We start from the raw sequence: 72,089 nt of genomic DNA on the forward strand, positions 1-72,089 counted from the left end.
TACCTCAGGATGCAGTACCACCCCCAACAGCAGCTCCAACTCAGGCAACTATATCTCCCGAGGTGGGTCAGATGTTTAATGATATCAACAGTGCTATAGAGATGTTTAAAGCCTTTATGGCCAACCAGAACGAGAGAAGAGATGAGATTCCACCTCAATCAAATATACAGAACAATTCTGAGTCCTCAAGAGTGAATGAATTTTTGAAGTTGAGTCCTCCAGTGTTCCATGGTTCTACAGTCGATGAAGATCTGATGTTGTAGTTGGAGGATGTCAAGAAATCCCTCCGAGTGATGAAAGCATTTGATGATGAAGCTGTGGAGCTAGCTGCTTACCAGCTTAGAGATGTGGCCGACGCTTGGTTTGAGATGTGGGAAAAGGAAAGAGATGAAGATGATGGTCTGCCTACTTGGGAAGAATTTGAAGAGGCCTTCACAGCTAACTTTATCCCAGAAGAGGATAGGGAAGCTAAGGCTACAGAGTTCGAACAGCTCAAGCAAAGGAATAAAAGTGTGCAAGAGTACTACAAGGAATTCATAAGGTTAGTTAAGCATGCTCCTCACATGGTTAGGACAGAAAAAGTAAAGATTCGCAGGTTTGTTGGCGGTTTAGCTTACCATATTAAGGATACCACATCAGCTACAGCAGTGGGGATGATAGCCTTCTCCTCTGTTGTGGGATTTACCAAGCACTTAAAAAAAGACAGACAACTAAGGAGAGAAGAAAAAGAGCATAACAAGAAAGCCCGGACAACGGGCAGGTTTAATGGTACATCCAGCGGAGGTGGAAGGGATTCCTCTAATAAGGAGTCATTAGCACTAGCTCAGTCCAGTCATCACTGAGGTGGTGGGTCTTCCTTCAGACGTACTTAGAGTTATGGAAATCAGTCTCGCCAGAATCAGAATTTTAGGACATCATCCTCACATAGCCAGAGTCATGCTGAGCAACATTCACACCAACAAGGTCTTTGTGGAACATGTAAGCGGAAACATTCAGGTCAGTGCAAGCTCGGGTTTCATGGTTGCTACCATTGTGGAGACATTGGTCATATAAAGGCCAACTGCCCAAAGTTGCGACGTAATTTCAGTGGTGGATCAACTCGTCCTTCTAGTTCCTCAGCTACTGCAGTTGCACCACCTTTGGCTCGTGGTTCTCATAATCAGACCGGGCATGGAGCAGGCAAAGGTGCAGACCGAGTTACTCAAGGAGAGGGACAACCCTGTTTGTTTGCTATACTTGATCGTCAGAGTGCAGAGGCATCTGCAGAAGTTATTGCAGGTATACTTTTAGTCTGCTCACATAATACTTATGCCATAATGGATCCAGGTTCAACGTTTTCATATGTGACTCCATACTTTGCAATTAACATCGGACTAGAACCTGAACAACTTAGTGAGCCATTCCTAGTATCTACTCCAGTTGGCGAGTCAGTGAAAGTCACCAGAGTCTATAGAGGTTGTATAGTTTCAGTCCAAGGTCGCAACACCAAAGCCGATCTCATAGAGTTAGAAATGGTGGATTTTGATGTGATCATGGGTATGGATTGGTTGTCTTCCTGCTATGCAATGTTAGATTGTCATGCCAAGATAGTCAGGTTCCAATTTCCAAATGAAGAGGTCTTAGAGTGGAAGGGTAGTTTAGCATCGCTTGTAGGTTTATTTCTTACCTTAAGGCACAACAAATGATCGGTAAGGGATGTCTCGCCTACTTGGCTCACATCATTAATCTAGAATCAGAACCACCAGCTCTTCAGTCAGTGGCAGTTGTTAGAGAATTTCCAAAAGTTTTCCCATATGACCTTCTCGGACTTCCTCCCGAAAGAATCATAGACTTTGGCATTGATCTCATGCCAAGCACTCAGCCTATATATATACCTCCTTATAGGATGGCTCCAATAGAACTTAATGAGTTGAGAGAACAATTGAAAGACTTTCTTGACAAGGGCTTCATCAGACCGAGTGTTTCACCGTGGGGTACCTCGGTCTTGTTTTTCAAGAAGAAAGATGTGTCTCTCAGAATATGTGTCGACTATCGGCAGTTGAATAAAGTTACCAATAAGAACAAGTACCCACTACCAAGAATTGATGATTTATTTGATCAACTTCAGGGTGCAAAGTACTTTTCAAAAATAGACTTGAGGTTGGGGTACCATCAGTTGAGAATCAGAGAAGATGATATATCTAAAACAGCCTTTAGAACTCGCTACGGGCACTATAAATTTCTAGTGATGTCATTCGGGTTGACAAATGCTCCAGCTGCATTCATAGACCTCATGAACAGAGTTTTCAAGCCATTCCTTGATACCTTTATTATTGTGTTTATAGACGACATTTTGGTGTACTCTAAGAGCAAGGAAGATCATGAAGAACACCTCAGAATAGCCTTGCAGACCTTGAAGGAGAATGAACTTTATGCCAAGTTTTCAAAATGTGAGTTCTGGTTGCAGTCAGTGGCATTCTTAGGCCACGTAGTATCTAGTGAAGGAATAAAAGTAAACCCTCAGAAGACAAAAGCAGTCAAGAACTGGCCTAGGCCGACAATGCCAACTGAAATCAGGAGTTTCTTGGGGTTAGCTGGCTACTATAGAAGGTTTGTAGAAGAGTTTTCCTCACTTGCAGCTCCATTAACTAAGTTGACTCAGAAAGCAGTTAAGTTCCAATGGTCAGACGTTTGTGAGTAGAGTTTTCAAGAGTTAAAGAAGAGGCTGACCACTGCACCTGTGTTAACCTTGCCGACAGGTTCAGGTGGGTTCACAATGTATTGTGATGCCTCCAGAGTGGGCCTTGGTTGTGTTCTTATGCAAAATGGAAAAGTCATTGCTTATGCTTCCAGGTAGTTAAAGAATCATGAAAAGAACTACCCCACACACGACTTGGAGCTTGCAGCAGTGGTGTTTACATTAAAGATATGGCGAGCATTCTGAAGTGTTTACAGATCACAAAAGCCTCCAGTACATTTTCAAGCAAAAAGAATTAAATTTGAGACAAAGAAGGTGGCTCGAGCTATTGAAAGATTATGACATCAATATCCTTTATCACTCGGGTAAAGCTAATGTGGTAGCAGATGCACTTAGTAGGAAGTCAATGGGTGTATTGGCCCATCTTGTAGTACAAAGATGATCTTTGGGTCGAGAAATTCAAAAACTAGCAAATGATGGAATTAGATTAGATCAGACCGAAGAAGGAGATATAACTGTTTATGCCTTAGCGCAATCCTCCCTTGTTGCGCATGTTAAGTCTAAGCAAGATGAAGATATGTACTTAGTGAAATTAAAAGAAGGAGTTAAAAGCAAAGAAATCACTGCTTTAACTCTAGGAAGTGACGGAGTTTTGAAGTTGAATGATCGGTTATGTGTGCCTGATGTAGATGGTCTTAGGAAGGCCATAATGGAGGAAGCTCACAGTTCGAGGTACTCTATTCACCCAGGTGCTACCAAAATGTATCTAGATTTGATAGAGTTGTATTGGTGGAAAGGCATGAAGAAATAAGTAGCAGATCATGTGGCTAAATGTTTAAATTGCAGCAAGTCAAAGTCGAGCATTAGAGGCTTGGTGACCTAGCTCAAGATATAGAGATACCATAGTGGAAATGAGAGATGATTAATATGGATTTCGTAGTAGGTCTATCTCGCACGTACCATAAACATAATTCAATTTGGGTTATTGTAGACCGACTAACAAAGTCCGCACATTTCTTACCAGTAAAGACGACAGATTTCGCAGAGCAATATGCGCAGTTGTACATCAAAGAAATAGTCTGATTGCATGGTACTCCAATTTCAATCATATCTGACAGAGGCCCTCAGTTCACGGCGTATTTTTGATAGGGTTCAGAAAAGATTAGGTACAAGGTCAATTTAAGCACCGCTTTTCATCCACAGCCTGATGGCCAGGCAGAAAGTACTATTCAGACTCTCGAAGATATGTTGCGTGCGTGTGTTATATATTTTAGAGGTAATTGGGATGATCACTTGCCACTTATAGAATTTGGTTACAATAACAGCTATCAGGCCAGCATTGGTATGGCTCCTTATGAAGCATTGTATGGGCGGAGATGTATCCAGTGGGTTGGTTTGAACTAGCAGAGGTGTTGTTGATTTGTCCAGAGTTTGTTTGTGAGGCCTTGGAGAAAGTTCAGCTAATTAGAGAAAGACTTAAAGCGGCTCAGAGTCGTCAAAAGTCTTATTCTGACCAGAGGCATCGTGAGTTAGAGTTCATGGTTGGTGATAAGGTGTTTTTGAAAGTTTCACCAATGAAAGAAGTTATGAGGTTTGGTAAGAAAGGAAAACTTAGCCCTAGATTTATCGGACCTTATGAAATTCTAGAAAAGAAAGGAAACGTGGCTTATAAGCTAACGCTACCCGTTGAGTTGTCCTCTGTTCATCTTGTCTTTCATGTGTCTATGCTTAGAAAGTACATTCATGACGAGTCACATATAATACCTGTCGCGCCCCTTTTTTCTCGCAAAATCGGGCTTGTGACATTTAGGAGGACAACTCGTTCCCTTTTGGGAATTGAGTTTTGGAACTTGAAGAGTCGCCACGCTGTCGCACCCCCTTTTTCTCGCGAAATCGGGCTTGTGACATTTAGGAGGACAACTTGTTCCCTTTTGGTAATTGGGTTTTGGAACTTGAAGAGTCACCACCTAATGATTAAGCGCATTAGGACACCAAGAAGGGTTTGAATTAGAAGAACCAGAGTTTGGGTAAGGGCTAGAAATTATCTCTAGGGGAAGGAGTTAGGCACCCCTCAAGATCCACTAGTGTGGTTCCCGGCCATGTTACAATTGTGACTTCACATAATCAGGTAAGCAATTAAGGGCCTCAAATAGAAGGGGATTTTCACATCTTATTGCAAACAAATTGAAAGTTTGAAGAGAATAAAGAATGCGGAAACTTTTCGGACAATAAAACAAGTTAAAAGAAAGGGGGGTCCTAGGTTTACAAACAATATGGATCACATCAATGCAATACCTGACAATCGCTCCTCAGAAGAGGGGTTGCACGTGGTATTAGCGCACCGGTAATCATATCCATATCTACCCTTCCCACTCTGTTAAGGTAGTAAAGCGCAGAATGGTGTCGTTACTTATTGCATGCTAGTACCCGCCCCAACCCTATCAGTCCTGGAGGCATTTGAGACTACTAGTCCTAAAGGGAAGGGAAATTTGGCTTTTCAGAGTTTTAAAAGGATAAACTTCTAGGGCGACAATCAAAACATATAAGGCAGGTATGGGGATAACACATAACAGTTTAAAGAGCTCAAACATGCCTCCTCATTTAAAGACAGATTGTTTAGCATGTCTTGCATGTACTGGTTATGGTCTGAAATCAAATTAAAGCGTGGGATAGGCTGATTCATCACATATTTCTCAGATGAGGAGTCTGAATTAGCCTTCCCTGGTTGTAATTTATCAAAGACTGATGCAATTAATTAATTACCTAATGTTTTGCCTAAGTGAGACCTATAGGCATGATATCTAATAGTACTTACTCCGATTTTAAAGAAGTCTTACTAATTGCGGAAAACACAAAAGTTCTGCAGATGTTAGACGATAATACCACTGATTTTAGACTTGTAGATGACATAAGCGAATCAGATTCAAAGGTTACTCCTATAGGCATGATTTCTAGGTGTTGTTGGTTTTAAAAGGATTATGAAAGTGCATGCGTCCTATGGACATGGTATCTAGAATGCAATTGATTATTATTTAACCTATGACAGTTTGCCTAATGATAGATGTAAAATGCAGAATCCTATAAACAGGTTATCTATAAGATACGCGGAAGTGAAGAAAACCTAGAGACATGATCTCTATATATGTAGAAGTGCAGAAAACCTATAGGCATAATTTATATATGAAATGCATAAGTGCATAATCCTATACTCAGGATTCTATATGAAATAAAAGTGCAAAATCCTATAGTCAGGATCTCTATATGAAATGCAGAAGTAAAAACAGGTTGTGATTGCAGGAATAAATACCTAAGATCATGATGTCTACCCGTATGCATACATAAGTGACCCTCCCCTTTTCACTAGAACCCCATAAGTTATTACAACATATTACAGACCAGAATGGATTAAGAAAAAGGTAAAATTACATCAGAAATTAAGCTAAAACCAAGGAGCCTAATTTAGACTCAAAAGTCCAACAATATGAGGTGGACCAACTTCCAGGAACAGATTTCCAAAGCATTCTCTTATTTTGGATGTGTCAAAGTTCCCTAAGAGCCTCGAGGGGACTCCGGGTAGTGCTTACAACCCAAATATATAGCAGAATTAAGAGCATAGTGCAGTGTGGAAATGTCAGCCCTCAGATGTCCAAGTTCAGAAGGAACTCAAGGTCCCAAAGCAAGGCTCATAAGAGGGGGGCAGAACTTAGAATCTAAGAGTAAGTGTAAGTCCATAGAGGGGAAATTAGGGAGAGCCATGGCAGGCTGGTGGTCATGCCCAGCAATCAGGAGTGTTGGCACATCCTGACTAGCCTATTAGCCATATTTTGAGAGTTGGGATCCATTGAGGATCAGGTTCAGACCTAAGCAGCAATTTAGATGTTGTCAGGCCATGAACCTTAACTCAAACACATAGAAGGGAGTGGGGTATAGGGAGTTCATAACAGATGCAAAGAGAGAGTAGCATATTCAATACAGAACATGAACAACAAAGTAGGCAGGAGTGTAGCAACTGTAAAATAAACACATAGGGATGGTGCTGAAATCGAAATTAAGGCATACCAGTTTCAGGGAAACAAATAAGTGAAAGCTGAAGTCTTGTAAACCAAATTGCAAGCAAATAGTACAAAAGATCTCAGAAGAGAGTAGAGTATTGAAAGAGTATTTAATTTCAAATGTTGAACTGAAGGTTCAAGGTGTCTAAGTGCAGAAGGGTCGTGCCCCTCTTATAGTGCAGAAAACAAGTAAGAAAAGGTAAGGGAATAGTTTGCAATAAATCACACAGAATCTCCCTTCAGTTAAGGGATTCTGATTTCAAACGGGTAGAAGACAATTAAGGAAAGAATTGGATTAAAATCTTTTCCAAAGTAGTACAAGAAGGGTAAATACACAGGGTTTATTTAAGGCAAAAGTCCAATGGTACAAGATTTGTGAAAAATAAGGAAAGGGAATCAATCAAACAGCCAGAGAAATCAAAATTATGAGTTCAATTCGAATGAACCAAGTCAGAAAAAGGTAAAAGAGGTTCAATCAAAGAAAATCAGTAACAATCAGTCAAACCTCCATTAGAGGATTTCAGAATCAATCATTAGTTGGTAAAAACCTCTTGAAAGTAGAGTTTCTCATATATAAAGCACACAAATAGGTGAATCAAGAAGGAACTGTCATGTTACTTAGAGAAGAGTCTAACATAGAAAGGTTCAGAATCATAAGCAAAGGGATACGAGTTCAGTTTGTAGATTCATAATGAGTCTGAGAGTCCGGGTACCAAAGTAGAACCCTAGTCCAGGATAAAACTTGTCAAAACCCAAAGCCTAGAGTTTTCAACTTTAATCAGAAGCAGAGACGAAAGGACAGATAACAGGCTCAGAGGTCTCTTTCAGAGACACATGAGAAACAAACAGACATGGTACACAGTCAAGAGCATGGAGAACACGTTTTGAGAAAAATTCAGAACTTAAACAAGTTTAGAAGAAAAAGTGATACAAACTTAAGAAGCGGTAGATGAAACACATTTAGCAAGAACACGAACAGAGTCCAGTAAAATAAACAAAATTGAAGAACTTAACAGTAAACACATATAGTAGAAGAGTAATGAAAACAAAACAAGGATAATCATGTGAGCACAGGAGTAACATGTATAAAAGAAAAGTAGAAGGACAGTACATGCGTAGTAAAAAGAAGTCACACGAGCATGATATATACAAACACACATAAATAAAGAAGAGGAAGAATCAAAAATATTTTTTTTTTGAAAAAAAGAACCTTTCAGAAACCCTAAATCGAAGACAAACGATTTTGAAAAGAAAATTTGGGGAAAACACTTTAAATGTCAAGTAAAGCATAGATACAGCACAGATCTAAGAAAACAAACAGAGAAAGAACCTCGAATAACTTAGGGTTTCGGCGAAACCCTAGAAATGAGAAAGGCTTGGAAAAAGGTCTGATCTTGAGTCAGATGATTTAGAATCAGGCTCATAATGCTTGAATATGTCGGAGCATGGCCGGAGAAGCCATAGAACTGCAGATCTAAGAAGGATCTGAAGAGAGCCATCGTAGTCGGGCCTCGAAACTTCAAACAACCATGGTTTGATGGTGGAGGGGGGTTGAGTACAGGCCATCCATGGCCTGAGAAGCCACGGATTCCGGTGAAGAAATGGTTGAAAAGGGTGGGGGTCGACTAGGGCTCTGAAGAACCTTTGAGAGAGTTTGAGAGACGAAGGGATTCAAAGGCGGCTAGTTAGGTGAAAGTAATTAGGGTTAGGGGTGTTTGGGAAATTAAAAAGGAAAGGGAAAATTATGGCCGTTGATCAAAATGATTAACGGCCTAGATCAAAAGGGAAACCGGACGGGTTTTTTAATTGGGTCATGGGTCGGGTAAAAGATGAAATTGGGGCGGTCCAGCTGGGGGTTAGGATTGGGTCAATTTGAGGGCTAAAATTGAAATGTAAATAGGCTGTAATTGAAATAAAATGAGGCTAAATGTTAAATGTCCAGTTTTTTCCTTTTATTTTATAAAAATAGTAAAAAATATTTTTAAAAACAAATTAAAAGTACTGAGCCAGTTAATAATACACAAATATTAATTTAAAAATACTAGAACAAATTTTACAATTATGAAATGCTATTAATCTTAAAATAGGCTATAATTGCAATTGCATGCAATTTATTCTTTTAAATACCAAATAGATTTGTAAAAATATACAAAAATTATATTAACTATATTTTGGTATAAATATGGGAATAAAATAAATTATTTACCAAATTGATGATTTTGGGAATAATTATGGATTTTGTACTGCTAAAATGGATAGTAAATTGATTTTAAAAACTCTTCAAAAGATTGGAAAAATACTGAAACACTTGGGTATGCTTATGTATGCATGTATATGCTATTTTGAAAGTATTTTGTGTATAAAAAATATATAGGAAAAAATTGGCATCAACAATACCTGTCGATACCATAGAAATTAAAGAAAGCTTGACTTATGAAGAAGTACCTATATAAATTCTCGATAGGCAAGTAAGAAAGTTGAGAACAAAAGATTTAGCATCGGTAAAAGTTTTGTGGAGTAATCATGATTCAAAAGAGGCTACGTGGGAGGTCGAGGAAGATATGAGAAAGAAATATTCATATTTATTTGAGGAAAAAGATATGTGAACCTAAGTTTGGTTTGACATTTATATTTCATTTATTAAATACAAGTTAGCAAGTGTTTCTGTTCTTCCTAGATTATACTTAGTTGTTGTAAAAATTTAGTGTCATGCCAGAGTATATTTAATTCATTAAAGTTTTTTACTTTTTGTAAAGTGTTGTGCTTTAGAATTTGGTTGGTTATTATGGTAACTCCTTGTCGGAGTGTTTGTAACTAGTTTATGAGATGTGTATAGTGCTTATGAATGCCTATTATGATGTATTGGGTTGTTGGTGGTGTATTTGTGGTATTTGTGATAGGGATATTTTTTTGGATAGTCCAATTTACAAGGGAAACTCTGCCAAAAATTTTGAAAATTTAGGGAGTTAGCCAAAATTTTGAGTCCCTTGGAAGAGTGAGTAGTGCTAAGAAAACGTAAGAGGTTCAAGTACTTAAGGATTGATTGTTAGCTTAAGAATAAGGCCTTAGCAACATTCGAGAACGAATGTTTTTAAGGAGGGAAGATTGTAACACTCCTCAAATTTATAAAAGTTCGAGACACGCTATAGTGAATATATATATATATATATATATATATATATATATATACACACACACACACACACACTTAAATAATTGGATATACAATTAGAGGAATATTAATAATATATTAATAATTTTAGTGTTATTAATTATTAATAATGGGTATCATTAATTATTAGTTAAGTTTTAAAATTAAAAAATATATAAAAAAGGAAAAAAAAGGATAGTGCACGTGACCTACCCATAAAGTGGGTACAAAAAAAGGAATACAAAGGGCTTAATGCCGTGAACAGAACAGAGTCATTCTGTTTTCAAATGCAGGCCTGCGAAACCGAGGCAGTCACGCACGGAAAATTCTAGGTTCTTTACAAGTCAAAAATTCTTGAACTCAGGTATATAAAAATCCCTATTGTTAATTACCGTAAAGTAGTAATAGGTAAGAATTGAATAGTCAATTTCATTCTTTCTCTATATCAACAATAAATTTCATGTTTAGGTGTGAAACTTTAAAATTGATTAAAATGCACTGGTTGTTGTAGAATCGATTGTTTGACTGGTGTCAATTAGACTGGGGTCTACGTATTGGCTCGAAAAGTTTTGAGGTGAGTTGATATAACCCTTTACTAAAATGGTTTAACTCACAAAAGCACGCACACAAGGTGTTTGATGAATTGCATAAAAGAGTTAATATATATTTAATTGGAGTAGTAAGTACCTATTAGCTTAGAATTATTTTCTAGCTAAAGTTTAGATGATTATCTGGATATATGTGCATAAATTTCAGATTTTTATGTTATTTTTATATGCCTTTTTCAAGTTGAAAATTCATGAAGGATCAAGAATCTTTATAAATACTTTTGAATGTTTATTTCATTCTTATGTTATGCCTAACATTTAAGATACCAGTATGAGTATGTATAAAAGATTTAGACTTGAAAAGTCACAAGAAGAAGTTTTAGAAAGAAAAGATTTTTGGGAGTATCCTTTATTCTGAGAAGGGGTCATCGTCCAGGCCTAGGGTCCTGACCAAGGCGTTGACTTCCTGAAACTACTTGTGCCAAAGTAGGGAGCACACGAGCCGAGGATCTCGTTGCTGAGAATTTACTTAGCCATGCTAAGGTATGAGACATGAGCACTGAGAACCATAAAGTGAGTGGCACCTCGTGGATTGGGCCTATTCGATCAGGTTGGGGTCGAACCTGTGCTGATCACACGGTGACTGAGACAAAATTAAGTTAGGATAGTTGGAACTCCCAAAGTATAAAGTGAAGTATTTTTTTTTGTAAGAAAGAAAAAGAAAAGAATATTCATAAACTGCTATTATGCAATTATTTAGAATTATTTTTATAAGCTTTATGTTTTACATGAATTTAGAACATTTGCTCGTAATGTATATGTTATTAAAGTTTCGTCCCCTGTTGAGACTCACTGAGTACAAATGGTATTGACGTTCTCTTTTGGGAACCTACGTTGGTCTGCGGTACAACGTAGGAACCGGATTTGTAGGCGAGCAGGCTACGAGTTAGGACTTCCTTCTCTTCCAGTGCTATTGTGAGCTCCGCTTTTGTTCGTGGAGTATTCCTTAGAGTCATCTTTATTTAGTTATTTATTTGTTACTTAGAGAACTGGCCAGGAAATCTCATGTCCTGAGCAGTGCGTCAGTTTATCATTAGAGGCTTCATAGACATAGTCGTTGGGTTAAGATTCAGATGTTTTTGATAATAACTTAACAGTATTTCATTGGTTACTATGAATAAAATTTTGGAGTTGATTTATTTAAATGTTTAAATTAATCAAAAGTATTTGGTTAGAGTATTACCTTGTTGCATAAAAAGTTTGGAGTTATAATAGATTTGATAAGCAGAGATGGTTCGCTCGGTCATGTTTAGTGATCGAGTACCGGTCCTGGCTTGTTCAGAAAATGGGTCGTGACACTAACAGTTTTCTTTCTTCGCGTTCGCATATTCTAGTGCGCTATCACGTAGTTATGCTTCTTCTTTCTCCGCGTTCGCATCTCAGATTCCGCGATCGCACAGCTTAATCGTAATAGCTAGCATAATCCCTTCTCTTTTTTGCGATCGCATGCATCACCTCGCGATCGCGTAGTACAATATTGGCCTCAACATTTTTCCTTCTTTGCGATCGCACTTGTCTGTCCGTGATCGCATAATGCAAATCTGTGGCAGCCATTATTTCCTCTTCGCGATAGCATCTCATTTTCTGCGATCGCGATGTACAATTACCTGGGCAAGCAGAATATATTTCCAAATCGAGGGTTAGATCATTTTTACCATATCTTGACTTGTGGAGCTCGGTTTTGAGTGATTCTTTGTGGGTTTTTCAAGAAAATTGATTGGGTAAGTGTTCTTCATCTAGAATTTATTATATTATATGATTTTATCTTTATTTTTATCATTTAGTTTATGTTTTGAGTTGAGAAAAAATGGTGGTTTTTGAAGAAAGTTTTCAAAATGAAACTCATTATATGAAGGGCGAAATAGTATCGGAATTTGAGAATTTTTGTACGGTTGAACTCGTATTGGAATGGGTATTCGATTTTTGTAAAATTTGTCGAGCTCCGAGGTGCGGGCCCGGGGGTCGACTTTTGGACCAATTTTTGGATTTTGTTAAATATTGAGACTTTATGATATGGAATAGTTCCTTATGAGTTTTATTTGTGCTTTGAAGTTATTTTGGTTAGATTTGAGCCGTCCGGAGGTCCTATCACACGAGAAGTTCATTTTTGAGTATCGGTTTGTCTTCTTTGAGGGAAGTATCTTGCCTAACCTTGTGAGGGATTTCGCCTTAGGATTTGAGTCTTCTATATTGATTGTAGTTCGTGTACGCGAGGTGACGAGTGCGTGCTCGAACTTATTTGTGAAGGTTGGCCTTTAGGGTTCTTAGGTCCTTATATTTATTGAGTATGAAGTTGTTCTTGATATGACTGAGTTTCCTATTTACTAGTTTCACCTCTACATGCTTAATTGGAATTAATTGCTTTATGATTCACTTTTATTGTCTATTTGACTTAACTGATGATTTGTACCTCTCCTATTGTCATGCTATCTTTTCATAACTGCCTATCTTTATCTGGAATTATTATTATCTTATCCTATAATTGTTAGTCTTAATTGAGGTTGCAATTATCTTTCCTCTGCCTGGCCTTAATTGAAATTTGTTGTATATTTTCGTAATTGCCCGACCTTAAAATATGTTTAGACATCCTATATTTAGTTGACATGACCTTATTTGGAATTATTTGACTCGTGTTAGTTTCCTTGTGGTTGAATTGTATATTGGGGGATTGTTGCTACATTTTAATTTTCCCTTGTTAAGTTGTTTTCTTTACGCCTAGCATTCTTTACTATGGTTATTCCTTGTGAATGGGTTATATCGTTTCTTTGTGATTTAAAGTTCTTGAGTTGATTTACTTGCCGTATTTTGTATTATTATCATTGTTGTTGTTGTACTTGTTGTAATGATGCACGAGGTTTCTGCCGTGCTGTAATTGTTATCTTTGTTGGTTGCGCTGTATATTTACTTTGGGACTACGGAACGGTACTCCGAGAGATCTCCCCTGCATATTTACTTCGGGACTAAGGAACGGTATTCTAGGAGATCCCCCTGCATATTTACTTTGGGACTACGGAATGGTATTCCGGGAGATCCCTTTGTTCTGCACATTTGCTTTGGGACTACGGAATGGTATTCCGGGAGATCCCCTTGTTCTGCACATTTGCTTTGGGACTACGAAACGGTATTCCGGGAGATCCCCATGTTCTGCATATTTACTTCGGGACTACGGAACGGTATTCCGGTAGATCCTCCTGTGCTGCGAACATTTTACGTGATGTCCGTTCTTTTCCTTATGCATACTAGCTGGTATAAATTATGTTAGGATACTTGCACAAGCTTACACATAGCTAAGCATCCTTATCGAATAAGAGGTTTTTCTTGATATTCCTGAGTATAGAGGCACACCCTTGTTTATTTGCCTTCCATGTGCGAATGGGGCTCTATTTGGCACGTGAGTCATCCGTGCGATTATGAGGTGTGATGAGGTCACAAGACACCAAGTGTTAGGGTTCGGGTATTGAGAACCGTGAGTTGTAATTATTCGTGGTTCGGTACTTCGTGAAGGTTGTTGACTAAAGAATCAAATGTGAAAGTTGTCGTAGTTGCTGAGATATTATTTATCCTTGTTGTACCTGTGATTTCGGATTTAGGTTGTGTTTCCGCTCACTCTTCTGTGTCCTTATTATGGTGTTCCGCTGTTACTTGTTATTTTCTTCCTTATTGCATATACTGTATTGTTAGCCGTATTGCGTAGTCTTTATGCAAATATCATATTCTGTTGTTTTCTATGCTTATACTTGTTCAGTTTATTAGACCAGTAGGTGTCTTGACTGTTCCTCGTCACTACTCTATCGTGGTTAGTGTTAATACTTACTGAGCACCGTTGTGGTGTGCTCATGCTACACTTTTGTATATTTTTACGCAGATCCAAGTATTTGCTCGTTAGTAGTTGTGCGGATCATTACTGTGAAGACTCAAGGTAAACCTGTTGCAGCGTTCGCAGGCTTCGGATTCACCTTCCTATTTTTGTATTCACTGTTTTACTTTTTTCCAAACAGTTGTATTTGGAAGCTGTAGTAAACTCTATAGAGCTTATGACTTGTAGAGACTTCTATTTCGCGACTGTTAAATTGTAATTATTATTGCTGTTATTCAGTACAAGTTAGGCTTACCTACTCCCTAAGACTAGGTGCCATCACGATACCCAACGGAGGAGAAATTGGGTCGCGACAATTCCAAAACAGAAACATTTTTTAACATACTTCTCTCCTATCTGTTATCAATTCAAAACTGTTTCTTTCATAAAATTAAAGCTTACAGAGAAACTTAAGGATTTCAAAAACAAAATTATAAGAAACAAGAACATATTTGGTTCCTTGTCGACATAACTTACATAACTGAGATTGTGTGCCTCTTGCTTGTGTTGTATTATAACACTAGCGAAATTATCTCCAGACTTCAGTTCGTCCGATTTTTCATTCAAAAACTTTGTTCCTTAATAAGCTCTTTTCGCGAGCCTTTAAAGTCAACCAATCTCCTGGCAGTACAGAAATCACTGATATATGCAAGACTAATTCATAGAAGTTACATACACCAAATGAAGAATTGGAGCACAAAAACATAATACATTGAAATATCATGATCTAGCGAAGTTATCCAGGCTCTACCGAATGTTTTTCACCGAGTTAGTTCCTTCTGCCCCGATCACGATCACCATCACGAGCTCGATCACGCTCACGGTCATGAGCACGCATACCATCACCGTCTAATCCTCGCTTTCTATCTTGCTCTTCCCCTCTTCCGAGAATCTAGTCGCCTCTTTTCATAGCCCCTCTCATTCCTATTGTCTCTGTACCTAACTCCATGTGCATGACCACCACCATATTCCACCTCATCTTTCTGATCCGCCTTTTCACTCTCCCTCCAATTCCCCTTATCTCCATGCCTCACTTTATCCGCATGTCTCTTATCATGGTCAGGTCTCTCTCTCCCAGCTTTGTGGTTATCATAATCAGTGTTTCTTCTATAATCCAGATCGTTCCGACCCCTATAATCCCTCTCCTTCTCACCACTTGGTCTCGTTCCACTTCCACGATGCCTCTCTTCAGTTCTGTAATCTTTACTTCTCCCCTCCTGCCTATGGCATTCATATCCATCTCTTTTTCTATCCTTCCGGACTCCGACATCATCCAATTCCCTATGTTTAGGATTGTGATTTTCATGATGTTTCCCATCTTCATAATATCTTCCTCTCTTATTTCCTTTAGGACTTCCAACAGCATCTTCGTCAAATACCATTTCATACCTTGATTTAAATGTTTACAAAAGTTAAAGCTTTAGAGAGAGATAAACAGGAGGAATGAGGTGTGGGTCACTAATTCCTACAAACCTTGAGTTACCATCTCCGCCACGCTGCTTGTTGTCTTCTTTAAGTACGTAGTTCGACTGCTGTTTGGCGGCATCACCAGTGCAGTCTTTAGCCACGTGATCAAGAGAACCACATTTGAAGCAACCTCTTCCTGAAATAAATAAATGCTATCCATCAGCTTTAATTGGCAGGGGGGCCTGCAACAATGTTGCTTGCAATCCAATGTCCCAAAAGAGCAGATACATATAAGAAAGGTATTTTGGAACTACATTCAAATGAAAGTTATCATAGAAAGAAATCAATAAGCAAGCTCACAGAGGGATACCTTACTTGAGATTGTGGGAAAAATATTGCTGGCAAGCTCACGAAGGGATACTTTAGGCTGGAAAGGCAGCAGGGATAGAAACTTTTCAGTGAAATCTTGTTGTTAGACTCTGATAATGAACGTGGCAGGGGATGGTGCTATATGACACTGGGAAATGATTTGGATACAAAATAGCTTTCTTTGGATGGGTTGTAGCAGACAAAGCTTGTCTAACGCAGGAAAAATTACAAAGAAGAGGTTTTAACTAATGTAGCTGGTGCTATAATTGCAAAAAATAAAAATAAAAATAAAATAAAAAATAAAAAAAAATCGTGATACAGTTGATCACTTGCTAATAAACTGCCATATTGTGTGGCAGAATTTGGTGTATGTTGATTTTGCTTTTGATGCTGATGCAGTGCTGGAATTTTTGGATCCTTACAACTATATGAGGATTTCCACCCAGCATGTTATTATACTTGCTCAGTATCCTCTTGGTACTGAGATCTGTTAATAAAACTTACTTTTACCTATCAAACAGAATAGACTAATTCACTAATCTATCACCACATTTGACAACCTTGAGGGAAAAGTTCCTATAGGATAACCCGTTCAATGTAACTCATTTACGGAACATAATCTGTCAATTGGTTACACCAACTGAAACAGTAATTAATTTTAGGGAACCACATGGCACAATAATGACACTGAGTAGAACTATCAACAGTAACTACTAAAATGAAGTTATGATCCTAAAAAGCATAAATCCAAAATGCACTTGCATGGATGCGAAAATCAGACTATCATCTACACAGATGAGCAAAAACTATCTGATATCAAATTCAAAATGTCATACAACCAGATGACATCATCTTACTATAGTACTCAGTTTCTAATGCAAATAAATCCCATTCAGAATTGACCAGACAAACACATTACACGATGTGCAAAGTTTACCTTTACCCATATGGTCTTTGCGTCGATATTGGGACCACAACTTTGCAACACTCTGGCTGAAATCAACATGTATCCTTCGATCATCAATTAGAGTATTATCCATCTATGAAAAACAGCAAAAGTTAGTCATCTAAATCATAGTTCTCCCACCATGTATGTCGCTACCTTCTAATTAAGTATAAAAACACATACAACTTCAATGTTCACGTAACAAGTTAATGAATAAAAGAACAAAACAAGCTAGATGGGAATGCACACCATTTTCAAGCACTCCTGCCTTCAAGATTGATTGTCCACTTTCATTTTTTCTTTTTCTTTTGATGAAAAACTTGTCTACTTTCCTTTCTGGCACGTTTAAAAAATATTGTCTGCTTCCATTAAAGGAAGTTCTACCCCACATTCCATCACACCAAATGTTACAAGGATTCCACTTTAGCTCACACCTCTTGTATCCATCGTAAACCAAAAACTGACATGGTGTCCTCATATGTTCCTCAACTGAAATGCTTAGGATAAACACTATAAAATTGACTCAGAAAAATAAATGATCAACAGGACATTCCATTTGAGTAGAAAACGCATATTTTTCTATCAGGAGGAGGAAGCAAAAAGAGAATATTCAAATTAACAGAAAGTCATTCATTCAGTTTGGACTTTGGAAGGCAGCCACCTCATATGTAATGCTACTGCGAAAGATAAGGTTGTGCTTAAACCACTTGCAACTCGATTTCATCAGTATGACACTCCTCTTTCTTCCCTTTTTATCCCTTTTCATCTCCCTGGTCATATCCCAAGGGAAAGGGAAAAATAACATGTTTACAACCTGTAGCTTATGATGCCATAGGGATCAAAAGGTTCAGGAACAAAAAAGAGCAAAAGAACCCCATACGCTATATAAATCACTATATGCCACAGGGTGATATAGCCTCTGAATCAGTCAAATCGTTACCTACACTGAGTGAGATATACATCTTAGATCTGTTCTGAGTTCACAAAGAGAAACTCTAAGTTTTTGTGTTTTTTTTTGGAACAGGTAAAGATGTAATTCTATTAAAATCAGAAAGCTGGCACTAAGATGGTGCCAGGGAATTACAATGTTTGAAACCTTCCTGAGCAAAAACAAAAAAGAGAAGGTTCCACCTATATAAGCACATATTCCTGTAGTGAGGATGTCGAGTCGAGCATGCTACTTCTGTTATTTATATCCTGAATATTTGCCCAAAAAGCCAAAAGCCATAAGAGAAATTCTAAGTTTAATGTTATTCGAGAATGGGATCTATAGAAAACAATCCCTTCATACATTAAGCAGACAAGTTGTGAATACAAATATTATGCCAACACGTTTATCAAGCACTGCTTCTATAAACAACAGCCTTAATGCCCACCAATAAGGATCTTTGAAAATCAATCTTTGCAATCACTTTCAACAAACGTATCTCATACACATTATATCATTTGAAAAAGGCCTAGTAGTACGGGTGCTGCATAATCAGTATTGGATTTCCTTACACTTAGCATCAAGATCATACAGTACCAAAAGGAGAAGCATCTGTTAAATGAGATACATCCTAACACCAGCATTCAGTTTTCACATTAAATTTGAAGCTCATAAGTACGAACATCTTAAGTCATTTGAAAAATAGATACAATTAATTAAATACATTTTACATTTCAATAAAGCATTCTTCTTCAGTACCTTATAATATGCTTGTTCACAGGCCTCTTTGTCCTCAAACTCTGGCAAAATAAGAAGTTATACAATCAATACAAAAGGAAACACAAAGGGAAGAAAGCATTCACTTGCACAATGATTAATTGGGGTTAAAAGAAGAAAAACAACATAGCTAAACACTATCCAGTTCAGCAGTTACGCAAACAGAGAAAGGGAAACAAAAGTGAAGATATGAAACCCTCTCTGCAAGTTCTGTCCCCTTTCTTGCCTTCTCTTCTGGAATCTCCTCAAAAGCTTGTGCAAAAGAGTTATACCCCAACATTCCGTTGTTTTTCTTTCATATTCTTCAATCCAAAGAAGCCCTAACGTTGACATGGGTTATTCCTAGTGAGGGTGAGAAGAGAAGAGTATCACTGGTAAAGGTAGCAGCCTGACAGTGTTTTGAATAGCATGAGGCGACAAAAAGCGATGAGGACTCGCTTCACTAAGGCGAGAAGCGTACTGCTCGCATTTTTTATGTGAAGCGCCAATTAATACAAAAAAATAAAATATTAAATTTGCATATATAAATAACTAAAAACTCAATAACAACAGCATATTAATAAATATATCAATTCAAAAACTCAATCGATAGAAATCAAATATATTAATATAGAGAGAGAGATATAATATATTATTGTTTATAGAGAAAAATTAATTATAATTAAAGAGAGAAAATAACAGTTATTTGTAATTATAGAGAGAAGTTAATATGCAATTAATAGTTTACTAAACTGGAAAAAAAATCAAAAGAGAGAAACAGAAGAAGAAAGAAGAGAGAAGCGAAAACAGGGGTCAAAGAAAAGAAAGAAAGAATATTTCTGCCGGAAATCAGTTGTTGCCGAAAAGAAGAACAAAGAAGACTTACTACCGGAAAAAAGAAAAGAAAAGAAAGAAGAAAGAAGAGAGGCGTAGTGCCGGAAAAGACGCGGGAAAACAGAGGCTTACTGCCCAAAAAAGAAAAAGAAAAGAAAGAAGAAAGAAGTACCTGTAAGTCGAAGAAAACCCTAACTTTTATTAAGTCTCTTCTTTTTTCTTTCTCTTTTTTTAAAAAGCGACGCCTCTGTCACTACCTCGCCTTGCCGCCTGGTTGGTGCTACTTCGCCTCGCCGGCGCTTTTTAAAAACGGATCGTAACAGATCAAAAAAAGCGCCTGATCCTCTCTTCGCGTCACTACGTCGCTAATCGCTACTCGCTATTAGCGACGTAACGAGCGCTATTTACAATAACACAGGTTATAATATGATCAGTGGTGAAGCAAACAAATAAGGCGTGTATCATCAGTGGTGATACACACCTTGTGTTTAGAAACGTCTTGGCTGGGAATGTAAAGCAGGTCAGGCATTCTTAATGGAAATAAGATCACATTAAGAGGGAAAGGACAGAGAATGGTGATGGCATTCACCACCTTAGATGATGATCAAGGTGTTGTCTGTTTACAATAGATCGTCATTTCCGACAAAATAGCAGGCACCAATAAAATCAATTGGAGATCAAGGTGTTGTTTTCAGCTACGAGTAGTATACAGCCAGAGGAGGTTATCAATCAAAGATTTTAGAATCATCCTGATCAAATACTATTGAGGACTTTGCATTGGACAATGTTGATAAAGTAGTATACATATTGGTATTGTTTTCAAAACTCAAAAGTATATATATAGGTAGGAATATCGGGCAAACATAACAGGTCATCCATGGTTCAGATAATTTAGAGAACTTTTCCTTGAATAGTGCAATACTAAAAGATCTTCCTACCGAAAGTGGCTGGTCAACACCAGTTGCTCTCTTAATAGGTTTTTGACACCCTTGAAGGTACTGATATTGCAGCAGGCCTAGACTTGCTGGATGGCATGGGTAACTCACATCACTTCCTTAGAGTTTAAGATTATGGAAAAAAACACATTACCGGGTGAAGAATCAGCAACAAGGTGCACATATTTTTGTTAAGCTTTAATACCTCACAATTTTTTAATGGAATCTTAAACATACCAATGAAAGCATAGCAGAGGCTATCCCCAGTCTTGAAGTCCCTAATAATTTCAGCACTGAGGAGAGCAAGCAATAAGAGATGAGAGAAATTTCAACACATATTGGCACTAAATGAACAATAAATAGCATGTAAAATATTCAAAATATGATAACAAACTTACGATGTCACGGTTCCAAAGCGTGAGAAGATTGTATACAGGTCTTCATCCTGCATGGAAAAATATTGTATGATGGTACCAGAAAGAAAGATGGCATACGTGTTCAAAAAATTGGATGATCAAGAATTAAAGCTTAAACAATCTCTTTCCTTTTAAAAGACTTAACAACAAGAATAAAGCAAAAACTTACTTCAGTAACTGGATTTAATTTACAAACAAACAGCACATTGTCAGGAGGCTTTATCTCAGCATCAGGAATGTCTCCTACCTGTGACACGAGTTAGCATGATTACAATTTGGAAGGCCTACAATTTTTGAATGATCAAACAGTTTACAAAAGTTCTTACACTTTCAAGTACTACTGCTCGGGAATGTGCTTCTTTTGCATGCAGAACCTCCTCAAGTTCTTGTATACCCAGTTGCTCATCCATTGGCACCCAATCATCTTCTAGTCGCACATCATCTTCAACCTAAGTAGATAGAAAGATGTAAGGGCATGAATAACATAAAAGGGTAATTGCTTGACTAAGTGGACAACGAACATGTTAGGGATATTATTACATATCTTCTTTTATGAAAATTTCATTCCCAAGGAAGATGGGTATAAGGAAGAGCCTTAGGTCCCACCCTGTGATCACATCATGTGTGCAAGCCTTGTAGTGTATAGCTATAAATAGGAACCTCTTGTATTGTATTTATCATCCAATATCAATAATATATTTTCTTCCGTGCCTTCTCACAAACACAAAATAACATGTACGAAGCTTGATGAACAAGAAACAACAACAACAACAACAACAACAACAACAACCCAGTGTAATCCCACAAGTGGGGTCTGGGGAGGGTAATATGTACGCAGACCTTACCTCTACCCCGAGGGGCAGAGAGGCTGTTTCCAGGAGACCCTCGGCTCAAAGAGGCAACAAGAGACACTATATTAGTACTATCAATAGACTCATAATAAAACAACATAAAGTACCATAAAATCCATAACATAACATAAATACCATAAAAAACAAAGTAACAGCAATATAAGAGATATAGGAAATACGAGAAAGATGTAAGGTATTAATACACAGGAGATAAAGCCCATCATCAGTAGTTGATCAATAGCATCCTAAGACTACTTCCTAACTGGCTAGTCTCACTCTAGTGCGCTGTAACAAAGACATCACAATTTCCCTAACCTACCACCTTAATGCTCGATCTCCACAATTCCCTGTTTAGGGCCATGTCCTCAGTAACCCTAAGTCGCGCCATATCCTGCCGGATCACCTCTCCCCAATACTTCTTAGGTCTCCCCTTACCTCTCCTCGTACCACCACCGCCAGTCGTTCACACCTTCTCACCGGTGCATCAGTGTTCCTCCGCTGAATGTGCCCGAACCATCTGAGTCTTGCTTCCCGCATCTTGTCCTCCATGGGGGCCACACCCACCTTCTCTCGAATATCTTCATTTCTAATCTTATCCTTCCTTGTATGCCCGCACATCCACCTCAACATCCTCATCTCTGCAACTTTCATCCTCTGGATGTGTGAGATCTTCACCGGCCAACACTCGGTCCCATACAACATAGCAGGCCTAACCACTGCCCAATAAAATTTACCTTTCAGTAACAGTGGCACTTTCTTGTCACACAGGACTCCCGTCGCTAACCTCCATTTCATCCACCCCACCCACTATACGGTGTGTGACATCCTCGTCGATCTCCCCGGACCCCTGAATAAACGACCCCAGGTACTTGAAACTACCCCTCTTAGGGATGACTTGAGAATCAAGCCTCACTTCCACTCCCGCTTCCGTCGGCTCTGCCCCAAATTATATAAATACACATCGAACAACAGAACTCTACCATTTTTTTCAGATCAAGACCCAGATACAAATCCATTGACTAAATATGGAAGTAGCAAAATTTTGTCAGATAGTGCAAAACCTAAATAATCTCTACCATAATCCTCTAGCAAAAAGACCAATCTAAAAACAAGTAATACGGCTCTCATGCTCTATTGGATGATATTTAATTGTTAAAATTCCCCAAAAGAAACAAGCTTTGGTGTAGTGTTAGGAAACCAGAATTTCTCCTAACTGTAATCAGTGAATTTGCAATACATGACAACATTTCAACTATTCTTTATTGCTACCAACAAACAAAATAAGTTCTACAGAGAAACAAACAACAATTAGAACATTAATACACCTAACAACCAAGGTATTTTGAGGAACCTTAACCTCCAAATCTGCTAGAGAAAATACTACAGAATAAATTGCCTGTCTTCCTTTCTTCCTAATATAATATAACACAAAATAACTGCCTGAACTGCTAGTTAACTGCAAGGTAACTACTACCAATACAGATACATAATAATAAATAAATAAAACAATTACATTTAAGCCTTATTTTCACCCTTCTTTCTGCGGTTATAGACCCTAGTAACAGCAGGTCTAATAATACCCGCCCCAACAAGTTTCACCTTGTCCTCAAGGTGAAAATGAGGAAACTGCGCATCAATGACTTCATAGGATTCCCAAGTGTTCTCAAAGTCTGGTAAGTCCTTCCACTTAATCAAAACTTCTTGGGAGCCATTCAAGAGTGTCCGACAATCCACTACACTTTCAGGTTGCACTTGCATTTCAAGTTCTTCAGACAAGAAAGGAGGGAGCTTTTGAACTGGAGTAGAATCTTTCACACCACGCTTTAGCCAAGAAACACGAAATACGGGATGCACCCGTGAATGAGGGGGTAAATCAAGGCGATAAGCAACTTTACCAATTTTGCTCAAAACAGTATATGGCCCATAGTAACGAGGACTTAACTTCTGATTAACCTTTTTAGCAAGAGAGCGAAGCTTGAAAGGTTGCATGCGAAGATAAACCAAATCACCAGGCTGAAATACAACTTCACGACGCTTAGCATCAGCATAAAGTTTCATTTGAACTTGAGCATGAGTCAGATTTGCTTTGAGTTCATCCAGAATTGTGTTGCGAGCAACAAGCTGCTGGTTGACCTCTTCGACAGCAGAAATTTCATCAGTGAACCTCAACAAGGAAGGAGGAACTCGTCCATATAACGCTCTAAAGGGAGTCATCTTGGTGGAACCATGGTAAGTGGTATTAAACCAAAATTCACCCCAAGGAATCCATTTTGGCCACTGTTTGGGATATGCCCCTGCAAAACATCATAAATAAGTCTCCAAAGAGCGATTGACAAGCTCAGTTTGACCGTCAGTCTGAGGGTGATAACCTGAGCTTAACTTGAGGTTAGTGCCGGACAATTTAAATAATTCCTGCCAAAATTGGCTGATAAAAACCCGATCTCGGTCTGAAACAATAGATGTGGGAAAGCCATGCAGTCGTACAACCTCACGAACAAACAGCTCAGCAACACTCTTTGTTGTATATGGATGAGATATGAGAAGAAAATGGCTATATTTGGTGAAACGGTCCACCACAACTAGTATAGTATTGTACCCCATTGCTTTTGGTAATCCACTGATGAAATCCATAGAAATATCATCCCAAACTTTGGTAGGAATAGGCAATGGTTGCAGCAAGCCAGCGGGACTAAGGGTTTCATACTTGTTCTGCTTGCAAACTTCACAACTAGCCACGAAGTTTTGCACATCCCTTTTAATTCCATAACAATACAACACCTGTGAGATACGCTTGTATGTCCGGAAAAAACCTGAATGACCACCTGTAGGTGAAGAGTGAAATTCTTTAAGAAGCATAGGAATGTGTAATGAAGAACGGGGAATCACCAACCGACTTTTGAAAAATAAGCAGCCATTTTTTACAGCATAATTCGGCTGTGAAGCTGGATCTCGAAGCAAATCTTGTGTCACTTGACGAAGTTGATCATCTTGCTGAATTTCTGTGACAAGATCATCTAAGGTACTGTTGTGTAAAACAGAAAAGGCCATGAAATGAAACTGGCGGGACAAAGCATCAGTTGCCTTATTCTCACAACCAGGCCAATATTGAATCTCAAAATCAAATCCCATCAACTTGCTGACCCATTTTTGTTGCTCTTCAGCCATGACATGCTGGCCCATGAGAAATTGGAGACTTCTTTGGTCCGTCCGGATAATGAAATGTCGACCCATTAGGTAATGACGCCACTTTTGTCCAGCTAAAACAATAGCCATTAACTCTCTCTCATATATTGATTTAGATTGTGCTCGAATAGAGTCCTTGGCTAAGAAAAGCAATGGGTCGTCCTTCTTGCATTAAGACAGCTCCAATCCCAAATCCTGAAGCATCAGTCTCAAGCACAAACACCTTGTTAAAATCCGGTAGTGCCAAAACCGGCAAAATGACCATAGCCTTCTTAAGAGAATCAAAAGCTAATTGAGCTTCTTTATTCCAACTAAAAGCATCTTTCTTGAGCAATTGTGTGAGTAGCCTGGCTATCTTCCCATAGTCACGAACAAACTTCTTGTAGCAACCAGTAAGTCCCAAAAATCCTCTCAAACCTTTAACATCTTTGGGAATTGGCCAATTAACCACACTTGTTATTTTGGAAGGATCTGCTGAAACTCCATCTGCTGAAATAATATGCCCCAAATACTCCAGTTGTTGCTGTCCAAAACGACATTTTTCCAATTGACGACCAAGTTATGAAGTTTTAAAATTTGCAGCACCTCCCGCAAATGATCCAAATGAGTAGCAAAATTTGCACTATAAACTAATATGTCATCAAAAAAGACCAATACAAACTTACGTAAGTAAGGACGAAATATATCATTCATCAAGGCTTGAAAAGTAGATGGAGCGTTGGTCAGTCCAAAAGGCATGACCAAAAACTCATAGTCGCCTTCATGTGTACAAAAAGTTGTCTTCGCACATCCTCCTTGCAAACCCGGATTTGATGATACCCGGATCTTAGATCCAATTTCGAGAATATAGTGGCACCCCCAAGCTCATCTAATAAATCATCAATTGCTGGAATTGGAAATTTATCTGGAATAGTAATCTTATTAAGGGCCCGATAATCCACGCAGAATCTCCAACAACCATCCTTTTTGCGAACTAGCAATACTAGACTAGAGAAAGGACTTGTACTTGGTTGGATGATACCAGCTACTAGCATTTCCCTTACAATTCGCTCAATCTCATTTTTCTGGTAATAGGGGTAGCGATATGGACGAATATTGGGTGGATTGGTTCCTGTTTTAAGTTGGATAGCATGATCATGGCTCCTACTAGGTGGCAGCCCTTTTGGTTCCTCAAATAACGTTCCAAATTCTTCAAGTAATTGCTGCAAATCCAAATTCTCTTGTTCTTCCCTTACTGTTAACTCATTCAGATCAACATAATATCCTTCTGCATCTTTTTGCAAGGCTTTAAACAGATTTTTGAGTGAAGCCACCGATTTGCACAATGAGGGGTCGCCTCGAACAACTCGTGTTTGCCCCTCTATTTCAAATTTCAGCGTCAATGTTTTGAAATTGGCTTGGATATCCCCCAAAGTCTCTAACCACTCGATTCCTAACACTACATCGGCACTGCCCAAATCAAAAAGAAAATAATCTTGTATTACCCGCATTTCATCAATCCACAATTCCACTTCTTTGCAGCTTCGCATGCTTTTTACATGTTGTCCATTCCCAACTTCTACCAAAAACGGCTTTGTTTCTGTTTGTTTTAACCTTAATGCTTCAGCAACTGTGCGAGAGATAAAATTTGTTGATGCTCCGCTATCAATCAACACAATAACCTTCTTTCCCAATATTGTTCCCCATACTTTCAAGGACTTTTTTGAGGTAAATCCTGCAATATAGTGCAAAGACAACTGCATTAACTTTTGTGGTTCCGTCTGTTCTAGAACATTTAATTGGTTTATCCCTGCACTAATTACTTCATCTGTTTGCTCATCTATGCCTCCTTCTTGGTCATCCTCTGCTGCCACAATAAGTAGATTTAAATGTTTTAAATTGCATCGGTGATTAGGGCCATATTTTTCATCGCAGCGAAAACAAAGCCCTTTCCTCAATTTATCTTGATATTCTGCATCAGATAGCCTTTTGTATGCTCCTCCACGCCTTGCAGAAGTTTCTGGTGCTGCCGGTACGATTTCTCCTCGCTTTTGCTCGTGAAATTGTCGTGGTACTGTTGTAACAGTTGTACGTGTAGAGTTCAAGGGTGTTGTGGCTACACGCACATGAGGACTTGTACTGCTTCCTGTTCGGTTGTTGTCAGTCGTAGGGAAATGGGTTGGATCCCTAGGAAGTGCCATACGCATATGTCTTGGCAAGTGTGCTTGGTTGAGAGCCCAATTCTTCTCTTCAATACGCTGGCTTTGGTCCATTATTTGGGTTAGTGTTCCCAATTTGCTAAGACGCAATTCTGCTTTGATCTCCTCTCGCAAACCATTGATAAATATTCCCATCAAAACCTCATCGTCGGCATCTTTCAAGGGTGCTGAGAGTAGTTCAAAATCTTCTCTGTATTGGGCCACGCTTCCAGTTTGTTGCAACCCTATCAAAACTTCGTATAAGTTCCCCAATTGTGATGGAGTAAATCGTTGGAGTATGGCTACTCGAAACACATCCCATGTGACAACTGGAGTTCTTGTCTCCCACCACTGGAACCAATTTAAGGCTCTTCCTTCAAGACAAACAGCAGCAGCCTCCAATTTATCCTTGTCATCAATGCCATTGAAATGAAAATAACACTCTGCTCTATTAAGCCACCCATATGGATTATCACCAGAGAATAAGGGTAATTCTAGCCTTCTAGGACGTGTTTCATCACGAAATTGTGGTTGAACCCCCTCACGTGTCCATCGCCTCCCTGATTGCCGCTATTTTCTGCCATCATTTCTGCCTCTTTAGTTGGATCTGCCTGATTTTTCGGATTTCCCTTCATATGTTGAAGAATTTCAGCATCATGTTCATCCTTTTTCTGCATTCACTCCCGTAACTGGCCTAGGTAATCCCGTACTGCCCCAATCTCCTCTTGTACTTCATTCATTGTTTTCTCTAACCCTTCAATTCCTCCTTCCATTCTGGTTGAAACCATGAAGGCTCTGATACCAAAAATGTTAGGAAACCAGAATTTCTCCTAACTGTAATCAGTGAATTTGCAATACAGAACAACACTTCAACTATTCTTTATTGCTACCAACAAACAGAATAAGTTCTACAGAGAAACAAACAACAATTAGAACATTAATACACCTAACAACCAACGTATTTTGAGGAACCTTAACCTCCGAATCTGCCAGAGAAAATACTACCGAATAAACTGTCTGTCTTCCTTTCTTCCTAATATAATATAACACAAAATAATAAATAAATAAATAAAACAATTACATTTAAGCCTTATTTTCACCCTTCTTTCTGCGGTTATAGACCCTAGTAACAGCAGGTCTAACATGTAGACAAAATTCTGTGTCTGGAACTGAGCAGTGGAAAGATGTGAGTTCTAGTTTATTCTATTTTTTGCAGAATTCATTGACATCCCATACTCAAGATACCCTGATTATCTTGACAAACTAACTTTAAATGGACATCGTTATATCAAGCTAAGGAACTGGTTCACAAATCAAAAGGATAAAAGAGAAAATGAAAACAGACAACAAAGCTTTTGCAGTCTCTCTAGGTGCATAACCTACAGTCCAAAACTTCAAATTTTGTTCATGTACTCTTTATGATCTGCAGCATCAAAGGAATGAACTTCAGATAATACTGTTGCATATCTCTACCAGCATAATCTTAATTAGGCAAAGAAGGATAAACTACACTTCAAATTCTATGGTTTTATACTTGATGATGCATAAAAACTCATGGAGGTGAACAAGTGGACTGGTAATATACTTGATGATGCATAAAAACTCATGGGGTGAATAAGTGGACTGTTAATTTCTACATTCTTTACCTCATCTTTTGGCTTCCCTTCAGGTGAGGCATCTGGAATCAAGTCGCTTAGCTGGGCAGGATCGTCGAAAGGATCGTCCAATATGTAAGTGTGTTTGATTCTGAAGAGTGGACATTATCAATTAGAAGAGATCTACTAAATGGAGAAAAGAGGAGCATACAATACATCAACAACGAACCGGATATTTTTAAATGGCCTGCCCTTCTCATCCACATAAGCTTCATTTATCCTATTCAATGTGTCCAGCCCTTCTGCAATCTCTCCAAAAACCTAACAGAACAAATTACATTGATCAAAATGTCGTGGACTTGGAGACAGTAACAACTTTAAGAGAACACCCAGAAATTATCTAATCATCAGACGCTTCTTCCTCACATTTATTCACAAAGAAGTCAGCATAAATAACAATGATAGAACACGAATGCTATAGAATATAAATCTCAAATTAGGCAAAACTTGGCAGAAAAACCAAGGCATTCAAGAAAAAATATATAAAGATATTTCCTTTCTTTTAGACAACCAAGAAATCCCCCTAAGCCAGTGGCGCACGATTCAAATTTCAGAAGATAATGGGCCGGCCCCAATATAAAGATATTTCCTTGACTTGTCATTAGTGATGCCACTGTACAAGATATACTATAGCACTCAGAAATTATGCATCATGTTCAGACCATAAAGAACTAGTGTTGTCAAAGGCGCGCTTAAGCCCTGAAGCGAGGCTCAAAACATGTTGAGTGCTTCGCCTCGCTTTGTGGGCGCTTTAGTATCCTCGTCAAGGCTCTTAGGCATACTTTTTCTTGCCAATAAGTGTAATCCTGAAGAGGCGATCAAAACAATTGATATTTCACTTTATTGTAATTTTTTATTTATTTCTTTGTCCATATATTTATTATTCATACTTATAATTATTAGTCTTGGGCTACACATACATATTTGAATATTTTCCTCCTTTGCGCCTTTTTCATAAAAGCACATGCTTTATTTGCGCTTTGCGCTTAAAGCCCCAATGGACCTTAGAGCTTTTTTGCGCTTTTCGCCTTTGATAACGCTATAAAGAACATATTCAATAAAAGGTTGTTAATACTAGCTATAAGTTCTAGACAACTACAAACAGCATAGTACCAATATCACTATAAATGAGTGAATTTAATTTCAGAATATCTACATAAAATCACAGATTTTGCTCATCTGGAAACTGCTTCACCTAAAATTTGACCCAACATAGGGAACAATCCACAAGAAGATGGCAGAGAAAAATTTAAGTGATCTTGGTAGGAGCAAGCAAGAAAAGTTTGAAATAAAGATATCATAACTTGGCCTCTACCTGAAGTACTTTAGGTTAAAAAATAAAAAATCACAAAATGTAGGCCAGTAAGTATCACAAGTTATCTTGCAAAGTAGCTTTTTTCATGTTATCACGACTAATGAGTTTCACAAAAATATTCTAGAATAGGATTCTCCATATAGAATCTCGAGTAACATAAAAAAACAGAACCACTCATAAAAAGAATCTTTATTTGGCTCTAATTTTCATATCACCTGAAAAGGATATCATTACTAAACTGGATCCTTAAACTTTTTCATCGGAAGGAGTATATTGGTATTTTGTGCTATTGCTATCATAATACCTCCTACCTACTTGGATGCAGGTAAAACAAAGTCGATAGAAACAATGACCTTAATGCATGTGAAAGCACTATGTTAGCTAAGAAATTCTCATATCTTCATGCTACTGCAATAAACAAATAAGGAAATGCTCTTAGTGCTGAAAACATGGTGAAATGTTAGGGCAGCTGACAGAAAAATTAATAGTGCATTGGATAAAGGATATAAGTCAGCGTTGATGCCTTAATAGAACAAAGAGGATATATGGATGAATAAAATTCAGGACAGAAATACTCACGGTGTGCTTCCCATCAAGGTAGTCGAGATCATCACGTAGCGTGATATAGAACTGAAAAAAAGGAGAAGAGTGTCATAACTATGTTATGCAGTATTACAAGCTATGATCATTCAAAAGGGCTACATTGTATTGAAAGCTAATGTGAAAGGAAAGTACAAGACCTGAGAAGCATTTAAGTTTTCCCCAGCGCTAACCATGGCTACAGTTCCCATCTTTGAATGCTTCAAGTCCAAATGAATCTCGTCTCCAAAGAACCGAGCCTGCTCACCGTATAAAAATCTGAAAACGCATTGAGTCATGTGATCAAGCTTATGTGAAATTTCATAGCCTTACTGCATCTTGTAGCAAAAGACAATCCAAGACACACACACACACACACACACACACCCCTCTCCCCCCCCCCCAAAAAAATTAACAAATATAAATGATCCAGGGGTAGACTGATGATTCAAGCCATTACTTGGAAGATAAGACACTGAGTAGGAGACAATAGATGGATAGCCAACTGGAAAGGATCCTCCGCCTCCAACCACGAAATTGTTGCTCGAGTCACCAGTGGGTGAATGGGTGAAAGTGGGAAAGACCACTGTTGGCCCTTAGGTGGGTGTGTTGGGGGGGGGGGGGTCTGTCTGTCATATCAAAGGAAAGAAAAAAAACCATTGCAAAAAGTGAATTTAGCACATTTGTAACTATTGACTTACTTGTATACTGAATCACCCCCTGACCCAGTTCCAGTGGGATCTCCAGTTTGCGCAGTGAAATCCTTCTGAACCGTGTGAAATAGGCAGCCATTGTAATACTTAATCCTGCATTATTAAAGGGTAAGTTTATTAGTTTAATGCTCCTTAAACGTATATGTAGCCGTTTTACATCCTGTTCTCATCGTGAATGCACTCAGATACTACTATGTTATTAATCGTCGTATGAAAGTAGTGGTGGCAAAAATGCTGATTAATACAAACAGTACTAAAAATCTGCTCTCAGGCACACTCCCCGAGGAGCCTGAGAACCTAGAATTCTGAGTTCATACAAACACCATCGGAGAGCCACTGGTGACGCGAGCCTACCCCTGCAAACAGCTCCGACATCGGATCTCCCACGCGCGGCCAAGCGCCGGCAAGCACTCCCCCACGCGCCGGCACGTGAGCCTAATCCAGGCAACTTTTCAACTTTTTTCTTCAGGACAGCCTTTTCATCACCTTGTTCCGACCAAACCCTTCCTTGCAGATCTAAATTCCGACCACTTTTAGTTTTCTCCGGCGACGTGAAGCTTTTCTCCGGCCATTTTTCAATCATTTTTCATTCAGCTGCAAAACAAAATTCTCTCTTCTTCTTCTCAAGCAGAATACCATTACGGGGAGTCTCTCAACGGAGCCAAACATCTCCTTCGGAATTAGTATTCACCCACTGTGGTTACTACCAAACACCCTCTATAATTTTCATAACCTGAGCAGCGGGTTAGTACATTATGGGAGACAGCAGGATATACTTCAATGCCGGATTCAAATCTTTTGACATCACCAGATGGAACTCCAACAAAGATATATGGTTTGAATGGGTGGAGAGAAGCCGCAACATGATGAGACGCTTATCCATGGGTAGAAAGACAATGGAATGGATTTGCTTTGTACTTAAAGAAGCCTCGACATATCAAAAGAATTTAGTGAAGAGATAGAAGTATAAGGACCAAATGACAGAACATTTCTGCACTAGGAAATTTAACGCTCATGGAAGATATATGAGTATTCTGTCACTAAAGTGAGAAGGGAGGTCAGTTATTATAATCCCAGAGTTAGCTTTGAATGCAGGCTGGAAAGACATAGCAGTTAAGATAGAAAGATTCATCTATCATGCATCCAAGCAGAATACCACAGTACCACCCAAAAACTTTGTGGACAACTATCCTTATGTCAAAGCAGTTAAGGAGAGTAAATGGCAATCCAATACCCTTCGAGAGGCAAATGTCGGTACAAAAAATGGAGATATCTCTGTTTTGGAACCTCCGGGAGCGGAGGACACATGTTTACTAAAAAGATACATTATTGGGTATTTTGGGAAAGGAATCACTGAGAGACCCATTTTAGTAGACATAAGGCGATGGCTACTGCTTCATGGAACAAAGCATATGGAGTCAACATGTATGAAATGACTGGCAACATGTTTCTATTTGAGTTTCCGAACAAATACATGGCTAAACAGATTCTGCAAGGAGATTGGAGATGGAAAAAGTTCAAGCTTCATCTGGAATAGTGGAACAACACTGCTGGATGCATTCCAAACTCTCAAATTGTGGAAACATGTTGGATCAGAGCCATGGGGATTCCCTTACATATGTGGTCACAAAGATCTTCAAAGAAATAGGAGATCTCTGTGGGGGATGGATAGCTACGGAAGAAGAAACTTATCTCAAAAATCACCTTAAGTGGGCTAGAATTCCAATTGTTGGTGACGGCAGAAAGATTCCTAATGAGATTGAGATTGAAAGAGAAGGGATCAAATTTTTCATCCCAATCTGGGCTGAAAACAGGCAAGATTTGAGCTGAAGTCGTCGGAAAACACACATAGCTTTGGAGCAGAGAGAAACATGGGCGACCAAGTGGGATGCACCATATTGCAAAATAATAATAAGGGAAAGGCACGGGTGCAACATACGCAAGGTCGTTCGACAAATCTGTGCATTAATGTGGCGAATAATGAGCTGAAATCAAATGAGTCTAATTTGGTTGCACAAGTCATTTTTAATGATCTCTCGTGCGAGGCCACTGATGAAATTAGGCTGACGCCTTATATTGAGGAACTGGGGTGCACCTCTTACTTGAAAGTCAAAGAATCCAATCCAGGGGATCCAATTCCCATTGCAAACCTTGAAATTATGCCACAGGCAACACATACAAGTTGCGATCAGCCAGAAGGTAAAGCAGAGATAGGAATACTGGGACAGAAGGCAGGGGAGCATACCATAAACAAAAAGATGGGGGAAGATCAAGTTGAAAATGCATTGGAGCACCAACAACAGCTAAAGCACTTCAACTCTATCCAAGATTGGGAAATCGAGGAGGTTACTCCTATATCAGTACAACAACACAATCCAGTAATGGATAAAGAGATGGATGCAACTTTGTGGGTCCATCAAAATATGATCAAATTGGGGAAAATGTTTGGAGTAGATTTTCAAGGCCATGAAGAAGAAGTGAAAGTATTGGTTTATGTTTAGTCAACAATGGCATGCCAATTGGAAGAGTTGGTGGAAAGAGTTGGTGTGGATGCTAGGAGGAAGCTTCCTCCTTTGATGTCACCCATGACATCAGGATGAGGTAGTTTGATGTCATCAATGACATCAAGAGGAGGTCTTTACCTCTATAAATATATGCACTCCTTCATTTGTAGAAACCATCCCAAAAATAATACAATACATTGTAGTGAGTAGAGAGTTAAGAGAGAAATTCTCTTAAGCGTAATTGGAAAATCTCCCTTTCCTTTGTTAATATTAAAAAGACAATTGTTCTCTGGTGGACGTAGGATTATTTTGATCCGAACCACGTTAAATCTTGTGTTCTTTCTTTTACGTTTCCGCTAACAATTGATATCAGAGCAACAGGATTCTTTAACGATCCAAGGAGGAAGAACAAGCAAAGATGAGTTCCATGAAGTTTGAAATTGATAGATTCAGTGGACGCAACAACTTCAATATCTGGAAGATCCAGATGATGGCGTTACTGCGGGGGGAAGGTTCAATCCATGCTATTGACGGAAAGTATCCTAAGGATATATCAGCTCCCGACAAGGAGAAGATTGAAGGGGATGCATTGAGTGCAATCCAACTATCCCTTGCACCTAACGTGCTTTGTGAAGTGAGTACGGGTACCGAAGAGACGGCCAAACAGTTATGGGAAAAGCTAGAAGGGCTATACCAAGACCGATCAGTAACAATAAGGATGTTACAACGGCGTCTTCACACATTTAAGATGGGGTCAGGTACTTCGTTACAAGATCATTTAGATGCGTTCAATAAACTTGTCATGGACTTACAGATTGTAGGAATTAAAAAGGAGGAGACGCTTGCATGTGCTTTGCTATTTTCATTGACTTCAGGATATCGTGATATTGAGAATTCAATGATGTATAGCAAAGAGCCTATCAAGCTTGAGCAAGTGCGGCAGGCACTTAACTCTAGTGATGTGCGGAGGCACATTGAAGGAGATAGAGATGACCAGGCAAGTGGGCTCTTTGTGAGAGGCCGGACTAGCCAACAGGGAAAGAGCAAATCAAAGCACAGATCAAAGTCTCGTGTGAACAAGAAGAATACAGAGTGTTGGGGTTGTGGCAAGAAGGGGCACTTTGAACGAGATTGCCCAATGTCAAAGTCCAAGGAAAAGGCGAGTGCATCTACAGTTGAACAGGTACATGATTTTGATAATGATTATGTACTAACAACATCGTGTAATAATAATAGTAGTTATGGAAACAAATGGGTGTTAGACTCTGCTTGTACTCTGCATATGACATTCCGAAAAGACTAGTTTAGCAGCTATGAGAAAAGTGGAGGAACCGTAGTAATGGGCAATAATACAACTTGTGCAATAGTTGGCATTGGCTCAGTTCGGGTTCGCTGCCGTGATGGAGTCGTGAGGACTATTACACAAGTCCGTCATGTTCCTGATGTGAAGAAGAATTTGATCTCCTTGAGTACTCTGGATGAACAAGGCTACAGGTACATGAGCGAAGCAGGAACTATAAAGGTGACTAAAGGTTCTTTAGTCATGCTAAAAGGCAAACTGGAGAAGGGCCTTTACACATTGGCCGGAAGCACCATTGTTGGATTTGCAAATGCATCTACAGTGCAGTTATCTAATGATGACAAGGCAAGACTATAGCACATGAGACTGGGTCATATGAGCGCACGTGGACCGGAGATGTTGAGCAATCGTAACCTTTTGGAAGGTGAGAAGATCAGCACACTTGACTTCTGTGAGCACTGCGTTCTAGGGAAACAGAAGAAGGTCAGCTTCAGCACTAGCAAACACAACACAAGAGGAGTGCTAGACTACATCCATTCAGATTTATGGGGTCCCTCTAAACTAGGGGTGGGCATCATTCGGTTCGATTCGGTTATGAATTTTATCAATTTAGCATATCGGTTATCGGTTTACAAATATGATAAACCGATAAGATATTAGTTATCGGTTATCGGTTAATCGGTTATCGATCATTATCGGTTCGGTTATCGGTTTACCCGATAAGATAACTCAATCTAGAGTTAAGCAATAAAGAGAAGACAATTCACTCGAGTTAAGCAAAAAAGAAAAGAATTCACATATAGTATACTACCCAATTCTGCGTTTTAGCCACAACTAATATTTGAAAAATGTTTCATTTTGACAAATTCATGACCTGTGCAATCTCAAAAATTGATACTACAACTCCACAAGCATTCCATCTCCATTTCACTGGAAATATTAGTTAACAAGAACATAAATTACAATTTTTTGGGTTCCTACCAAAATATAATCAAGAGATCAATCATTTTCCAGAGTCCAATGGTAGCAAAAGCAATAAGAGCACTAGTAATTCAAAAGTTGTCCAAACACAACTGAAATAGTGTTAATTCTTCAAACATCCAAATACATTAATAACAGTACAAAGTAGTAGCAATTTCACCTTAAAATTAAAAAGTACAAACATAGTACTAAAACACGAGCACAAAATAAAGAATCGAAAACAATCAAAAATCCTACTCCCTCCATTTCAATTTATGTGAACCCATTTGACTAGGCACGGAGTTTAAGAAAAGAAGACTTTTGAACTTGTGGTGTAAAATGAAGCACATATATTTTGTGTGACTATAAATCATTGCATAAAGATAAATCGTTTCCAAATAGGGAAAGAGGTCATTCTTTTTGGCACGGACTAAAAAGGAAGTAGGTTCACATAAATTGAAACGGAGGGAGTATATTTTTATTATCGAACTCTACTGTAAAACTCAAAAGAAAGGAACAAAATTTGTTCTTAACAAAGAAGTAATTTTGGAATACAAATTTACGCTAAGATTCTAAGAATGTGGTTGTACATTGAAATTTGAAGAAGAACTTTCAAAAATTGAATCAGAGTCTGAAGAGTGAACATTGAAACTTCAATCTTGAGTGCGGCTGAGAAAATTAGGAGAAAAAGAGAGAATGAAGCCCTAAAAATTGGGTAAAATCCTAATTTTATTAAATCCTATTGGGTTATCGGTTAACCCGTTAAGAAATTGGGCAACCCGTGGCCCGAACCAATAACCCAATAGTGAAAAAATACAAAATCGTTACCGAACCACTATCCCGATTACCCGATATCGATGCCCCAATAAGCTTTTATCGGTTTGGGCTATCGGTTATACCCGATATGTGCCCATCCCTACTTTAAACTTCCATCGAATGGCAGAAAGAGGTATCTTCTCACTTTCATTGATGATTTCTCACGAAAGGTTTGGATGCATTTTTTGAAGGCAAAAGTGATGCTTTTGAAGCATTTAAAGAGTGGAAGATTTTGGTTGAAAATCAAATGGAGCGGAAAATCAAGTATCTTCGCACAGACAATAGCTTGGAGTTTTGCAATGAAGAGTTTAATGAATTCTGCAAGGTTCATTGGATCTCAAGACATAGGACTGTCAGGCATACCCCAGAGCAGAATGGAGTTGCCGAGAGAATGAACAGAACTCTTCTTGAAAAGGCTCGTTGTATGCTCCTACAAGCCAAAATGTCCAAAGTATTTTGGGCTGAAGCAGTTCACACTGCTGCTCATATTGTCAATCGATCTCCAGCATCGGCAATTGACTTTAAGACTCCGAATGAGGTATGGTCAGGTGAACCCTCTAACTATTCATACTTACGAGTATTTTGGTGTCCAGCTTATTATCACGTTAATGAAGGAAAGCTTGAACCAAGGGCTAAGAAGGCCATATTCGTAGGGTATGTGGATGGAGTAAAAGGGTACAAACTTTGGTGTTTGTCTTTACTCAAATTTATAGTTAGTAGAGATGTCACCTTCGATGAATCCTCTATACTTGATCCCCGTAAAGTTTCCATGGAGTTTTCAGGAAACAAGAACAACGAGCAGGTGGAGCTTCCGGTGGAGCTTGCCAAGGAAAAGGATCAAGAGACTCAGGTTAAAGATGAGTCAGAAGATGTAGACCTTGAAGAACTTGCTGTCAATGAACCATACACAATTGCAAAGTGGAGGGAGAAGAGGCAGACACGAGAACCGGAACGCCTTATAGATCAAGCAAACTTGATTGCATATGCGTTCGTAGCTACACAAGAAGAGATTAAGGATCTGGAGCCCTCCTCGTATATTGAAGCAACTTCTTGCAAGGATGTTGTACAATGGCGGTTAGCCATAACTGAAGAGATGGAGTCTCTTCACAAGAATCAGACATAGGTCTTAGTGAAAAGACAAAAGGGGAAGAGGATAGTTGGATGCAAATGGGTCTACCGAAAGAAAGAGGGAATTCCTGAAGTGGAAGATGCTAGGTTCAAGGCGAGATTGGTTGCAAAAGGTTTCAGTTAGAAGGAGGGAATTGACTACAATGAGATTTTCTCTCCAGTCGTGAAGCATAGCTCAATTCGCATGCTACTAGCATTGGTTGCACAATTTGACTTGGAGCTTCAACAGCTTGATGTCAAAACTGATTTCTTACACGGTGATCTAGAAGAGACAATCTATATGGATCAGCCTGAAGGTTTCCTAACTGAGGGAAAAGAAGATCATGTATGCCAACTAAAGAAGTCTTTGTATAGTTTGAAGCAATCCCCTAGACAGTGGTACAAGAGGTTTGATGCATTCATGACTACACATGAATTCTCAAGGAGTGCATTTGATAGTTGTGTGTATCACGAGAAGATGTCTGGTAACTCAATAATTTATTTACTGTTGTATGTTGATGATATGCTTATTGCTGCTAACAACATTACAAAGATAAATGCTTTGAAGAAACTGTTGAGTAAGGAATTTGACATGAAAGATTTAGGAGCTGCAAAGAAAATCCTTGGTATGGAGATTTCAAGAGAAGACGGTGTTGTACATCTTTCTCAGAAGAGGTATATTGAAAAGGTTCTCGACAGATTCAATATGCATACGTGCAAGCCTGTAAGTACACCATTAGCTCCTCATTTTAAACTTTCAGAGTTACAAATGCCTCAGTCCGAGGATGAGGTGGAGCATATGTCAAAGATTCCTTATGTCAGTGCAGTTGGTAGCATTATGTATGCTATGGTATGCAGACGTCCAGATATTGCTCAATCTGTAAGTGTGGTAAGTAGATACATGTCCAGCCCAGGAAAGAGGCATTGGGAAGCTGTCAAGTGGATACTGAGATATCTCAAAAGAGCTTCTGATGTAGGTCTGACCTTTCCGAAAAGTGGTGGAGGTATTTCAATTCTCGGTTATGTATATTCTGACTATGCAGGAGATCTTGGCAGAAGAAGGTCGACAACTAGATACATCTTTACCCTCGTTGGCAGTGCCGTTAGTTGGAAGTCGACTCTGCAGTCGATTGTCACTTTGTCTACGACAGAAGCAGAATACATGGCAGTAGCGGAGGCAGTGAAGGAAGTTATCTGGTTGAAAGGTTTAGTAGCGGAATTGAGTTTGGTTCAGCTGGAATCAACTCTTAGATGTGATAGTGAGAGTGCTATTCATCTAATGAAAAATCAGAGATTTCATAAGCGCACTAAACACATTGATGTCAGATTTCATTTTATTCGAGATGTTGTTGAAGAGGAAACTATCAAGGTCGTGAAGGTTATCACAGACGATAATGTTGCAGATATGTTGACCAAGATAGTCCCACTCGCTAAGTTTGCGCACTGCAAGGACTTGGCGGGGGTGTGCATCAACTGATGCAACTCCGAAGAGAACAGTTGTTAGGTGGAGGTGGTATGTTCAACAATGGTTTGATTCTTCTTGTTTCTTACAACAGGGTTGCGCAGTAAGCTTAGAAGTTTTGGCCAGAGTTGTTCACACGCACGCTCGAAACGCAAACCAAGGTGGAGATTGAAAGTGTTGGTTTATGTTTAGTCAACAATGGCATGCCAATTGGAAGAGTTGGTGGAAAGAGTTGGTGTGGATGCTAGGAGGAAGCTTCCTCCTTTGATGTCACCCATGACATCAGGAGGAGGTCTTTACCTCTATAAATAGATGCACTCCTTCATTTGTAGAAACCATCCCAAAAATAATACAATACATTGTAGTAAGTAGAGAGTTAAAAGAGAAATTCTCTTAAGTGTAATTGGAAAATCTCCCCTTCCTTTGTTAATATTAAAAAGGCAACTGTTCTCTGGTGGACGTAGGATTATTTTGATCCGAACCACGTTAAATCTTGTGTTTTTTCTTTTACGTTTCCGCTAACAAGAAGCATTGGAGTTACTAATGCAAATTGACAGTTGCAGACAAGTTAGAAGAGTGGAGACAGAGATGGAGGCGAAGAAACAAAGGTTCAAAGGCTCACTGGAATTAAAAGGATTAACCTCATGTGATGTCAAATTCAAGAGTAATGGGAAAAGGAGTAGGGGAAGAGATCTATCTATTATTGCAATATGAAGATCAATTTAATTTCATGGAATGTAAGGGGATTAAATGACAAGAAGAAAAGGGAGATCATAAAAAGTCAAGTGCTGAATTGGAAGGCAGACATTATCTGTATGCAGGAGACAAAAGTGGAGGGGGATATCAAGGAAATAGTCAATCAAATTTGGGGTGGGAGATGGGTGAGGTACGCATGTTTAGAAGCTAGCGGCACGAGAGGGGGGATTTTGTTACTATGGGATTGCAGAGTATGGAAAGGGGAGGTGTTACAGACTGGTGCATACACTTTGACATGCAAGTTCGAGGCTCTTTTATAGAATTTTCAATGTCATATAACAGGAGTGTATGCTCCAAATTGCAGAATAGAAAGAAGAACAGTATGGAGAGAAATTGGTGCAGTGAGGGGATTGATGGAAGGCCCTTGGGTAGTTTGTGGTGATTTCAACGTCACAAGGTACCCTTCTGAAAAACGGGAATGCTCGAGGAGGTCCAGAGAGATGGCGGAATTCTCGGATTTTATAGAAGACATGGAGTTGATAGATCTTCAACTCGAAGGAGGCTACTATACTTGGTTCAAAGGGGATAATCATACAACCGCTTCCATAATTGATAGATTTCTCATTTCAGAAGAATGGGATGAAAGCTTCAGAAATATCAAGCAAACTCTCCAACAAAGGCTGATTTCTGATCATTCACCAGTGGCTCTATGCTGTGGTGGCTGGAAACAAGCTAAATCATACTTTAAGTTTAAAAATTGGTGGCTAAACGTGGAAGGTTTTGATGATAGAATTAGAAACTGGTGGACATCTTTTGAATTTTCAGGAAGATCGGACTATATTTTAGCTTGCAAATTAAAAGCTCTCAAAGGCAAGCTAAAAGAATGGAGCAGAAGTTGTAAAGGAAATCTGGGATTGCAAAAATCAAAATTGCTGAGTCAATTGGCAGGTTTTGAGGCAACACAACAATTAAGAGCTCTAACAGAGGAGGAATCAGTGAGGAAGGCAGCCACCCTCATGGAGTTTGAGGATCACCTCAAGAACGAAGAAAGTGCATGGAGACAGAAATCAAGAGCTCTGTGGCTCAAAGAAGGGGATAGGAATACAAAGTTTTTTCATCGTACTGCCAATGCACATAAGAGAAACAACAATATTGATCAACTAATGATTCAAGATGAAGCAGTAGAGGAGCCAGACAGAATAAAGAACGTGATCATTGAATTCTACAAGGGGTTATACACAGAACCTGGAGAGCGGAGACCGACAGTCAATTTCGAAAACAGTCCAAAAATCTCTGAATCAGGGAAGAAGTCTTTACAGAGTAAATTTAAGGAACAAGAAGTCCTGAGCTGTTTGAAGATGTATGCAACTGACAAGGCCCCAGGTCCAGATGGATACACAATGGGTTTTTTCATTAAGTGTTGGGATATTTTGAAGCACGACATCATGGAGGCCTTCAACAACTTCCATTCCCAGGAGATGTTTGAGAAAAACTTCAATGCAACATACATAGCCTTGATTCCAAAGAAGACAGGTGCGAAAGAATTGAGAGATTTCAGGCCAATCAGTCTGATTGGGAGTTTCTACAAACTGCTCTCAAAAGTCTTGACTGAAAGACTTAAGAGGGTGGTAGGAAAGCTAGTAGATGCTCAACAAATGGCTTTCATCAAAGGAAAACAAATAATAGATGCAGTGTTGATTGCTAATGAAGCTGTGGATTCAAGAATAAAAAAAAAAGAACCCGGAATCCTATGCAAACTAGATATTGAGAAGGCTTATGATCATGTCAACTGGAGCTTTCTACTGAAATTGTTAGAACAAATGGGTTTTGAGCAGAAATGGATCGTTTGGATGAAATATTGCATATCTACTATTACATTGTCCATTCTCATAAATGGATCTCCTGAAGGTTTCTTCCGTGCACACAGAGGTCTAAGACAAGGTGATCATTTATCTCCCTTTCTATTCATTATAGTCATGGAAGGACTGAACAACATGATTAAAACGGCCAAAGTCAATGGATGGGTTAAAGGTTTCGAGGTTCACAGGAATGGGGCAAGCAGTCTAGAGATCACACATCTTCAATATGCTGATGATACTCTAGTCTTCTGTGACGCTGAAGAGGAGCAACTTAGCTTTCTAAGGATCATCTTGGTCTTATTTGAGGGAATTTCGGGACTACACATCAACGGGAGAAAGAGCCATATCTATCCCATTAATGAAGTTAATAACCTGGAGCAACTGACACAGACAATGGGAGGAGAAGTAGGGTCCCTACCAACTGTATACCTTGGGATGCCTCTTGGAGCAAGATCCAAATCCAAAGAGATCTGGAATTCAGTCATTGAAAAGTGTGAGAAGAAGCTGTCAAGATGGAAATCGCAATACCTATCAATGGGGGCAGGCTAGTTTTAATCAACTCAGTATTAGACTCACTTCCTACTTACATGATGTCTTTGTTCCCAATTCCTGCCGAAATCATACAGAGACTGGACAAACTCCGAAGATCCTTCCTTTGGCAAGGGAATAAGGAGAAAAAGGTAGACCCTCACAATAGCCAAAAAACAAGGTGGTTTAGGAATAAGAAATTTAAAGAATCAAAGCAAGGCTCTTAGAATGAAATGGCTATGGAAATATTCTCAAGAACCTCATATTGTATGGAGCAAAGTGATCAAAGCTAAGTACGGTGAGGAAAATAACTAGGTGTCAAACAAAGTCAGCACATCATATGGAGTTAGTATGTGGAAATCCATCAGAGAACTTTGGCCTATAATGAAGATTCACTCTTCCATAAGAGTGAACAACGGAAGAAACACATCATTCTGGAATGATAATTGGTTGGGACATGGAAGCCTAAAGGAAAGATACCCTGATATGTTTGGTTTGGCACAAAACCAACATACAATAGCTGATATGTGGAGTTATCAAGGATGGGAACTCACTCTTAGAAGACAGCTGAATGACTGAGAGATAACAAGATTAGTTGACCTCTACAAAGAGCTGGAAGCATTTAAAGGATTACAGGAAGGGGTGGATTCACTTTGGTGGCAGAGGCACAACAGAGGGGTCTATCAGGTGAAGGATCCATATAAGATTTTGAATCAAAATGATCTTCAGATAGATGCTTGGCCATGGAAGCATATATGGAGAACAAAGATTCTATATAAGGTAGCATGTTTCTCTTGGCTACTAGCAAAGCAGGCTGCATTAACCCAGATAATCTTATAAAAAGAGGAATTTCTCTGTGTTCAAGATGTTTCCTATGTGGGGAAAACGCTGAGACTGTTAGCCATTTATTTCTACATTGCAAGATAACAGACCAACTATGGAAAATCTTTATTAGTCTTAGGGGTATTTCATGGACAATGCCATGCAGGATTAATCAAGTTCTTTATAGTTGGGAAGAAGCCGGTGCTGAAGCAACTAACAGAGATAGATGGAGGACTGTCCCGACTTGTATCTGGTGGACAGTTTGGAGGGAAAGGAATGCTAGATGTTTTGAAGATAGAAGCAACCCAGTACAGAAGATCAAACTCAATTGTATTCTTCTTTTTTGTTTTTGGTGTAAACAGATTTACACAGAAGATACATTGACAATCGTAGACATACTAGGATCTTGCTAGGTTGCACACCAGCACATCTACTTACCACCTACTTGTAAATTTAGGTTGTACTGATGTACTGATGTTATCAATTCAAAAAAAAGTAGTGGTGACAAAATGGTTAAAAGAAAATAGTTATCTGTCCATATTATCCATTAAAAAATGGGTTGGATAATGAACTTTTAAAAAACGGGTCAAATATGGATAAGAACCATATTATCAACTTAGAGAATGTATAACTAATGGGTTTAAATTTTACATTTATAATGACTCAAATTGGGGTTCCTCAATTTGGAAGACTAGGAATTCTCCCAAAAGTAAGATATCCCGTTTGCCACCCCTATATGAAAGAAAGTAAGAGAATGTACACAGTACACAGACACATTCATATAGTTATGGCCTTTTAGGCACAGCTGTAAGGAATAGAATGAAGGCTTGCATAAGAAAAAGTACCAACTTTGACACATGACAGAAGTTCACAATTTGGATCTAATAAATCAACGAGACAAAACTAAGCCAAGGGGAAAAGCTATGATCGGAAAAAACACAAAAACTAAAGAAGGAAACTTGACCTAAGAAATCAAAGATTAAAAAAATAAAATCTTAGTGTTGGTGCAATAAAAAAAATTCCAATGACCCCGGAATGTATTTTATGATTGTATTATTCAAAGAAAGCCTGTGAGCTATATGCAATCCTCTACGGTTCAATTTGTTAGTTTTAATTCAATAAAGTATACAGAAATTCACATATTAGCTATTTTGCGGCAGTAAATTCATTGTTAGCATATTGAAATTAAATAAATAGGTTTTTGATTGGCATGAATACAACACAGGATTCGCAACTAAGTGAACGAATTTCGCAAATTTATTCGAAAATCGTAGCTTAATTCTGCGAATAGACGAGCTTAAACGAAATAATGATAGCCGCTGAATCAGGTTCAATATAAGCGAAAATATAAATGGACTTACTTGCACAATTTCAAAAAATTCTTGCATGTCAAAGGGCAGCGATCTGTAAACAAGTCCAGTACCATCTCTCCCAAACTCGTCACTATCATTACCGACATTATTTCTGTAAGAAAGGAGGGAAGAAGGAGAGGAAAGGGTTGCGCGAAGTGGGTTTTGGGTTTTGCAGGTTAAGTTGCCGATGACAAGAAGGCCAACTTTGATGGGTCGTTTGATTTTAAGTTATAGTGAGGATTATAATACGGAATTTAACTAATGACAATATTATGTAGTATATGCATATATTTTTATTGGTAGGTTTTTTTTTATTTGACTACAACGGAGATATACAAAATGTAATTTATCCCTATAAAATATGTATTTTGTTTAACTCATATAAACTTAAGGATAAGTTCTACAGAGTGGTGGTCAGACCAACGATGTTGTATGGGGCTGAGTGTTGGCTAGTCAAGATCGCTCATGTCCAGAAGATGAAGGTAGCAGATATGAGGATGTTCAGATGGATGTGTGGGCACGTCAGGTTATATAGGATCAGAAATGAAGTTATTCGCGACAAGGTGGGTATGGCCCCTATTGAGGATAAGATGCGGGAAGCGCGGCTTAGGTGGTTTAGTCATGTGATGAGGAGGAGCACATACGCCCCGGTGAGGAGGTGTGAGAGGTTGACATTTGAATTTTGAAGGCCTACGAAGAGGTAGAGGTAGGCCAAAGAAGAGGTGGGAGAGGTGATTAGGCAAGATATGACGCAGCTTTTGCTGACCGAGGACATGACCCTCGATATGAAGGTATGGATATCAAGGATTAGGGTAGTAGAGTACTCCCGAATTTATACATTCATGAGCGAGCACAGTTGGCCGAGATACATAGCCTAGTATGGTCGAGCGCCTATGAGCGAGACTACTATGACAGAGCAGTTATATATATATATATATATATAGAGAGAGGGAGAGTTGAGTCAATATGAGATAGATAGATACTAAGCCTTATTGGGTCGGACAACTATTTTACTTACTATATTGAGAGAGTTGAGTCAATATGAGCAGGTGAGCATATCTTTAGATTATCTTTGACTCCTAGTTACTTTCATTTATTATATTATCAGTTCAGTTTCAACTTTCAGTATATTGCCTTACATACTCGGTACATTATTTCGTACTAATGTCCCTTTTCTGGGGGCGCTACATTTCATGCATACAAGTTCAGACAAATAGACGGGTAGACCTCCTCATTAGGTGTTGCCCGAGTTCAGCTTGATCGGTAAGCTCTATGCCCTTCGGAGTTGCCGGGTCTAGAGTTTTATGTACATCTTGTGTGTATGTGTGTGTGTGTATGTTATGAGTAGGTTGGGGCCCTATTCTGATCACAGTGCATTCATCAATAGAGGCTTGTAGACATATCCTGTCAGTTAGTGCGGTATGTTGATCTTGTAGGCCTTGTATGTATATTTGGTTGGTTTGTCAGTTGTAATAATTATGACGACCTTGTCGCCCAGTTTATATTGAGTTTTAGTCAGCGTTAGCTTCCATTCAGTTTTATATTTTGCTTCGCAAATTGTCTTGCCATGTGGCCCATAACCAAAGTATGACAGTATATGTTCAGAGTCCATTAGTAGCAAGTTGGTACACAAGGATAGGTGAGGCATCGAGTATCGGTTTCCCCCCCCCCCCCCAGGTTCGGGGTGTAACAGAATTGGTATCAGAGCAGTTCTGTCCTAGGGAGTCTACAAGTCGTGTGTAGTAGAGTCTTGTTTATGGGTGTGTTGTGCATTACACTTATAGGCATGAGGCTACAAGGCATTTAGGATTGTCACTCTTTCTTCTTACTCTAGATCGTGTGGTAGAGCTCACTTGTAAGAATTCAGATTCCTAAATTCTATAATATTCGTAATACAATGATATTGACATCTAGAAAGACGGTTGGTAGGGGATTGAATATGGCAATGGAAGAATTGAGTTAGAAGAACTCGATTTTGCATCATGCTTATGATGAGTAAATATAAGGTCTCTAGCAGAACATGTGGATACTAAGACGTGTAAGCTTCTTGATAAGGATCCCTAAGGCAAGAATATCTATCCACTGTTACGTTAGAAAGGAATAAGAGATTTAGAAGCTAGATACTAGTTTTAACAAGTAAAAGAAGCAAGGTGAAAGGGTACAAGGCACCAGTTAATGAAGATTATCAGTATTTGCAACTCAGGCAAAGAAATATAAGCATTTTGAGTTATGTTCAACGGTAACAGAGGTATGTACAATTGGTCATACTCATCTCAGTTATGCCCTATGAGAGTTAACAGATATGAAGGTATGGAGATCGAGAAGTTCATACTCCCGAATTTATACATTCATGAGCGAGCACAGTTGGCCGAGATACATAGCCTAGTATGGTCGAGCGCCTATGAGCGAGCTTACTATGACAGAGCATATATATATATATATATATATATATATATATATATATATATATATAGATAGATAGATAGATAGATAGATAGATAGATAGATAAATAGAGCCTTATTGGGTCAGACAACTATTTTACTTACTATATTGAGAGAGTTGAGTCAATATAAGCAGGTGAGCATATCTTCAGATTATCTTTGACTCCCAGTTACTTTCAGTTATTATATTATCAGTTCAGTTTCAACTTTCAGTATATTGCCTTACATACTCGGTACATTATTTCGTACTAATGTCCCTTTTCTGGGGGCGCTGCATTTCATGCATACAAGTTCAGACAAATAGATGGGTAGACCTCCTCATTAGGTGTTGCCCGAGTTCAGCTTGGTCGGTAAGCTCTATGCCCTTCGGAGTTGTCGGGTCTAGAGTTTTATGTACATCTTGTGTGTGTGTATATATGTTATGAGTAGGTCGGGGCCCTATTCTGATCACAGTGCATTCATCAATAGAGGCTTGTAGACATATCATGTCAGTTAGTGCAGTATGTTGATCTTGTAGGCCTTGTATGTATATTTGGTTGGTTTGTCAGTTGTAATAATTATGACGACCTTGTCGCCCAGTTTATATTGAGGTTTAGTCAGCGTTAGCTTCCATTTAGTTTTATATTTTTCTTCGCAAATTGTCTTGCCATGTGGCCCATGGCCAAAGTATGACAGTATATGTTCAGAGTCCATTAGTAGCAAGTTGGTACACAAGGATAGGTGAGGCATCGAGTGTCGGTTTCACCACCCCCCCCAGGTTCGGGGCGTAACAGAATTGGTATCAGAGCAGTTCTGTCCTAGGGAGTCTACAAGTCGTGTGTAGTAGAGTCTTGTTTATGGGTGTGTTGTGCATTACACTTATAAGCCTGAGGCTACAAGGCATTTAGGATTGTCACTCTTTCTTCTTACTCTAGATCGTGTGGTAGAGCTCACTTGTAAGAATTCAGATTCCTAAATTCTATAATATTCGTAATACAATGATATTGACATCTAGAAAGACGGTTGGTAGGGGATTGAACATGGCAATGGACGAATTGAGTGAGAAGAACTCGATTTTGCATCATGCTTATGATGAGTAAATATAAGGTCTCCAGCAGAACATGTGGATACTAAGACGTGTAAGCTTCTTGATAAGGATCCCTAAGGCAAGAATATCTATCCACTGTTACGTTAAAAAGGAATAAGATATTTAGAAGATAGATACTAGTTTCAACAAGTAAAAGAAGCAAGGTGAAAGGGTACAAGGCACTAGTTAATGAAGATTTACAGTATTTGCAACTCAGGCAAAGAAATATAATCATTTTGAGTTACGTTCAACGGTAACAGAGGTATGTACAATTGGTCATACCCATCTCAGTTATGCCCTATGGGAGTTAACATATATGGTTTAAGAGAAGGAAGGGATATCAGGATCCCGTTGGAGTTAGAGTAACCCAAAATAATGAATGGATTGTTTACGTTAGTCGACATTTCCGAGGGATATTGCAAATGTGCTAATGAATCCTTGTGAGACACCAAGATGGTGCGCTAGAATAGTACAACTTGATATGAATAATGGAATGTTCAAAGACGGGCACTGGAATCCTGGAAGGAAAAAATATTACATAGTATGGCTCCTGTCCCTAGTAGAGTGAGAATGTTAGGCACCCGAAGAGCCAATGAGTAAAGCAAGGGGAGCTAAAAGAAAAAGAATGTCTTGTTGAAGTTTTCAAAAGAAAGTGATAGGCAGAAATATTAGCAGGGGAATAAGAATAGAGATAAGGAAGCATTATGAGGAAGATGTGATACATGGATGACAACGGTAGAAAAAAATAAAATGAAATGACAGTATTACATAGTTTATAGTCAAAGGAAGGAAAAGATGAGAGGTGCCAAGCCTGGAGACAACAAAAGAGTATAGGCCATAAAGTCATATCCTCATTTCAAGAAATAAGTTCGTGACTCTAACGTGATTACCAGAAGGAAAAGTTAGACCCCAAAAATAATAGAAATCAGCATGGGTTGGTGAACAAGATAAACTAAACATGAATTAGGGACTGAGTAATTTGATAATGGTCGATATCATGAGAATTTCAAATTTCGTTCTGGCAATAATAGAATAGAAAACAGAAGAAGATTCATGAGAAATTCAGAGAATGGTCATTTAGGAAGATGCTTCCCTAAAGCAAGCAATTTGAGCAAAGTTAAGCCTAAGGGACTGTGTGTGCCAGTTATACTAGGTGTCACCCTCGTGAGTAAGGAGTTTCGTTATTATTGGTACAAGAGGATTACCGTAAGGGGAGTAAGGGTCATCGATGATGTGAAAAGACGATGAAGAGGTAAAACATCTACACGTAGATTACCATATCACTAAATCTTAGTACTCCCCTAAGAGGGGGGGGTATGGAGTGATATGGCATTAAGTCAAGCTCTGTATATAAAGTGAGTCCTAGAGATTCGCTTAAAACTGGGGGGTAAACGAGAAGAGTTACATATGAGCACTTACAAGGTTAGAGTCATATAGGTTGCATGATAGAAGATAGCAACAGTTATGAGATTGGAAGGATTTTGACTACAAGTCGTAGTGTGAGAAAGAGACCTAAAGGGGGGAATGCCTTGGCCTTTGTATTTATTCACAGAACAGTTGCCTAGATGGAAAGGAGAGTACTAAAGTATTCAGAAGACATAGGTTATAAAAATCGAATGTTCCAAAGGGGGGAATGATGTTATACTCTAGGTATTCGTACGTGAAAATATGCCATAAGTAAATTGATGAAAGCTTGGAAAGGAGATGTTACATCCCACATTTTTATACGTTAAAGTTTCGTCGTAAGTTAATCGGCGTAATCTCGGGAATGAGATTATTTTGAGATTATAAGCATTATGTTATTTCAAGCAAGTGATAAGTAAATTCATGAAGATGAGAGGGTAAGCAAATCGAAGAAGATGAGTTTCATCGAAGTTTGATAAAATACGATCCAAGCTATAATACCTGGTATTTATGAACTAGTGCCATACAAAGTAAGCATGACCATGATAGTGACGGGTATAAGGTGTGCTAAAAATGAGTAGTATTTTAAGTAATTTGAGATAATTCTTAATTATGTAAGTAATTAGTTTATTATTGAATAGTGGGAGATTATTAAGTTAATCAAGAGATTAGTGATTAATTAATTACAATATTTATATAAGATTAATTAAGCCAATGTGGCAGCAATTGGAACAAGGATCGAGACCTAAATTTTGACTCTTATATTACATAGCAAGGTGGCACTTTTTAAGAGAATTTACTGACCAAATCATCATGACATGTGGGGCCCACACCTAAAGGCTTAAAAACCTTTCTAAACTCACTTTGTATCTCTACAAGGTGATGAAGAAGGCTTCATCAAGTTCATATAAGAATTGATATGTTAGCAACGTGAATCTTGATACAAAATCATACGACACTACGTAATGTTATGGCAGCGGGATTTTGCAATTCTAAGGGAGTACGGTGCAATCTTTCTCAAAGAATATCATATGAAATTTTCTCCTACTTCGATCCGCCGTTACATGCTTTGCCGCAATAAACGTGTGTTGGAGAGATTATCAAGAAAATCGGCTCGAGTATGTTAAGGCTAAACCTTTCATTCATTTTGACATGATCCGTAATTACCCGAGTTTGATAACGAAACACAAAAAAAAGTTCATACTCCCGAATTTACATACATTATCCTAGTCTCATAAGTTACAGTATTCTCCCTTATCGGAACTTTATGTTTAATTGAGTATTATCTTCTTCCAGTCAAGAGAGTAGAATCTATATATACATATATATATATATATATATTATAGCATTTTCACTACCATCGAGCTATAATCAATGGGCAGGCCCCTATTGGGAAACCTCTGATCAGATGGTAATTTATATACCGAGCCTACTATGGTCAAACGCCTATGAGCGAGCCCAGTTGGCCGAGATACAGAGCCTAGTATGGACGAGCGCCTATGAGCGAGCCTACTACAATAGAGTAGTTATATATATATATATATATATATATATATATATATATATATATATATATATATATATATATATATATATATATATATATACCGAGCCTTATAGGGCCGGACAACTATTTTACTTACTATATTGAGAGAGTTGAGACAGTATCAGCAGGTGAGCATATCTTTAGATTATCTTTGACTCCTAGTTACTTTCAGTTATTATATTATCAATTTAGATTCATCTTTTAGTATATTGACCTACATACTCAATATATTATTTCATGCTGGTGTCCCTTTTCTGGGGACGCTGCATTTCATGCGTGCAGGTTCAGATAGACAGACGGGTAGACCTCCTCATTAGGTGTTGCCCGAGTTCAGCTTGATATGTAAGCTCCATGCCCATCACAATTTGATAGGTAATACCCGATATATATATATATATATATATATATGTTATAAGTAGGTCGGGGCCCTGTTCCGATCACAGTTTATCCATCAGTAGAAGCTTGTAGACATATCGTGTTAGTTAGTGCAGTATGTTGGTCTTGTAGACCTTGTATGTATATTTGGTTGGTTTGTAAACTGTAGTAATTATGATGACCATGTCGGCCCAGCTTTATATTGGGGTTTAGTGAGCATTAGTTTCCATTCAGTTTTATATCTTGCTTTGCAAATTATCTTGCCATGTGACCCATGCCCAAAGTATGACATTATATGTTAAGAGTCCCTTAGTCGCAAGTTGGTATGAAAGGATAGGTGAGGCACCGGGTGCCGGTTTCGCCCCCCAAGTTCGGGGCGTGACATCTTTCCTCACAAGGTAGGGGTAACGGTGATAAGTGGGCCGGTTCGGGCCCTAAACGGGCCAAGTGAGCCGGTCCAAACGGTCCCAGTCTCGGGCCGATCTCCAATTAAAGGGGCCAAACGTGTTAAGCCCTGCAATATTACGTCCCGTAGTATTATATCACAGTGATGTTACGTCCTACAGTATTATATTATGATGATGTTACACCTTGCAGTATTACATTACGATAATGTTACGCTTCGCAGTATTAAATTACGACGATGTTGTACCCTGTAGTATTGTACATTGAATTTGTCGTAAAGTAATTGACATCAGTCCAAAGAAAAATATTATTTGGAGATTATAAGGATTATAATATTTCAAACAAGTGATAAATAAGTTCGTGAAGGTGAGAGGGGAAGCAAGTCAAGGAAAATGAATTTTCGTCCAAGTTTGACATGTTGGGATAAAATACGGGCCGAACGTTAATAACCGATATTTATGGACTAGTACCATACAAGGTACCATATGACCATGTCAACATGATGTATAAAGTGTATTAAAAAGGAGTAGTATTTTAAGTAATTCGAGACAATTCTTAATTATGTCGATAATTGGTTAATTATTGGATTAGTGGAGAAATGCCAAGTTAATTAAAGAAATTGATAATTAATAATAATTTGTATAATTCTTAAGAATAATGTGGCAGCCATATAAATCACACATGATTACTATTCACTTACATACCATGTGGCATGTGTGGAGGAGTTGGTGGCTTACAAGGATGATTATGTATAACTAAGAGAAAAGTGCATAAATTTGCCAAAAAAAGCTTACGGATGAAGCTTGGCATTCAAATCTTTTCCATATCAAATATTATAATCAGAAGTTAGCCATTCTTATAAGTTTCAATACATTTCATTCTCAAAACACTTCACTCAAAATTCTAAAAATTACATTGATACTATGATTTCTTCAACCAAAATCCAACGAGGTTCTTAGCACAATTAGCAACGTGAGATTTTGCGATTCTAAACGAGTACGGTGCAACCTTTTCCAAGAATATCATACGAATTTTCCCCTACTCCAGGTATGTTAAGGCTACCCCTTCTTTCTTTTGGCATGATCTATACGACACAAATAAAACGAGCAAATGCACAAATTCCATAAATGACTCTATTCATAGAAGTATTAGAGATATCTATGTTCTTGAATTTCCATGTGTCATAATATTGTATCATCTGTTAATAGGTCTCAAAAAAATATGAAAGTTGAAAAGAGTTTACTTTATGATATTACTCAAAGGCAAAATGGTCTTATGACATTCTGAAAGACTTTATTAACGTACTTTTAATGCATTGCATTCATGTACATTGACCCATGACCAGATGGTGTTATATACACATATATATGTATGTATATATATGTATATGGGATATGGAAAAGGTTATAGCGTTATATACGCACCACTACTTGATCAGCTGGTATACGTTGATGATTTTGCCCAAAGTGACCGAGATGATATGATGAGATATCCTCAGAGGCTGATGATGTTATGAAATATGTACCTATACACAACATGACATTCATATGCATATACATGACACTATAAGTATTTCATGATTTACAAAGTTTTCCAGACTTACCGGTTGAGTTAATTTACTCTATATTTCTTCCATGTCTGTTATGTACTTATTTATGTGCCTTACATACTCGGTACATTATTCGTACTCACGTCCCTTTTGCCTGGGGACGCTGCGTTTCATGCCCGCAGGTCCCGATAGACAGGTTGAGAGCCCTCCAAGTAGGCTATCAGCTCAGCGGAAGATGTTGGTGAGCTTTATTTGCTTCGGAGTTGCTTGTTTGGTTAGTATGATTTAGACGTGTACTGTTGATATGGCGGGACTGTGTCCCGATCTTTATGCAAATTATGTATTCTTAGAGGCTTATAGACAGATGTCATGTACGTGAAAGATTGTATGGCCTTGTTGACCTATGTTCAGTATACGAGTGGTTATTTTGGCCTTATAGGCTCGTATGTCTTATGTATAAATTGGTATCACATATTGTATTCTACTTAACTCACGGCAGCCTTCCGGCTTAGTTATCTATGATAGTATGACATGAAAAAATATGGTATGTTGGTACTCGGTTAGATAAGGTATCGGGTGTCCGTCGCGACCCATCGGTTTGGGTCGTGACTTAGTGGTATCAGAGCAGTCATGTCCTAGAGAGTCTACAAGCCGTGTCTACTAGAATCTTGTTTATGGGTGTGTCGTGCACCACACTTATAATCAGGAGGCTATGAGGCATTTAGGACTGTCACTCTTTCTTCTTACTTTAGATCGTGTGGTAGAGCTCAGTTGTAAGAATTCAATTTCCTAAACTCTATCTTACTTATAGTACGACGATACCTACATCTAGAAATACGGTTGGTAAGAGATATATCTATGGAAGAGTTGAGTCAGAGGAACTCAATTTTTGCATCATGCTTATGATGGATGAATATGAGGTATTCAGCAAATCATGTGTATACTAAGATGTGTAAGCCTCTTAATAAGGTGCCTTAAGGCAAGAAAATCTACCCACCTTTATGGTGAAAGACAATGAGAGATTTAGAAGATAAATACAAGTTTCAACAAGTAAAGGAAGTTAAGGTGAAAGAGGGTTTAAGGTACCCAGTTAATGAAAATTATCCTTATTTACCATTTAGGAAGAGAGATATAAGCATTTTGAGTTACATTCATTAATAACAGTGATATGTACAATTGGTTGCACCCATCTCAGTTATGCCCTATGGGGGTTAAGAGAAGTAGTATAAGCAAAAGATGGATATTAGGATCCAGTTGGGGTTAGAGTGACCCAAAATGGTGAATTGATTGTTTGTATTAGTTGACCTTTCCGACGGTTATTGCAAATGTGCTAATAGATCTCCTTGTGAGACACATAGATGATGCACTCTAAAATAGCACAGCGAGATATGAGTACTACAAAGATAGGCACTAGAAGCCTTGAAGGGATAAATATTACCTTAGTATGGCTCCCGTTCCTAGTAGAGCGAGAATGCTTGGCAACCCGAAGAGCCAATGGATGAAGCAAGGAGAGTTAAAAGCAAAAGAATGTATTGTTAAAGTTTTCAAAAGAAAGTGATAGGCAAAAATATTAGCAGGGAAATAAGAAAAGAGATAAGGAAGCATTATGAATAAGGTGTGATACATGGATGACAACAGTAGAAAAAAAATTACAGTATTACAGAGTCTATAGTCAAGTGAAGGAGTGGACGATGGGTGAAAGGCCTTGAGACAACAAAAGAGTATAGGCCATAAAGTCGTATCCTTATTTCGAGAAATAAATTTGTGACTCCAACATAACTACCAGAAGGAAAAGTTAGATCCCAGAGTAATAGAAATCAATATGGACTGGTAAGCAAGATAAACTAAAAATTAATTAGAGACTGAGTGATTTGATAATAGTCAGCATCATGAGAATTTCAGATTGCGTTCCAACGATAATAAAATAGACAACAGAAGAAGATCCATGATAAATTAAGAGAATGGTCACTCAGGAAGACGCTTCCCTAAAGCAAGCAATGTGAGCAAAGTTAAGCTTAAGGGACTATATGTGCCAGTTACACTAAGTGTCACCATTGCGAGTGAGGAATTTTGTTATCCTTGGTATAGAAGGATTACCGCAAGGCTGTGACGACCTGACCGGTCGTCTTAAGAATTAAAGCTCCAATACCCTATTAACTACTTTCCCGAGTCTATTTCTACTATTTTGATTTGCCGGGATGTCCAGTTTTGAGTTTCAGATAGTTTTGGGGCACTTAGTCCCTAAATGAGAGCTTAAGTGTTGGAAAGTTGACCGTAGTCGGAACAGTGTGAAGACGGCCTTGGAATGAAAATTTGATGGTTTCGTTATCTCCGTTGGGTGATTTCGGGGTTAGGAGCGTGTTCGGATTATGTTTTGGAGGTCCGTAGCTAATTTAGGCTTGAAATGTCGAAGGTTGAATTTTGAAGTTTTCGGTTCAATAGCGAGAATTTGATCCGAGGGTTGGAATGAAATTCCGAGAGTTGTAGTAGTTCTGTTGTGTCATTTAGGATATGTGTGCAAAATTTCAGGTCATTCGGACGTGGTTTGGTTGGGTTTTTGATCAAAAGCAGAATTTAGAAGATTTTAGAAACTTAGGGTTGAATACAATGTGTTTTGGTTGATTTGATGTTGTTTGAAGTGTTTTAAAGATTGGTACAAGTTTGAATAAGGTATTAAGTAATGTTTGTGCTTTTGGTTGAGGTCACGGGGGGCCTCGGGGTGATTTCGGATGGTTAACAAAGAGTTTGGAATTTTTGAGGAAGCTTTAGATTTTCTGCTTCTGCTATTTACGCACCTGCAGATTGGGGCCGCAGGTGCGATGCCGCATATGCGGGGAAAAGGAGCGCAGAAGCAGAAAGGGCCTGGGAAGATTGGAACCGCAGAAGCGGCTTAGGGGCCGCATCTGCAATGCCGCGGAAAAAGGGATCGCAGAAGCGAAAATTTGAACTTAAGTGAAAAACCACATATGCGGTTCAAGGACCGCAAATGCGGTACCACAGAAGTGGAAATTAGGCCGCAGATGCAAAAATGCTTGGGCCAGAACATATAAATAGTTGCCTTCGCGAATTTACGCTATTCTTTCACCATTTTCATACGGGTTTGAAGCTTTTGAGAGAGATTTTTGAGGAAAACAAAGGGGAACCACTTGGAGGTAACATCCTTGACTTCATAACTCGTTTTTATGTGATTAAAGGCCTAATTAGTGGTGAAAAATTTGGGGAAAAAAGAGGGTAATTAGGGCTTAAGTTTAAGAGACCTTTAAATGAGGATTTGAAGGGCCATTTGGACTCCGATTTCAGTGTTCTTATTATGTATAGACTCGTGAAAGTACGAGGTTTCTGAAAATGTAAATTTCACCCGATTCCGAGACGTGAGCCCGAGGGGCATTTTGGTCATTTTACATAATTTCACGTATTAGCTTAGACTTTAATTGTAGAATCAGTTACTTGAAGTATTCTTTACATTATGCAATTGAATTGAATAGATTTGGGCCATTTGGAGTCGAGTACTCGTGGCAAAAATGTGGTCTCGGGTTGATTTTTGAGCCGGTTCGAGGTAAGTGGCTTGTCTAACCTTGTGTGGGGGACCTTCTCCTTAGGATTTATATATTTGGTAATTGAAATGCCTTGTACGTGAGGTGATGATTGCGTACTTGTGCAAATTATTGGAAATCCAGTTTTCTTTAAGTATTGATTAGTATGTTTCTTTTCCGGCTTTCATTACTTGTACTATTAAGCTAGTTGTTAGCTTAGGAAAGCATGTCTAACTGATTTATTTGCTTTAATTGTCCAACATGTTTGCTTGAACTCTGTGCAACATGCTAGGCTAGAGTTAATTGTTGCCTTAATATGAAATTTCCATTTCTGAATATTTTCTCGTTGCTGCTGTGTATTTACATTGGGACTACGGATGTGGGATTCCGGTAGCTCCCCCTTTTCTATTTATTTTGAGACTACGAATGTGGGATTCCGGTAGATCCCCTTGCACAGTTATATGGAACTACGGGAATGCACCCAGTATACTCCCCCAATACTAGGTATTTACATTTGGGACTACAAAACGAAATTCTGGTAGATCCCCGCGCACTATGAGTTGGACTACGGGACGGTATCCCGGAAGACTTATCGGATATGTGTATTTGGGACCACAGGATGGTATCCTGGGAGATCCCCGTTCCGTATTATTGGTGCTGAGCTGTACTTTCTTTCCGTATTTACCTCACTTCTGTATAGTTGTTGATGTCTTGTATATCATATGTTACTTTCACTGTCGTATTTCATTATACTGTCCTATTCTATACTGTCGAACTTTATATTTTTGTTTAATCTCAATAGGGCCCTGACCTTCCTCGTCACTACCCGACCGAGGTTAGGCTTGGCACTTACTAAGTACCGATGTGGTGTACTCATGCCCTTTCTGTGCATGTTTTTCATGTGCAGATCCAGGTACTGCTTTAGGCCTACCATCCTTGAGGGAGGTGACTACTCTAGAGACTTCGAGGTACATCTGCCGCGTCCGTAGACCGAGAAGTCCCTTTCTATTCTAGTTGTTAAACATTGCCCTTCTGTATTTTTCTTTCTTGTTAGATATTCTGGAGTTAGACTGGTAGATATTCCAAAGGCTTGTGTTTTCGTGAGTTTCCGGGTTTTGGGATAGTGTACTGGTTTTGAGAATGTTGTGTTGTATATGTCGAGCGACATTCTAACTATTTTTCCATTCAGTTATTCGGCTTTTAATTATTTCTTCCGCAAGTTTCGTTTATGTTCTGCATTTGTTAGGCTTACCTAGTCGTAGAGATAGGTGTCGTCACGGCAGTTCACGGAGGGCGAACTGGAGTCGTGACAAGTTGGTATCAGAGCTCTAGGTTCATAGGAGTCACGGATCACAAACCGGTTTATTAGAGTCTCGCTGATCGGTACGGAGATGTCTATACTTATCTACGAGAAGCTATCTAGTTGTTAGGAAAATTTCCACTTCATTTTATTTCCTTGTCGTGTGATATTTTGACATCACAATTCTAAACTTCTGTTTTCTATTCTCTCACAGATGGTGAGGACATGTGCTACTCGAGATGATCAGGCACTCGTGCCCCCTACTGTAGCCGTCAAAGGCTGGGGCCGGGGTAGAGTCCAAGGATGCGCACGTACACCACCTTGGCTCAGACAGGGTTGCTCCCCCTGACACGCCTATTGCTACTACTACTATAGCCCTTCAGGAGACTCTGGCGCAGTTCATGAGCATGTACACCACCTTGGCTCAGACAGGGTTGCTCCCCCTTACTACAACCATATCCCAGGCTGGGGGAGGAGCACAGACTCCCACCACCTGCACTCCTGAGCAGCGAGTGCATGTTGAGAAGGTCCGTGAGATTATTCCCATGCCACCTACAGTGCCAGTTCAGCCCAAGGATAGGGCAGCGACTTCCGAGGATGAGCAGTTGAGGCTTGAGAGGTTCAAGAAGTACAAGCCTCCTGTATTCAGTGGTCTAGCATCAGATGATGCTCTGGGATTTCTAGATGAGTGTTACCGCATTCTCCGTACCATGGGTATATCAGGATCGAGCGGGGTTTCCTTCACTACCTTCCAGCTTCGAGGGGCCGCCTATGAGTGGTGGTGCACATATGAGTTAGACAGTCCGTATGAGGCTGCTTCACTGACTTGGGCTTAGTTTTCAGATCTGTTCTTGAGGGAGTATGTTCCTCAGAGCCTTAGGGACACATGGCGCGCAGAGTTTGAGCATTTATGCCAGGGTACTATGACTGTCTCAGAGTATGCTCTCTGTTACACTAGCTTGGCTAGACATGCCCCAACCTTGGTTTCTACTGTCCGCGAGAGAGTTCACCGGTTTATTGAGGGTCTTATTCCCAGCATCAGATCTAGCATGGATCGTGAGTTGGAGATGGATATTTCTTATGAGTAGGTGGTGAGCATTGCTAGGAGGATTGGGGGTATGTGATCACGCCCAACTATGCCTTATAAAAAGGACAATGCGGACGTTGCAAATATAACTTGAGTATTCTGCCCAGAGTCGAATCCACAGAGAATTAACCTATCAATCACTATGTTTAGACCTACTAAACTCTTGAGAACTAATTTCCCCAAACATTTGAATCGCAGTTGATGGTGTCTTTAATAACTAAAATTGCAAGTAAATAAACAGCTGTAAACTAAGGATGCTAAGGTTGTAAACAATAATGAGAAAATGCTAAGGTAATGACTTCCCCTATTGATGGAATCTCTTCTGTTTATGCTTCATACAAATTGACCAAGACCTCTCTATCAATCATGAACGCTCATCTTACCATAAATCTCTCCTGAGTAATCACAGTAATATACTCAATGCACTCTTCCGAGGTACACTAGCTAGCTCTAATTAACACGGTTCACTTTAGATTGCACTCAAGGCTTCGTTATCCCTAATCCCGCCTTTAAACCCGCAGTTATAGATCCCTCTTATACTTTGGGAGTGGTTTTGTTCAACAATAACCTAAATATGCACTCTCTCCTGAGTTATGCACACTAAATAGGCACAGCTAATTGAGGATCCTGTCAATTAACTACAACATACACAAAGTTGAACAAATAAAGATTGAGGCTAGCAATTTGTATTCACATAAACAAGAAATTCATCCCCCAATAGGTTCCATAAAAACCTTAGACAAAGGATTTAGCTACTCATAACTATGGGTAAACAAACTAAAACAACATTCATCATAAAACTTGCAAGAAAAATAAAGAAAAGAAGAAAGATGTTTTTGGGTGATCTCCCACAATTGTTCTTCTTGCCAAAATACTCTCTAATACAATACAATACATCTCTTGGGTGGAGTCTAGTGTTTAAAATAGAGTTTTGGGCTAAAAATATCGTGTTTTGCACTTTAGTCCCTGAAGTTCTACGCCTTCGCCGCGGTTCTGCCGCGGTCGCGGTCAAACTGTGGCCAAACTTGCTCTCTGATTCTCACTTTGTCTGCATCCCTCTTCTACCGCGGTTCTGCCGCGGTCGCGGTGGAACCGCGACAGTACTCTTTCAATTCTGACTTGAGCTGTTTCGCATGGTTTACTTGACGGAATTTTACGATCGGCCTCTTTTTCTCCATATTTGATCCCAAAAGTACTCCATAGCCTTCTCTGGTCATATATAACCTGCAAAGTATGAAAAACACTAATAAGAGCATTTTGTTATCACTTTTATCATCCAAACTATACAAGAAGGTGGTTATTTAGGGCCTGATTATAGTTAAATTCACCTATTATCAATACCCCACACTTAAACCTTTTCTCGTCCTCGAGCAAGTTACACCACACTTCTAGGCCTAATCATTTGATGCATTACCCAATTTTTATGCCACACCCGCCATTATGAAGGAACAACCTAAGCAGTGCAACAGTCACGCCTCAGATGACGACTCTAACACCATGACACACTCATGCTCACTCTAGTTACTCTAATAGAGGTGAAAACTCACTTTTTCTTCCTGAGTCACATGCCCTCACATCATAATTCTGAGAGAAGTTCCGCACACATAAAATTCAAGCAACAAAGAACCAAAGATAGGCAGAATTCACTCTCTCTTAGCAAAGAACATTCACATGCCACACAGACACACCCTACGCTTGCCCCTAGTGTAGTACTCTACTAATCGAACTATTCAGCCAAAGATCAAGAGGTCTTTATTTGGTTGTAATGTAGGCTAAGGGACGGGTAAGATATATTTGGATATAGTGACTAGCCTCCCTAAGCACTTTTAATACACACTTCCTTTTATTTCAATTTCCATGCTCAGCCCACTCGTTCTTCCATATTTCAGTTCATAGGTGACCCCCACTTTTCTTTAGGTGCAACTGTTTTTTTTCTTCTTTTTTTATTTTTTTACAAATCCATTGCACCATTCAAGTATTTCTTTCCTGATTCCCCTTTTTTCCTACTTCCTTACCACCCCACACTTTGACTTTTGTATGTTCTTTAGTAATTCAAGTGCTTCTAGGAGGTACAGGGTCAAACAGTCAAACTATTCAAACACAGGGATATAGGTCATTATAGGGTTATCAAAGAACAGGCTTCAGGCTCAAAGGGGTTAACTATGGCAATATATACAGGTGGATTCACAAATATACAGGCTATACAAAGAAATGCCTCAATCATCTCTAAAACCAAACAGCTTATATTTCGCTTTGCAAACACACAGGGCAAGTTCTAGGTATCACATGCAAGCACAGAATACAAGTAATAGCTCATACACACTTGGCATGTAACTCATTCCGAATCAGTTTATCAACACACTCATACGAGCGTTCAAGCAAGACAGGGTGTGAAAAATTAAGGCATAGATTTACGAGTCTACAAATGAGCCTAGACGTCGCACCCTCATGTTCGTTTTTGTTATTCTCAGGTGTGTACATCAAGGGTTGCATTCTAGCCTTCACCCATTTTGGTCCTAAAACTTCAAACGGAAAATCTACCTAACCCGGTTCAAGAAAAGCCCTTGGAAAAGAACCATGGTCAAAAGGAAAAATCAAGGGAAAATTACTACACTACCTAAAAAAAAAGAAAAAATAAAATAAAATAAAGAAACTATATGGACTACTTCCCTCAAGAGTGCTGTCCAAGTGAGTACTATCCAAGTGGTCCGACCTCAGGAAGAGTCCTCTACATTTTTTATTTTTATTTTTAAATCCGACTTTGACCCTCAAGAGACCCGTCGACAAGTGTCTGTCGTTGGGCCAAGTCAGTTACTTCTATTGTGAGTACAGTCAATTATACACAACAACACCAATCAAATACTACAACATACACCATGTCTATATACACTACAATACATTACCCGAGCAAGTCTCCCACCCCACACTTAAAAATTATGGCATGTCCCCATGTCATATCAAAAATAACGAGTAGAAGGGTAAGAAGACTTCCCTGAGCCTCAATCAGAGTCGGAGACGGTGCTGGGGTCCACATGGTAAGCCCTCCCCAAAGCACAGAACCAGGACATGAACCGGCTCTCAGACCTGGCTTGGCGCTGAGACATGGCATCCATACGTGTGTGTAGGCCCTCCACCGAGGTGCGAAGATCCACGACCTCGTCCTCTATAGTACGCAACATATGCTGGGTGGACTGTGATCTGGATAAGCCTGCCCTAGCATGGGGGCGCCGAGAGGGTCCGGCACTGTCATAGGATCTCCTGGATGGTGCCATGGGAACCGGGTCATCCTCCTCATCATCGATCTGAATGGTGGTGCGAGTGCTCCTGCCCACTCTGATGCTTGAAACTCTAAAAGCTGCTTTAAGGGGCAACTCTCCATCAGTAGGATGGGTGGGGACATTCTTCAGCAGGCACAATGTAGTCACCAGGGAGGGGAAGTAGAATCCCTTTGACCTCAGCGGGGACCGTATGATCATTTCATCACCAATAAGTCTTGCCGCATCAAAATCTTTCTTTGTGACGAAGCACCACGTCAAGAGGGATCTTTGGAAGTTCACGTCAGTCGTGTTGCCGGAGGGCAAGAACCGGCTGCAAATGACAGTGAGCCAAAACTTAGCCAAATGGGTGAATGAATTGGAGTTCAGGGTGATATGGTCACGTATCCAGATTGGTTGCCCCATGTGCAGAGTGCATCAGTCATAATATCCCAAGTGACTCCTGGTGCGTCCTGGTAATAGTCGATGTCACCAGTAAACCGGGGCTGCCACAACACCTGTTGAATAGTTGCAACTGAGGCATCTACCAATTTGCCCCGCACAGTCACCTCCCGCAACGTATGTGATGGGCAGTTCGCGTAGAACTCCCTTACAAGCATCCTATTCACCGTTTCAGGTTCATCAAATAAGAACTCCATTTCCCTTCGCCGGATTTCCTCATACATCTCCTCCTTTTATGCACGGAGGGCCACCCTGTCAATCAGAATCTCAGGGATGAAGCTCTTTGAGGTCTTGGCATGAAAGTCGTCCTCTGCCAATTCTGATTCGAACCTTGAGGCATCATATGTAGGCTGTTGGAACGTGTCTGCCGATCTCTTTTGCATCTTACGAGCCATATGACCTGCAAAGAATACAAGAGAACCATCAAAGATATCCTACGTGGGTCAGCCGGATGGTTACTCAGACTTCACCACACGATGGAATCAAATAATAACCCCCATTTATTCCATTCATACACTATGCCAAACCCCCAACTATGCCTTATAAATTCACATCTGGCCACACAACAACTTCTATCCAACCCCGAAGTTGCAAATATAACCTGAGTATTCTACCCAGAGTCAAATCCACAGAGAATTAACCTATCAATCACTATCTGTAGACCTACTAAACTCTTGAGAACCAATTTTCCCAAACGTTTGAATCGCAATTGATGGTGTCTTTAATAACTAAAATTGCAAGTAAATAAACAGTTGTAAACTAAGGATGCTAAGGTTGTAAACAATAATGAGAAAACGCTAAGGTAATGACTTCCCCTATTGATGGAATCCCTTCTATTTATGCTTCATACAAATTGACCAACACCTCTCTATCAATCATGAACGCTCATCTTACCGTAAATCTCTCCCGAGTAATCACAGTAATATACTCAATGCACTCTCCCGAGGTACACTAGCTAGCTCTAATTAACACGGTTCACTTTAGATTGCACTCAAGGCTTCGTTATCCCTAATCCCGCCTTTAAACCCGCAGTTATAGATCCCTCTTATACTTTGGGAGTGGTGTTGTTCAACAATAACCTAAATATGCACTCTCTCCTGAGTTATGCACACTAAATAGGCACAGCTAATTGAGGATCCTGTCAATTACAACATGCACAAAGTTGAACAAATAAAGATTGAGACTAGCAATTTGTATTCACATAAACAAGAAATTCATCCCCCAATAGGTTCCATAAAAACCTTAGACAAAGGATTTAGCTACTCATAACTATGGGTAAACAAACTAAAACAACATTCATCATAAAACTTGCAAGAAAAATAAAGAAAAGAAGAAAGATGTTTTTGGGTGATCTCCCACAATTGTTCTTCTTGCCAAAATACTCTCTAATACAATACATGCCTCTCTTGGGTGGAGTCTAGTGTTTAAAATAGGGTTTTGGGCTAAAAATCCCGTGTTTTGCACTTTAGTCCCTGAAGTTCTCCGCCTCCGCCGCGGTTCTGCCGTGGTCGCGGCCAAACTTGCTCTCTGATTCTCACTTTGTCTGCAGCCCTCTTCTACCGCGGTCGCGGTGGAACCGCGACAGTACTCTTTCAGTTCTGACTTGAGCTGTTTCGCGTGGTTTACTTGACGAAATTTTACGATCGGCCTCTTTTTCTCCATATTTGATCCCAAAAGTACTCCATAGCCTTCTCTGGTCATATATAACCTGCAAAGCATGAAAAACACTAATAAGAGCATTTTGTTATCACTTTTATCATCCAAACTATACAAGAAGGTGGTTATTTAGGGCATGATTATAGTTAAATTCACATATTATCAGTATGCATGCTAGGGAGATATAGGAGAGGGAGGCCAATAGGTCTCGAAAGTCGATCCACTTCTCTGGTGCCCGTTTCCCAGCTGCAGGACGTCATGGTAGGGGTTATATGAGTCGCCTTGTTTATTCAGCTTTTCCAACAGCCAGTAGTGCTCCAACTCCTCCTATGCCTCAGGATCCTTATTATGCACCTTCGGTTTCTAGCACGCCTCCTGCATGGGGTGCTTTCTGAGGTCAGTCCAGCAGACCTGGCCCTAGCCAGTCACAACCACCATGTCCTCCCAGAGCTTATTTTGATTGTGGTGACACATGCCATATGGTGAGGGATTGCCCCAGACTTGGGAGGGGTGCACCTCCACAGACTTCTCAGCCACAACGCGCCCCACAGAGTTCTCAGGCTATGGTTACCACTCTAGTTGCTACCCCACCTACTCAGCCAGCTAGATCTGGAGGTCGGGGAGGTAGAGGTCGCCCTAGAGGGGGAGTCCAGGCCAGATACTATGCCCTTCCTACCCGTACCGAGGTTGTTGCCTCCGATTCTGTCATCACAAGTATTATACTGGTTTGTCACAGAGATGCATCAGTTCTATTCGATCTAGGCTTCACTTACTCTTATGTGTCTTCTTATTTTGCTCCGCATCTAGGTGTACCTCGGGATTTTTTGAGTTCCCCTATTTATGTTTCTACCCATGTGGGAGATTCTCTTGTTGTGGATTGCGTTTATCGGTTGTGTTTGGTTGCTCTTAGTGGTTTTGAGATCAGAGTTGATTTATTGTTACTCAACATGGTTGATTTTGATATTATCTTGGGCATAGACTGATTGTCGCCCCATTATGCTATTCTTGTGTGTCATGCCAAAACCATGGCGCTGGCTATGCCAGGTATACCGTGTGTTGAGTAGAGGGGTGCTTTAGATCATACTCCCAGTAGAGTTATTTCTTTTCTTAAAGCTCAGCGTATGGTTAAGAAGGGGTATGATGCATATTTAGCTTATGTGAGAGATGTTAGTATTGATATCCCCTTCAGTTGATTCAGTCCTAATAGTACAGGATTTTCCCGATGTGTTTCCAGCTGTCCTTCCGGGCATGCCGCCTGATAGAGATAGTGATTTTGGCATTGATATGTTGCTGGGCACTCAGCCCATTTCTATCCCTTTGTATCGTATGGCTCCTCTTGAGTTGAAAGAGTTGAAGGATCAGTTATAGGAATTGCTTGATAAGGGTTTTATTCGGCCCATTGTATCACCTTGGGGTGCTCTTGTCTTGTTTGTGACGAAGAATGATGGTTCTATGCGTATGTGTATCGATTATCGCCAGTTGAACAAGGTTACAGTGAAGAACCGCTATCCTTTGCCCCGTATTAATGATCTATTTGACCAGCTTCAGGGCGCACATGTGTTTTCTAAGATTGATTTGCGCTCAGATTACCATCAGTTGAAGATTCGGGAGCCAGATATCCCAAAGACTGCTTTTAGGACTCGATATGGTCATTACGAGTTCCTTGTCATGTCATTTGGGTTGACCAATGCCCCAGCAGCCTTTATGCATTTGATGCACAGTGTGTTCCGGCCATATCTTGACTCGTTCGCCATTGTCTTTATTGATTACATTTTGGTATATTCCCGGAGCCGAGAAGATCATGAGCAACACCTGAGGACTGTGCTTCAGAATTTGAGAGAGAAGAAGTTATATGCTAAGTTCTCAAAATATGAGTTTTGGTTGGATTTAGTGGCATTCCTAGGCCATATGGTATCGAGTGAGGGTATTCAGGTGGAACCGAAGAAGATAGAGGTCGTGCAGAGTTGGCCCAGACCATCCTCAGCTACAGAGATTCGCAGTTTCCTTGGCTTGGCGGGTTAGTACCATTGTTTAGTATTACCCTTTTCATCGATTGCAGCCCCTATGACCAGACTGACCCAGAAGGGTGCTCCGTTCCAGTGGACGGAGGAGTATGAGGCGAGCTTTCAGAAGCTCAAGACGGCTTTGACCACAGCCCCAATTTTGATGTTGCCTATAGGTTCGGGGTCTTACATGGTCTATTTTAATGCCTCGAGGGTTGGCCTTAGATCGATGTTGATGTAGGACGATAGGGTGATTGCCTACGCGTCTAGATAGTTGAAGATACATGAGAAGAACTACCCTGTTCACGACCTTGAGTTAGCTGCAATTGTTCACGCCATGAAGACTTGGTGCCATTATTTATATGGGGTTCCTTGTGAGATTTATACTGACCATCGGAGCTTACAACACCTGTTCAAGCAAAATGATCTAAATTTGTGCCAGAGGAGATGGTTAGAGTTGTTGAAGGACTATGATATCACTATTTTGTATCACCTGGGTAAGGACAATGTAGTGGTTGATGCCTTGAGTCGCTGGGCGGAAAGTTTGGGGAGTTTGGCATATTTACCAGCATCGGAGAGGCCTATGGCGATGGATGTTCAGGCCTTAGCCAGCCAATTTGTGAGATTGGATCTTTTAGAGGTTAATCAGGTTCTAACTTACGTGGTTTCTTGGTCTTCCTTATTTGATCGTATCAGGGAGCGGCAGTATGATGACCCTCATTTGCTTGTTCTCAAGGACAAGGTTCAACATGGTGATGCTAGAGATGTGACTATTGGTGATGATGGGGTATTGAGGATGCAGGGTCGGATTTGTGTACCCAATGTTGATGGGCTGCGAGAGTTGGTTTTAGAGGAGGCCCATAGTTCATGGTATTCCATCCATCCAGGTGCTATAAAGATGTATCAGGATTTGAGGCAGCTCTATTGGTGGAGGCATATGAAGAAAGATATAGTTGGATTCGTAGCTCGGTGTCTCAACTGTTAGCAGGTGAAGTATGAGCACTTGAGACCGGGTGGGTTGCTTCAGCAGATAGAGATTCCGGAGTGGAAGTAGGAGCGGATCACCATGGACTTTATAGTTGGACTCCCACGGACTTTGAGGAAGTTTGATGCTATTTGGATGATTGTAGATCGGCTGACCAAGTCTGCTCATTTCCTGTGTGTACTATTTATTCTTCGGAGCGGTTAGCGGAGATTTATATTCGGGAGATTGTTCGCCTGCATGGTATTCCAGTGTCTATCATTTCAGATAGAGGTACTCAGTTCACATCATGATTTTGGAGGGCAGTTTAGCATGAGTTGGGTACTCGGGTAGAGTTGAGTACAACATTTTACCCTCAGACGGACGGAGAGTGCACTATTTAGATTCTTGAATATATGCTCCGTGCGTGTGTGATTGAGTTTGGAGGGTCTTGGGATCAGTTCTTGCCATTGGCGGAGTTTTCTTACAACAACTATCAGTCCAACATTCAAATGGCACCGTATGAGGCTTTATATGGTAGGCGGTGTAGATCTTCGGTGGGGTGGTTTGAGCAGGGTGAGGCTAGACTATTGGGCACAGACTTGGTTTAGGATGCTTTGGAGAAGGTTAAGGTGATTCAGAATAGACTTCGTACAGCCCAGTCTAGACAGAAGAGTTACACAGACCGTAAGGTTCGCGATGTTTCCAATATGGTTGGAAAGCGGGTTCTGCTTCGGGTTTTGCCTATGAAGGGCGTTATGAGGTTTGGGAAGAACGGGAAGTTGAGTCTGAGGTTTATTGGCCCTTTTGAGATATTGAGGTGTGTTAAGGAGGTTGCTTATGAGCTTGCCTTACCTCCCAGCTTAGTAGGGGTTCATCCGTTATTTCATGTGTTCAATGCTCCGGAGGTAAAACGGTGACGAGTCGCACGTGTTAGATTTCAGTTCAGTCTAATTGGACAAGGATCTATCTTATGTTGAGGAGCCAGTGGCAATATTGGATAGGCGGGTCAGAAAGCTGAGGTCAAATAACATTGAACCAGTGAAGGTTCAGTGGCGGGGTCAGCCGTCGAGGAGGCGACTTGGGAGACCAAACAGGATATGCGCATTCGTTACCCTCATCTTTTCACTACTTCAGGTATGTCTTTATGCTCGTTCGAGAACGAACGAATCTTTAAGTGTAGGAGGATGTGATGACCCGGCCGGTCATCTTAAGAATTAACACCCCAATCCCCTATTAACTACTTTCCCCGAGTCTATTTCTGGTATTTTGATTTACCGGGATGTCCAGTTTTGAGTTTCGGAGAGTTTTGGGACACTTAGTCCCTAAATGAGAGCTTAAGTGTTGGAAAGTTGACCGTAGTCGGAACAGTATGAAGAGGCCTAGGAATAGAAATCTGATGGTTTCGTTAGCTCCGTTGGGTGATTTCGGGGTTAGGAGCGTGTTCGGATTGTTTTTTGGAGGTCCGTAGATAATTTAGGCTTGAAATGCTGAAGGTTGAATTTTTGAAGTTTCCGGTTCGATAACGAGATTTTGATCTGAGGCTCAGAATGGAATTTTGAGAGTTGCAATAGTTCCGTTGTGTCATTTAGGATATGTGTGAAAAATATAAGGTCATTCGCACATGGTTTGGTTGGGTTTTTGATCAAAAGCGGAATTCGGAAGATTTTAGAAACTTAGGCTTGAATTCGATGTGTTTTGGTTGTTTGATGTTGTTTGAAGTGTTTTGAAGATTGGTACAAGTTTGAATAAGTATTAGGTGATATTTGTGCTTTTGGTTGAGGTCTCGGGGGCCTCGGGGTGATTTCGGATGGTTAACGGAGAGTTTGAAATTTTTGAGGAATCTTCAAATTTTCTGCTTCTGGTGTTTCTGCACTTGCAGATTGGGGACCGCAGGTGCGATGCCGCATATGCGGGGAAAAGGAGCGCAGAAGCAGAAAGGGCCTAGGAAGGCTGGAACCGCAGAAGTGGTTTAGGGGCCGCATCTGCGATGCCGCAGATGCGGAAAAAGGGATCGCAAAAGCGAAAATTTGAACTTAAGTGAAAAACCGCAGATGCGGTTCAAGGACCGCAAATGCGGTACAGCAGAAGCGGAAATTGGGCCGCAAATGCGAAAATGCCTAGGCGAAAACATATAAATAGTTGCCTTCGGGAATTTGAGCTATTCTTTCACCATTTTCATCCGGGTTTAAAGCTTTTGAGAGAGATATTTGAGGAAAACAAAGGGGAATCACTTAGAGGTAACATCCTTGACTTCATAACTCGTTTTTATGTGATTAAAGGCCTAATTAGTGGTGAAAAATTTGGGGGGGTGGAATGAGTAATTAGGGCTTGAGTTTAAGAGATCTTTAAATGAGGATTTGAGGGGTCATTTGGACTCAAATTTCAGTGTTCTTGTTATGTATAGACTCGTAAGAGTAAGAGGTTTTTGAAATTGTAAATTTCACCCGATTCCGAGATGTGAGCTCGAGGTGCGTTTTGGTCATTTTACATAATTTCGCGTATTAGCTTAGACTTTAATTGTAGAATCAGCTACTTGCAGTGTTATTTACATTATGCAATTGAATTGAATAGATTTGGGCCATTTGGAGTCGAGTACTCGTGGCAAGAACGTGGTCTCGGATTGATTTTTGAGCCAGTTCGAAGTAAGTGGCTTGTATAATCTTGTGTGGGGAACCTTCCCCTTAGGATTTATATATCTGGTAATTGAAATGCCTTGTACGTGAGGTGACGAGTGCGTACTTGTGCAAATTATTGAAAATCCAATTTTCTTTAAGTATTGATTAGTATGTTTCTTTTCTGGCTTTGATTACTTGTACTATTAAGCCTGTTGTTAGCTTAGGAAAGCATGTCTAAGTGATTTATTTGCTTTAATTGTCCAACCTATTTACCTTAACTCTGTGCAGCATGCTAGGCTAGATTTAATTGTTGCCTTAATATAAAATTTCCATTTCTGAATATTTTCTCGTTGTTGCTGTGTATTTACATTGGGACTACGGATGTGGGATTCTGGTAGCTCCCCCATGTCTATTTATTTTGGGACTACGGATGTGGGATTCCGGTAGATCCCCCTGCACAGTTATATGGAACTACGAGAATGCACCCGGTAGATTCCCCCAGTACTGGGTATTTACATTTGGGACTACGGAACAGGATTCTAGTAGATCCCCACGCACTATGAATTGGACTACGGGACGGTATCCCGGGAGACTTATCAGATATGTGTAGTTGGGACTACAGGATAGTATCCTGGGAGATCCCCGATCGGTATTATTGGTGCTGAGTTGTACTTTCTTTCCGTGTTTACCTCGCTTTTGTATAGTTGTTGTTGTCCTGTATATCATATGTTACTTTCACTGTCGTATTTCATTATACTGTTCTATTCTATACTGTCAAACTTTATATTTTTGTTTAATCTCAGTAGGGCCATGACCTTCCTCGTTACTACCCGGCCGAGGTTCGGCTTGGCACTTACTAAGTTTCGTTGTGGTGTACTCATGCCCTTTCTGCGCATGTTTTCATGTGCATATCCACGTACCGCTACTCAAGCCTACCATCCTTGAGGGAGGCGACTGCTCTAGAGACTTCGAGGTACATCTGCCGCATCCGCAGACCGAGAAGTCCCTTTCTATTCTAGCTGTTAAACATTGCCCTTCTGTATTTTTCTTTCTTGTTAGATATTCTGGAGTTAGACTATTAGATATTCCAAAGGCTTGTGTTTCCGTGAGTTTCCGGGTTTTGGGATAGTGTACTGGTTTTGAGAATGTTGTATTGTATATGCCGAGCGGCATTCTAACTATTTTTCCATTCAGTTATTTTGGCTTTTGATTATTTCTTTTGCAAGTTTCGTTTATGTTCCACATTTGTTAGACTTACCTAATTGTAGAGACTAGGTGTCGTCACGATAGTTCACAGAGGGCAAACTGGGGTCGTGACAAAGGCGAGTAAGGGTCATTGATGATGTAAAAGGACGCCGAAGATGAAGAAGAAAAACATATATAGGCAGGTAGTCATAGCTCCAAGTCTTAGTACTCCCCTAAAGAGTGGAATATGGAATGATAAAGGAAGAATGCGATAAAAATGAGAAAGGGATGAGATTTCACTTATCCAAATATTACAGATATGCTATAATTCCAGAACGTTATATAACCATGACGTCAAAAAAAAGAAAAAAAGAAGTAAGGGTTCCTGCCCGGGATGCTATTGATAGATAAGGATCCAGTATGTGAGCT

The 72,089-nt window shown here is 39.6% G+C and overlaps 1 protein-coding gene across 2 annotated transcripts; it reads right to left on the reverse strand.

Moving 5' to 3' along the window:
- Positions 1-14,899: 14,899 nt before the first annotated feature.
- LOC107831678 (peptidyl-prolyl cis-trans isomerase CYP59-like) lies at positions 14,900-45,036 on the reverse strand. 2 transcript variants are annotated; one of them, XM_075236978.1, is made up of 14 exons: positions 44,824-45,036; positions 31,397-31,501; positions 30,857-30,974; positions 30,696-30,746; positions 28,971-29,062; positions 28,793-28,892; positions 21,262-21,384; positions 21,105-21,182; positions 20,918-20,964; positions 20,757-20,812; positions 18,754-18,794; positions 17,058-17,160; positions 15,818-15,947; positions 14,900-15,733 (listed from the first exon to the last, which is right to left on the reverse strand). In XM_075236978.1, exons 1-14 carry the CDS (start codon positions 44,919-44,921, stop codon positions 15,208-15,210), a joined length of 1,668 nt encoding a protein of 555 aa, XP_075093079.1. In that variant the 5' UTR covers positions 44,922-45,036; the 3' UTR covers positions 14,900-15,207. The 2 variants fall into 2 exon arrangements, with proteins under 2 accessions (XP_075093079.1, XP_075093080.1); XM_075236979.1 differs by having other exon boundaries at positions 31,156-31,501; positions 44,824-44,979.
- Positions 45,037-72,089: the final 27,053 nt, after the last annotated feature.

The sequence above is a fragment of the Nicotiana tabacum genome, chromosome 18 (genome assembly GCF_000715075.1).
Source record: "Nicotiana tabacum cultivar K326 chromosome 18, ASM71507v2, whole genome shotgun sequence".
Taxonomy (NCBI): domain Eukaryota; kingdom Viridiplantae; phylum Streptophyta; class Magnoliopsida; order Solanales; family Solanaceae; genus Nicotiana; species Nicotiana tabacum.

Coding starts and splice junctions, on each gene's coding strand:
- LOC107831678 (XM_075236978.1), bottom strand. CDS start 44,921: ATGTCGGTAATGATAGTGACGAGTTTGGGAGAGATGGTACTGGACTTG. Junction 30,975..31,396: donor GGGGGTGATTCAGTATACAA/GTAAGTCAATAG, acceptor ATGCGTTTTCAG/ATTTTTATACGGTGAGCAGG. Junction 21,385..28,792: donor AAGGGAAGCCAAAAGATGAG/GTAAAGAATGTA, acceptor CTATCTACTTAG/GTTGAAGATGATGTGCGACT.